The sequence below is a fragment of the Nicotiana sylvestris genome, chromosome 6 (assembly GCF_000393655.2).
Source record: "Nicotiana sylvestris chromosome 6, ASM39365v2, whole genome shotgun sequence".
NCBI lineage: Eukaryota > Viridiplantae > Streptophyta > Magnoliopsida > Solanales > Solanaceae > Nicotiana > Nicotiana sylvestris.
The window spans coordinates 91211437-91283525 of record NC_091062.1 but is presented as its reverse complement, the minus strand read 5'-3'; the positions used below and the strand labels follow the sequence as shown (position 1 = coordinate 91283525).

The following is a 72089-nucleotide window of genomic DNA, read 5'->3' as shown; positions in this document are numbered from 1 at the left end:
CTTTGCACGAAAACTCTTCGAGTTTCCGCACAAAGAGGGGCAGCTGTGAGCACGTGATTTTTGCCTTACGAAAACTACTCCAAAATAAATCAAAAAATAAAATAAATTTCTTTTACTGTGTAATTCTTGAATTTGCGTGGTGTTAAATATTTGTGTTATGTCCGTAAATGTTTACTTTGTCATAATAAAATGAAAATTAAAATAAAATACATGTTGCATGCATATAGGATTTAATTATGCATTTGAAAGATAATTTAAATAAAATCACAAAAAATATGCATTCGTTCTATTTTTAAATATGTTACTGTATGATTAATGTTTTGACTATGTGTTAAATAGTTGTTATAAAGTAATTAATATTTTGTGTAAGGTTAAAATTGTTTTATAATTTTATTTAGGATTTTTTAATGATAAATAATGAAATAAAATAAGTTGTAAATAAAAATTGGACCTGGATTAAAATCCAGGCCCAAATCAAATTACCCCCCCCCCACAGCCCAATCCAAATAGCCTGTCCGGTCCAATTTACACGAGCCAAAACGACAGCGTTTGGTCGCACTTCATCAAAGACCGTTGGATTAAATCAATCCAACGGCGGAGATCTCACCCCATTACCCGTAACCCTTTACCCGACCCAATGACCCGATCCAGGCTGACCCTGAACTTAGACCAAACGACAACGTTTGGTTAAGTGGATTGATCTCAACCGTGCATCTTAATTGATCCAACGGATGAGATCAATCCACCCCACCCCTATTTAAGGATCAAACCCCTACCCCGGCCCCTAACTTAACACCCCCCTCCTCTCACTGTTCATCATCGTTCCCAAACCAAACCCCTAACCCTAGCCGCCCCTATTCCCCTTCGCTTGAAACCCGGCGGCATCAACGCCGCCGGTCACCACCTTAACACCCCAGAACCCCCTGAACACCCTCTATCCGAATATGTTAGCCTCTTGGCTCGAATCTTCCTGAAGGTTCTCGAATCTTCATTTGAAGATTCGAGCCAAACTCAGATCTAAACCTAACAGCCCCAAATCGACACCATAGCTTCCCCTAACCACCCTAGGTATGGATCTGTTGCTTGTTTGGATCGAATCACTTCCGAGCTTCTCGAATCTTCTTTTGAAGATTCGGACCAAACAAGAACAAACTCAGATCTGTTCTAAATTGACACCAAATGACCCCTAGGTTACCCTCACCCTTGTGTCGTATTTGGTCCCCCTCGAATCTGACCAGAAATGGTTAAGTCCCAAATCGAATCTTCAAAAAAAACCTAGAAATACCAGACTTTTGGATTCTGTCCAAATTAAATAAAGATTGAGGTTTAATCGACCTTAGTCGAAGTATTTTCAGTGGAAAATACTTCGACTAAGGTCTGTTTGATTTCAAACAAAGTCCGAATCCAAGTTGAGTCCGAGTCGGAATAAAATTGAAGGATTCAAAGGTATTTTTTCTGTTTCTTATGTGTATTCTACATGTATTCTATGTTTGTTTCATTAGTCTGTTTAATTTTTCATGATTTTCTAGTCAATTCTGTTATACTGTCTCATACTCGTCTATTTGATCAGAATTATACTATTGTTTCTGTTGTTTATGAATGTTCATAATATGTGTAATCGACTCGATTAAGTTCGTCGATTAGTTGTTTTGTAAATTCTTATTGCCATTAATGCTGTTTGTAATACCCTGTTTATCTGTTTGGAATTGTTTATTGTCATTGAACTCAGTCAATTAGTTCTTCCCAATTAATTGATTCTCGTTTAATAATTCAGAAAGTTTGTCAATGGTGTGTATATATTGTTTTCTGAACAGGGCATTGTCAGTATATTGACAATGCTCCTGTGTATGTTTGATCTTGATTCAATGTTTAAGTCCAGTCTGAATTGTTATAATGATTTCATTGATATGTTGTTATGATGTTAGTTCTGAATTCAGTGTAATTTTACAAATGTTGATTAGATGTAATTGTGTTAGAAGGTTACATTCTTAGTTAGGATTCAGTCCAAAACTTTAGGATTGGTTATAGCTGCTTAAACAGATTTTAAAATCTGTATTGTTAGATTCTGAATTTAAGGCAGTAATAACAGTAATTACAGTAGGAAATCTGGGACATTTTCTGGGATAAAACAGTAAGGGTAATGTGACATAATAGTGGGCTGAAAGTGGTTTGTTAATGGTTTTAATTTAATAGGATAGTGGGAAACAAAGGGTAATGGGCTGCTGAAAAACAGGATAATAGCACTCAATAGGATTTAAAGTATTCAAAAGTAGTTTTAATGGAAACTTTTTGATTTTAAAAGGAGAAAAGGGTCCAAGAAGCACTAAAAGAGTATATGACCAGCCCTGTATAAATACAGGGAGCTGGACTGATTTAAGGGACAGACTTGAGTAGATTTTAAAGAGAGAAAAAGAGAGTGTGAAATTGAGGAGGAAAAATCAGAGTTTAAGGTCAGATTGTAAAGAGAAAGGAATAAGTTTTAAGGATTAGATTTTAAAACTGAAGAGGAGGGCTTTCAGACAGAAAGGAAAGAAGAGAAGAAAACAGAAACAGAAAAAAAATCAGAAATAGGAATCCGAAATAGGAAGAAACTGAAAATCTGAAAAAATGTTATCCTTCTAGAATCTGTCCGTTGTTTGTTTTTTTTGTGGATATTATTCAGTCTGAATCTGAAATCTTTCCCTCAAGTGTCTGTCACTATTCATCTGGGTTAACGGGTCTTGTTCAGACTTGCTGTGTTATTGGTATATTCTGCTGGTTTTGTTACTGCTGCAACTGCTGAAAATTTACTTCTTCTACCTTCATTTTCAGGTACATATCTCTTAAATTCTATGTTGGAAAGAGATTCAACATGACAAATAAATAAAGTTTGAATTGTAATACTATCTTCTATTCATTTAAGTTCTTTAGTTAAAAATTTCAGCTTTGGTTTCATGTTGGTTAACCAGTAGTGAGTTCGACTCGATGGCTACAAGTTAATTGTCTTATTTTGAAATTCATATAAAACTTTGTAATAATGTTATCCATGTCAAAATTTCATTAGTTTAGTTATCTTTGAGTTGTGTAAATAGGAAGCATGGCAGAAAGTTGGCTTTTATTTACACTTTATGGTATTGTTAGCTAGGTATAGTATAATATGGAAATATCAAGGAAAAATACGCTATTGGTTTATTTTGTTAGTAAGTTAGTTGTTGTTGAAAGCTAGATGATGTTGGTTGCAATTTGCTATCTTTTGGCACAACCTTGGTTGTGTTATAATCAATAGTTGAAAGACGCGTTAGTATAATCCGCTATGTTCACAATGTCAAATATGATGAGTAATATTGTATGCAATATCTTTTTATTAAGTCAACAGGAAGATTTGTTTTCTTTCCTAATAATAAAGGGCCTAGGAACTTATACAATGTGAAAGATAATGCTTAGTAATAATTCATATAGATTGAGAATCAAATTGGTTTGATTATATATATCTATCCCAACTCAATCATAAGCATAATTAATTAAAATAATTTCGCCTATTAGATTAAAAACGAGTATATGAGAATAAGTTGAGATGTACATGCACAGATTGCAACACTTTAAATCAATGGTAAGTAAAAAATAGAATTTGCACTAAATAAAAATAATGAAAATTCTTGGAAAATATTTCTTCCCTTTATGAATCATTTGTTTTTAAGTTTCATATGCAATTCATTCTTTGGTAGATATATAATGTTGTATTTGCCGAAAATAGTGTTAATCATATTTTTTCTTTTCTTTGAATTTGAATAGTCTGGATAAATATAATTTATACGCGGGAATTATAATCGACGGGCAACATTTAATAAATTGTGAATTCTTTTCAAGAGTTCAAGGGTATCTTAAATGGATATTTCTCATGATATAATAAACAATTTGGGGAAAGTCCATAATATTACTAACAAAGATTTTGCGCAATCGGGGATGCGTTCGCGTACCCTGATTATATATATTTTTTTTTTTAAAAAGCAAAAATTCGGATTATGCGTACGCGCAATTTCGAGTGAATATTTAATAAAAAACGAATTTCTTTGGAAAACATTAAATTTATTTCATAAAACCCGAGATGTGCAGTTCATTATTTAAATAAAAAGGGTAATGATGTTCCTGATTTTGTTTTAAATTTCGAACATATATTTTTGATAAAAACTATAACATGGACAATTTTATTGTGTACACGTACGCGTGGCATGATCCCCGATAATTATAAAAAGTATATAATACGAATATACGTACGCGTAATTCGTCCATATAATTGTAAACAATAAGTAAAAAAGCGGTAGTAAAATCATGCAATAAAAACGTATTTAGTAAAATCAAGATAATTAAGCCAATAATAAAAACAGTTAAGCGACCGTGCTAGAACCACGGAATTCGGAAATGCCTAACACCTTCTTCCGGATTAACAGAATTCCTTACTCAGGATTTCTGGTTCGCAGAATAATAAACAGAGTCATATTCTCCTCGATTCAGGGATTAAAATTGGTGACTTGGGACGCCTTAAAATTCCCAGGTGGCGACTCTGAAATAATTAAATAAATCCCGTTTCGACTGTCCTTCAATTGGAGAAAACTCCCCCACGCGCCCCGCGGGCGCGGGAAAAAGGAGGTGCGACAGTGTGATCTTCTCAAATAGCCTTTTGCGTAAGCAGAATTGGGGCATTACACCTGAAAATTTCACCCTTCCAAGCTTTGATATGAACATAGCTTCCATCCCTGTTTCAAACAAAGGAAACTTGTGAGTTTAAACATGGTGGTTGGTTGCGTTACTCCTGTTGGGGATGCTATCAACTCTTTTCCTTCCGTCCTGAATTATCTTTCTTCAAAACTACTTCCCTCAAAACTTGTACTGTCTTCTATGCGAACTGCTGGGGATAACATTTTTCAAAAATATGTTATCTTACTCCTTCAAAGACTACTTCCCTTAAGACTGATGTTTCATTCTTCTGCAAATCGTTTCCTTTTGCAAAGCTGGTCTTCCTCTTTTTCTCTTTTCTCTTAAAAATTACTTTCTTTATTTATATTCTTCCTTTGAAGACTACCTCCCTTAAAACTCATGTTATCTTCCTCCTGACATTGCTTTCTTTAAAGCTTGTTTTGCCTTCTCCCAAAAAACTGCTGGGGATATCGCTTTTCACCAAATTTGTGTTAGACTTCTCGAAAATTTTCGAAATGAACGAAAATTTTCTGCCCCAGTTTGATAATCTTCTTTGTGACCCTGTCTTTCTGCTGTCAGTAATATTTCCTTTCCCTACTTCAAATCAAAGAAAAAATTTGTTAGTTTAAAACGGGGCGAGTTGTCGTGCCATTTCTGCTGGGGATGGTTCTTCTTTTCTCTTCCTTGCTTTGCTATAAAACTTGCTGGGGATGATATTTTTTTTCTTTGCTGGGGCTGATATTCCTGCTGGGGATGGTTCTTCTTTTCTCTTCCTTCCCCGCTCTGTGTTGTTCGACCATTGTGGAGCTTGGTCGAGAATCTGTCGGAGTTGTTCCTGTGTCTTGCAAATCTGCTGGGGATCCATATAACCTTTTAACTGTTGCTTTTCCGTTTTCTCCAATTTCCCCTTGAAATTTGGTCCTCTTGGGATCTAGACCCATTCATCATTTGGTCTTGAGACCAACCTCTTTTCGCTTTGTCGCCTTATCTTTGGCCTGTCCTATTTGCATTTTGTTTTGCACCATTTTGGCAATTGGTAGTAAGCTCTGAAAATTTTCCAAAAACAAATTGCTGGGGAGGTAAAGTCTTTAAACCAAAAATGAAAAAGTGATGATTTCAAAAAAAATAGAAAAAGAAGTCTTTCTGAACAAATGCTGGGGAAAAGGAAAGAAAAGAACTTATCTGAATGATATAACCGATTCCAACGATCATGTCGCGCATTCCGGATTAATCAACCCAGTCTATTTGTATCAATCAACCCTTCGGACGGCCTCATGTTGCTGGGGATAAACATGCACTCAACTCTTTGCCAAATGCGGATCCTTTCCGCCAATCTTGTCTTGTCGCCTCATAGTGCCCTTCGAGGGGTTTTCACTAATAAGACTCTCTCGTTTCTCTCAACTCGCGTCGTCTTATGGTGCCTGTGAAGGTTTTCACCGATAAGACTCTCTCATTTTATTTTATTTTATTTTTTTTAGCTGGGGATTGGAGTGGTGCCGATATGACTCTCTCTGCTGGGGATTCTTTTCAGTTATCAATTCATTTCCAGTTTATGATCCTCTTCTCTGTTGGGAATCAGAGTGTTATGCATGACTTGGCACTTCTCGGATACTGATCGGGAGGTCTTTTTTGGACATCAATATGGGTTTTTGTGTATGGCCAAAAGGAAAAGGGGTATCAAAAGTTCAAAATATTTTGATGGGTAAAACAGTACAACTCTTGGAATCAAACTTTCTTTCCAAAATTACATACACAACTTGTGCCCCAGTTTTTCTTGCTTGGGGATTTTTATTTTTTGTTACACTATGACCGAGCCGTGAGGCGCCTACGTATCCTTCTTTGAGGAATCAGGTCAAACGTAGTTCCCAATTCCTTTGTTTTTTTTTCTTGTGACTTTTCTTTTGTCTTTATTATCATTATTTTTTCTCTTCTCTTTCTCTTTCCTTTTCATTACTGATTCCAAAAGAGGGGTATGAAAGAATAAATAAGGCTCAAAAGGGGAAGCAAAGGTTAAAGTGTTTGGATAGAAGAAAGAATTGCCTCCGTCATTTCATTCTCCGATAAATGCCAAGTACAAACAAACAACAATTACAATTAAAAGAAATCATACATAATATCTCTTAACTGCGTCAGAATTGATAGCCATGTCGACACATTTCCCTTCGATATCTGTTAAACATAAAGCGCCATTGGGCTTGCTCTGTTCAGATTGCGATAATCAACACGCACCCTGATTTTTCCATCTTTTTTTTGGCACTGGCACCACATTAGCCAACCAATCAGGATATTGAGCGACCCGAATAACCTTACCATTCAGTTGTTTGGTTACTTCTTCCTTAATCTTCACACTCATGTCGGTTTTGAACTTCCTCAATTTTGCTTGATGGGAGGAAATGTCGGGTTAGTGGGCAATTTGTGAACCACTAGATTGGTGCTTAAACTCGGCATGTCGTCGTATGACCATGCAAAACATCTTTGAATTCAATAAGTGCTTTGATTAGTTCTTCCCTGTTTGGTTCAATGTGGACGCTTATCTTAGCTTCCCTGATATCATCCGCATCCCCTAGATTGACGGCTTCCGTGTCATTTGAGTTGGGCTTGGCTTTTTTTTCAAATTGGCTCAACTCTCTGTCAATTTCTTCGAAGGCTTCATCCTCATCGTATTCCGACTTATCATCACAATCTTGTACTATAAGTTTGAAATCAGATTGATTTTTTAGACTAGGTTGAAGATCCATCGTGCATGCCATGTCATTAGAACCAGTATAAAGAGAACTGTTCAGACGAGAAAAAGAAGAAGAAAAATTAAAACAAAATAAGGAATGAAGAGAAAAAAAAACTTTTACTTTATTAAAATACGGGATAGCAAGGTTTCACACTTTGGCGAGCACAAAAAGAAATCTGGATTACAACCCTGGAATAATCTAGACAACAAGAAAGAAAATCAGATCCCACTACCAAGACTCCATTCGGATAGGAAGAGGAGTAGCCATTCAATTGTTGATTTTTGCTTTCAGCTCCACAAACTGTACATCCGCCTTGCTGGACCCTTCCCCCATCACCATAACTGGTTTGTCATCTACACACTGCACCATTGCTTTTCCACTGGTCGGTTTTTCTTTCGAACTATTTTCATTAGCACGGATCGTCATTACCGTTTGTGAGGGCTTCTTAAGCTCCCCTCCTTTGTGTACTAGTTCGATCATGTGGGTCTCATGGTGCGCCGGTAGCGGATTCTGATTAATGTTTGGTGCTTCTGGAGCCTGAACCTCGATCCTATTTGTATCAATAAGCTCTTGCACGACATTCTTCAACTTCCAACATTTCAGAGTATCGTGTCCGGGAGCCCCCGAACAATATTCACAGCTCGTTGACGGGTCAAGATTTCCAAGAAGGGGATTTGGCAATTTGGGCTCAATAGGATTCAACAGGCCTAACTGCCTCAATTTGTGGAATAGAGTAGTATAGGATTCTCCCAGCGGAGTATATTTTTGCTTCCTCTCATTCTTGAAAGCTTGATTCCCACGAAAACCTGACCCTGGAGGATTTCTATAGGCCCTCGGAGGTGGATATGTGTTTTGTGGAGGTGGGTATGTATATTATGGGGGAGGTGCATGCCATTGTGGGTGAGCCGGAGGCTGGGTATATGCTTGGGCATGATGGACGAAAAAATGTGGCTCTTGTGATGGATAATAGGGCTGTGGAGGGTCATATGGAGTGTGTGGGTAATTTGGGTGATGGGGTCTGGGCTGGTAGTGAGGGGAAGGGCCTCTAGATCTGGCCCAAGTGCCTTCTTCGACTGTTGCGACCTCCTCTCTCTTCTTTTTCCCAAGCGCACCTCCCGTGCCGCTTTGGATAGCCTGAGTTGTGGCCTTGATTGCCAAATAGCTCATTATCTTGTTGGACCTGAGTCCCTCTTCAACCATACTGCCCATTTTTACTACTTCGTTGAAAGATTTACCAACTGACATCACCAGGTGACCAAAGTAAGTTGGCTCCAAAGTTTGTAAGAAGTAGTCCACCATTTCACCTTCCCTCATTAGTGGATCGACTCTTGCTGCTTGTTCTCTCCAACGGAATCCGAATTCCCTGAAGCTCTCTCAGCTTTTTCTCAAGTTTCAACAGTGTGAGACGGTCAGGGACGATCTCGAGGTTATACTGGAAGTGACCTGCAAATGCTTGTGCTAGATCGTCCCAGGTATACCACCTGCTAGGATCCTGCCTTGTGTACCATTCCAGTGCGGACCCGCTTAAACTTTGACCAAAATAAGCTATCAGGAGCTCATCCTTTCCACCTGCTCCTCTCATCTTACTACAGAAACCTCGTAGATGTGCCATAGGATCACCATGTCCCTCGTATAGATCAAACTTGGGCATCTTAAAACCTGCCGGCAATTGATCATCGGGGAAAGGACACAGATCTTTGTAGGCCACACTAACTTGGCTGCCCAATCCATGCATACTCCTGAAAGATTGCTCCAGGCTTTTCATTTTACGAAGCACTTCATCCTGCTTCGGATTCTTAGCCGGCCTCTCAGTTTCTACCGGGAGTTGGAGGTGAGGGGTGTAAGTGTATGGCTCGGGTGCTTTAAAGGTTTCAGGGGGATAATACTGGTTATCGTGAGCCTGAAACAACGACTCACTGGAGGATCTTTACAGTGTGGCTGGTGGAGGTGCCCCGAAGACAGGGACAATTGGCGGAGGAGGGTTTTGTTTGGGTGGTGGAGCTTGGGGATTATAGGAAGTTTCCCATTGATAGTATTGGGCAATGGGGAAGCTCGTTGATGGACCAGTGGGAGGGTGTTCCGAAGTCCGAGCCGGTAAGAGGGTAGGAGTAGGGGGAAGGGTTGGTGACGTTTGTCCCCTAGCCTAGGCTAGGTGCATCCCCGATATCTCTTGTCTCAACCTGTCTACCTCCTCTTTCATTACTTGCATCTCTGTCTTTTCCTCCTCAACACTTTTGTCCGAACCAGACATACTTTTCAGAATGGGCCCTTTAGATCTTGTGTGGTAAAGGTACTCTGCCAGAACGTTCTAACGAGCTAACTGTTTCGAAACTCTAGATCAACAACAAACTTGTTAGCATTAGAGTTTAACATATATTGCAATTTCACATTGGGGATGCAATGTTCCTAGGCAGTTTAACCATTTTTAACATGTCTTTGCTTCGACTGCATGCGTCGTTCCGGCTTCTTTTAAGTGCCTCCAAACTTTCCTTTTTTAGCGGTGGTCGAATCTTATGTGGCTTGCCTACGTATCATGTCCCCGCATGAATCAGACCGGGCGTAGTTCTGCCACATAAAAGGTAAACAACAATAAAACATTTTTGGAATCACTTAAAGACGAATAACAGACTCGAAAGTCAAACGGCCCACATACTCTAATCAAAAGAAATACAAACTCAAGAAAACTAAAATGACAGATTCCTTCCTCTATATGCTGATTTTAACCAAACGGTTGTTTTTGCAAACGTGACCTCTTCCCAATTTCACATGAATTTTGAGGTCGGGAAGATTATTTTATGACACTTCACAAACTTGTCTGTTATTTTACGAAAATAGCCTTTTGACAACTGAAAGATACTCTAAGGCTATCTCAGCAAGAACGGTTTAAGACACCGCAGAAGCTGGCTCGGCTTAAAAAAATAAACGGTATTCTTGACCACTGACTCTTTTTCTTATTATTTTTCAAATTAAAATAAAATAAAAGACCGGGTTTTGCCAACGCGGCCTTTCAGCACCTCGGGGACGAAGATTTTAAGGCTGCGTTAGCTAACCGACCAAAATCCTAAAAACATGACCAAAGGTGGCCGTTTATGCAAAGTTAGCCTTCCGACGTCCTTTTTGGGAACATTCGGCTATTTCTGACAAAAACAGCATCACCCAACTCTATGACGAAAAATTAAAATTTTTGACATTTTTTGGTTATTTTTGCAAAAGGGGAGGTTGGACCCGATGAGGGTTGCGTACGTATCTCACATCCTGTGAGAATCAAACCGGCGTAGTTCGGGCAGATAAAACAAACTTCTTTTGAAAACAAGACTCTTTTCAATGAAAAACCATTTTCAAAAACCTTTTTTTTCATTTTTTTCAAAAATTCGACAGAGTTTCGACGTTATTTGGACATCGATTTTTTTTCTTTCAAAACAGGCGATTAACTACTTCTATCTCTCTCCTCAAAGTATTCAAAAGCCGGTCAGCATGCAAGTCCGAAGTAAACAAATGCACAGGTAGCAAGTCGGATGCATCAGGATGGTGTTTTGTCATTTTGGTACACCTGTCCTAGACAGACCCAACCCCTGTGTTGAGCCTCCAAAGTCAAATGCACATGATGCAAACAAACGTTCCTACTAGGGATCCGGCATGAAGCTGAGTTATTCTAGGTTCGTAACCTGGGTATTTGTTCTAGACTGTGTACCCGAGCGGACAACTCGAGTCGAGGAGGGGGCTACGTACCGGGGACCCGCGGGATCGTCCGGCTTTGTAACTTGTCCGGCCTCTTTCTTATTTCAAGGTATAACACTAACAGAATAGGGAGTCTCGACCAGCAAGCTCCTCCCAGGAGGTAAGAAGAGAAGGGTTTCGGCACAGTTTATATACAGTTCAGATAATATTAAAGCGGTACAAGCAGCATTTAGCACCTTAGGCTCAAACATGTAAAAATCAGCTAAAGCCAAATATAACAATTTATCTAAGCTCGAATTCTGAACCCTGAACTAGAGATTCTGGGTTCGGTTCCCCAGCAGAGTCGCCAGAGCTGTCACACCTCCTTTTTCGCCCGCGCCGCCGCAAAGGGGCGCAGAGGGGAGTTTTTCCAATTAAAGGACAATCGAAACGGGATTTTATTTAAAGATTCAGAGTCGCCACTTGGGAGATTTGTGGTGTCCCAAGTCACCGGTTGAATCCCGAATCGAGGAAAAGAATGACTCTGTTTAACAGTCTGCGCACCAGAAATCCGGATAAGGAATTTTGTTAACCCGGGAGAAGGTGTTAGGCATTCCCGAGTTCCGTGGTTCTAGCAAGGTCGCTCAACTGTCATATTCGGCCTGATTATCTGATATAATACAAATACGAACTTATGTGCAAATTTTAACTCTTTACCACTATTATTATTATTATTATTTTACAGAGAATTGCAACGTTGTGAAAATGTATCTCGAACCACGCCACAATCAATGTACCCGTGGTCGTCGACACACTTCGACTCCGTTGAGATTTGGATTTGGTTCACATCAATGTACACCCGCGTTTAAGAAAGTAAATTATTAAAGGCGCGCCTAAAGCGACTAGCGCATTGTTATTTTTTTGAGAAGGCCGTGAAATCTTGCTAAAACCGCCCATCCGAAGTCTAATTAATTATTAACCATTTATTGAGGGCCCCTCAGCTTGCGTTTTATTTGGCGAAGCTCGTCTCATTTATTTTTAAAGGGCAATCCTAAAGTGACTACATTTCTATTAAGTTTGTCTCTAAAAGAAACGAAAAAAGTCTTAATTAATTACATGCTTGACAAGTAGTTATTGGATTACAGTAGATGATAACGGTAATTTACACTCGAACTCGTAAAAAATGGAGAAATGTTTCGTGTCTTTATTCTATAAGTGAACTACTAAAGCTGAAATTACAAAATGCATACAAAATTGTCAAGATTATCAAAACAAACTGACCATTCTCCAAATTGATTTAAACTAACATTCCTAAAATTGATTTAAACTATTGGAATTAACGGGTAGGAAATGTTATCAACACGGATTTGAATATTGACCTATATGCTGCCTAACAGAATCAAACACTGCCTATTTAAAATCTGCCTCAAATACAAAAGAAAACTAGAGATGAAATATGGCAACTAATCCCTTAACTTATTTATTCATTCTACAAATTACATATTTAACTACATGGAATCTGTAATTGACAACTACAAACTATAGTTTGAAAACCAAACAGTTCCAGTTAAATACAAGACTACGTCATGCATTCCAGTTGAGTGATAAAACTAAACTATATAAATACTTGTCTCATATCTTATTAAACTATAGATACAACACTAATTTATCAAACACCCTAGCATTTCATTTCACTTTCACATCTCACAGCCACATCAGTATTGATTCGAAAGTGTACCTGGTATTTCCAATACAAGAAGAGGAAGGTCAGCAAAGTAGTATGTAATACAGCAACAACAACAATAACCAGCAACAACCAGCAAACGGAACACCCAGTGACAGATTTGAAAACCAACACGATTCCAGCACACTCAATGAAACAGTATCAACACAAACCAATGCAGACCAGGAATAACAACTCAAGAAACCACTTTAAAAACCTCAATTAAACGGTAACAGACTGATTCTGATTTTCAGTCGTAAAGAAAACCTCACTTTTCAGTATTTAGCTCTCAACCTATTGAACTCTTTTTAGATTGGAAGACCAGTTAATGTTTAACCCTTAATTCCCTCTTAATGTTCAGAAAATCCTCCTTAAACTCCCCTAAAATTCGAATCCTCAAAAATCTTTCAATATTTCCGAATTCTCCCTCTTAATATTCAGCCAATCCCCCCTTTTATTTGTGTCCAGCTCTCCCTTTATAGCCAAATCCTCCAGCATTTAAATTAAATCCCAAAATCTTCTACCCATCCCCCTTTAACTTCCCACTACTTAATGTTTTGTTCCCCACTATATTAAACAAATACATTAGTTTCCACTAACACATATCTTTTCTTTATTTAATTCCATTATTCCCCACTACCGCATGCTTTGTCCCCCACTATATTAAACAATGTATTAATTCTCCACCATTATGTCTTGTCCCCCACTACGTATTATTTTAATATTATTTAAATATTATTTAATACTTAGTGGACAGAGCACTCATTAATTATTTTTAAGACTCCTTTAAAATCCTGAAAATGCCCTTGAAAATACTGCAATTTACCATTCTACCCCTGAAAATACTGCAATTTACCATTCTACCCCTGAAAATACTGCAATTTACCATTCTACCCCCATCAGCTATAACCAATTCACCTAATCAATCTAACCAAAATACAGCAGCTATAACCAATTTCTAATCAAATTTCGTCAACAAATTTAGGCTAGAAACTCAATATTTTTGACTGAACAATATTTTTAACAACAAACATACTTTCAGATTCAATAACAGTAACAAATTGAACATAACAAACAAGTAGATTCAAATCACTAAACTCAATAATCAATTGAACTTTAAATTAAATCTAACAACATGATTAAACTAAACACTTCTATATTAAAACTAAACAAGAACATAAAACAAACTGAAGAAATAATCAAGAAATGATAACAACGAACAAGAAAAGAATCAAACATATACTGATTTCAAATCCGAGAATATCAAACAAAATACGGACATAAATGAAACTTAAATCAACTAACCGGAAATGACCAACGACGAACTCGAACGGAAATGGAAAACTCGAACCAAGACTGCCAACGATGAGTTAGATGAGTTACCCCAACTCTGAGTATGCGTTTTCTACATCATCTCCAACAGCTAGATGAGTTACCCCAGTACAGCTGGGGTGCTGCTGTTCTCGCCTACCTGTACAGGAGTATGTGCCAGCTAGCATGGGCACCCAGGTGGACATATGTGGTTTTCTACCACTTCTACAGGTGACAACATATTCAAATACTCTGTTCGTTACTTCGAATTCTATATAGTCAAAATGACTCTTAAATTTTATGTCAACTTTTTTATCTTAGGTTTGGTCCTGGCAGCGGGTCTTGCCGTTGCAGCCACCTCTAACACCATTAGAGCTGGGTGTAGCACCTCAGTTTCTCCCTCTAGCTAGGAGGTGGGTTCTCCGGCGTGGGAACTACCGAGGCACTGATGCTCATCATAATCTCCCCCTTGTCAGAGATATCTTGGATATGCTGGAGACCGCACAGGTAAATATGTGCCTAAACTTACTTGTTATAAATTCACTTGTGTTGCGCATACTCACATTTATGTTATTATTTTATAGTTCATATGGACACCATATAGCGACGAGTTGCTAGCTGATCTGCCCGATTATTGCTCGGTCGACCGATAGCTTTGAAGCACTTTCGTCCCGCTGATGTGCCTTGATGTTGTAGAGCATCATGCCACACAGCGGGTACTTCGCCAGTTTGACCGTCCCCAGACTATACAGAGGGAGCCTAGATGGGTGGCTACTCATTATCAGTGGGATGAACGTTCGAGGGTGGACGACGCATTTGGAGGATGGCTAGAGGCGCAGGTCCTTATTTTGGATCAGCGAGAGGACCTAATTCCGCCACCACCTTCACAGATCTAAGCGGCGACTATTGAGCTCTATACGTCATGGTACTGTCGTCACACCCGACTGATGATCGGGAACCCCGTTCATGTACCTGGCGATCGGTTCAAACCATACGCTGGGAGGCACGAGGCACTGGTATATTTTTGTTGGAACCCATACTTATAATTGTGATATAGCATTATATAATTAATATTTTAAATGTTATGCAGGCTATTGGGCATCACATGTTCTACCAGTTGGGACAGGAGATGCAGCAACATGCCGACAATGTTGCAGTCGTTGAGTATGGCTGACGGGTGGAAGAGCTTGCTCACCGAACCCTGCAGCGAGCCAGAGAGGACGAGAGGTTGGATCACGAGCCTGAGTATGTGGCGCCAGAGCATCACCATCGGGGTAGGCCTGTCCCATGAGGTAGGGGTCGGGCACGAGCTAGGGCTGCTCCATGAGGCAGGGGTGCCCCACGGGGTCGCGGGGGACGGCGAGGAGGTGGTCCCCAGCAAGGGGGCGTTGAGGCACCTGTCGACCCACCTATTGAGTCACCTGATGAGGATCTTGGAGATGATCAGCCTGGTTATTTCCCTCAGATAGACGAGCCTTCTAGCAGCATGTCGTTGTACAGCCTTCAGCTATCTCTGCCAACATCGCGGTCACCCCGTCATATACATTGTCTATCACGGGTACATTCGACGGAGATGTAGACCAGTTCTTTTCAAGCCCATATACCGCAGCTGAGGATCGGCCGACCCGAGACGTGGATAGCGATCACAGGTTGAGTTTTGGATCATCCCCGGTGGTTGATGCGGATCTATCACAGGCGCATGTATATTTGTATTACTATAAAATTTCAATTTGTTTTCTTTTCCTTAATGATTTACCATAAATTAATTTTTAATTTTCTTATTAAGGCTTCATCCCAGCCCATCGCGGAGGCCACTGTATGCGATGATAAGGACACCACGGATGCTTATACTCAGGAGGCCGACAAGACCATGCTGAGAAAATGTTTTTGATTTAACACGTACATTACTAATATACATTTTCATAAGCTAAGCTTAGTAATTGTTTTGTAGGTTGCTGACGGCCCGACGGCCCCTTCTTCTGATCCTGCCAGCTGTACTATCGATGTTGTTGTGCATCCACACATAAAAAAGCGACTTGATGATGATGATCCTGATGGTGTACCCGGGAGACAAGGGATGCGACTCAGGACAGCGGCTGCATTGAAACACATAGGCTGCATGACTCATTGATTTATTTTTGTTTGTATTTTGTGTAAATACTACATTATGTAAATAATGACAAGAATTTTATTTTAACAACAATTTTATTTTAACGGAATTTGAATAATAGTTTTATTTTAACAGTACAACACAAACACAAACATAGCAAACCTAACAAAACATAAATTCAGTACAACTAATGAAAACACATGACAAGGGAAACATAAAGATACATTACTATGCCCAACACGTACATGTCATTGTTTAGTCACCACCGCCTAGTATTCTCTGCTCCAACCACTTGAGTTGGTCATCCAGCTTTTTATTTTCTTCTTCCACCTCCTTGAGTTTCGCTTTCAACTCCGCAACTTCTTGCTTGAATTGGTGCTCTCTTTACCACTGCTTCATACACAAATTGTGAAGAAAATACAACTTGTCTTTGTAGTATTCCTGCTCACAGGGTTCATCAATCCATACCTCAAAATTGCATGTAGGTTCGTTGGGTTGCCTATAAAACTTGTTCATACACGCCTAGTAGCGGCGTCCAGCTTCTTCCCAACAATCGTGTATCATGCATTTTTTGCCGCACTCGCACCTTGGGACATAAAGGGGTTGTTGAGACATTTGTTAAAGCGTAAAGAGAAACCTTGGTTTTATGGAAATATTTGCTATTGGTTATTGTTAAGCGTAGAAAATAACTAGAATGCGCCCGTTATTTATAGGCAAGATTTCACATAAAACGTAGTATTATACCACGTTTTACATATTAAATTTTTCTGAAACGAAACAACTTTTGCACAGTCGGTTCAGCTTTTTTCAGACCGACAAGGCTACACAAAAACGTAGTATTATACCACGCTTTACATATTAATTTTTTCTGAAATGAAACAGCTTTTGCGCAGTTGGTTCAGCTTTTTCAGACCGACAAGACAACACATAAAACGTAGTATTATACCACGCTTTACATATTAAATTTTACTAAAACTAAAAAGCTTTTGCACAGTCGGTTCAACTTTTCCATATCGACAAGACTACACACAAAACGTAGTATTATACCACGCTTTACATATTAATTTTTTCTGAAACGAAACAGCTTTTGCGCAGTCGGTTCATCTTTTTCAGACCGACAAGACAACATACAAAACGTAGTATTATACCATGCTTTACATATTAAATTTTAAGAAGGATAATAAAGGATGTCTTGATTTTATAGTTTTTTTTTAAATTTTAAGATTGGTCTTCTTTACTAATACCAATAAGTTGAATATTTGAACTACCATATCAGCCTCCCAATTCAAAAGATCATGTTAAAAAATAAGATGTAACAAGTTTGTGAAACATAATTTTATTTAATAGATATTGCAACATACACAATTACAGACACGTATTACAAAAAACAATACGAAAACAAAAGACTAGGTGTATCCTTGATAGTTGGGTACATTCGACGAACTTGCACCAGGAGCTGGATTACCACCGCCACGCACACCACCTTAAGGACATTTATGACGGTCGTGTCCTGTTTGCGAGCATATGCCACATTTACGCGCATAAATGGTGTCACCAACATCCATTTAGTTCCATATACGCGTTCTCTTTTGCACTTGCAGCTTGCGCAAATAGTCCTTGTTACACACCATTTTGAAAGGTTCTGGCGGTCAATAATGCTCAGCACCCAATGGCTGCAACTGCCCACTATACGTGTCTACGTATGCAGCAACACTATATTGTCTATCAATATAGTTGGTTGCCCCTAAACCAACTTGTTGAAAGCACTTTAAGGCATGTGCGCAGGGCATGTGGTAGATGGTCCATTTCCCACAAGAACACAACCTGCTGGCTTCATTCACCATCTGTAGATTATTCCCGCGGTGTCCATGGATAGCAGTCTTAACTTCAAAAACACCCCGGTCGTGGTCGTACTATAAAAATGAATGTCAATGTGGTCGCCTCCTGTACTTCTCAAATCTTCTCATCGGTATTGGCATAAATTGAATGCCCCTGTCCATCAATACTGATGCAACTCGATGCCTTTCAATAAACCTCTCCGCAATCTGTTTGAATGTCATCCAGACCATGGCAGTGACAGGCAATCCACGGGCAGACTTCAACAAGCCATTGAATGACTCCGACACATTTGTAGTCAGGGCTCCCCATTGTCTGCCGTCATCAGCATGCAATGTCCACATGTGAAGCTCATGTCCCATTAGCCAAGTATAGGCTTGTGGATCTAACTACCGTATCGCTTCCATGCGCCTCGTGAATTTGCACTGCTGGTGCTCAGTTCCAGCCATCTACATTAAATCATGCAAGGCCTTATCGTGATATTTCTTCTGGAAATTGGCCTTCAGGTGCCTCACACAGTAAAGGTGGTATGCATAGGGTTCCTACCATTCAGGAAAATGCCGTACAGAACTTAAAATACCACCATGTCGATCAGATATTAGAAAATACCTGAACGTTGTTTGACAACGTGCTGCTTCAAGTGGTTCAAAAAAACATCCACATCTCTTCGCTTTCATTGGCACAAATGGCAAAAGCTAGTGGAAATATTTGTCTGTTGGCATCTACTGCAACTGCAATCAAAAGCTTAATATCATATTTTCCATAGACATGAGTATCGTCTATGGAAATTACAGGATGACAATGCACAAAACCATCAATTGCTGGTTTAAATTACGAGAACACATAGTTGAAAATATATTCCGGTCTGTCCGGACTTCGCTCATGCCTCCATTCAATAATAGTCCTGGGGTTAAAGTGTTGCAGTGCGGCCATGTACCGGGGCAGAGATGAAAAAGACTTATCCAGTCACCATAAATAAGTTCAAAGGCACGTTTGCGCCCGAGCTATGCCTTTCTTTTGGTTATAGTACAACCATACTCCTGGTGGACGACTGTAATACACTCTTTAATCTTGAACCTAATGGAAACTTCCAAATATGGAATCAAGACAAGAGAAATCAAGTCTACATCCAGGTTAAAGTGATTCTCATTGAATGTGTCAATTTCACATCTGTGGGTGCTAATATATTTACTCACTTTCCACAACCCTGATTTCTTCTTGCTGGCACGCAACATCCAGTGATAACCCATAAAGTCTCTACGGCATACAGCCTTGTACACTCCATAGTTGGCTCCCTTACCGTCATCTCACGGCACTCTCTGACGTTGTAGATTTTTACAGCCCTGATTAGGCGAGCTTTATCGGGGGAATACATGCCTTTTGCTAGCACCACTGGTCTAGAATCATCCCACATTGCTGACCGAATTTCGTCATCATCCCTTGTGAGGGCATCCACGTCCGGCATACTTGGCAAATTATCAAGGTAGGGAATATTCCGCTCATGAAACGACACGTGGGACTCGTACACTCTTGGTCTAACGGGAGGTGGAGGAACATGCTCCCTCGTCAGCTCAGGTTCGGCATCCACTTCCTCCTCGTCATCATCCTCATCAGGAAAGGGTGTGTCATCTCCAAACTCATCGGCATTGTTGTCATAATCACTATCATCTTCGTGACTCTGCGCATCTGCCAAATCACGAGTCAATATGTCGTCTATGGGCAACTGTGTGAGGTCAGAAACATCAAGTTGCTCGTTTTCACTGCACAAAAAGAACAAAATGATAAGCTACTCAACTAGATAAATAATTTATATATAGCTATATCACTTTACTTACAAGTCGTACTGTGTTGACGTTCTATGATAGATATTTTCTTGTTGGTGATGACTCCTGGATGGACCACTGTGGTCCAACATGACAAAACTACGCATATTCCAACTAGGAGCGGGATCATAACTTGTAAAATTCATATCCGGACGGTACCCCCTATGAAAAATATGAGTGTTAATACAAATCCAATTCAAAAGACTTAAAATAAACATCGCTAAAGCGTAGAAAAATTGAAGTTTATGAGTTGTCTTGTGGATTATATAAAGTTAAAAAATTATTTTGTGGTTGCTCATTCGCCGGTGGTGACAAGTTTAAATCAAGGCAAGCTCTTTCATCAGGAATTTGTCCGGCAAAAACTGCTCCAGAATAACCACCCGATGACTGGGGGTTATCCCTACTATGCACACCCTCATTATTGGGAACGTCTTCAACCTTGACGTACATTTCCAATAATTTTATTACAATAAATTCCCTGTATTCATCCGGAATCTGCAAAAAATCTCTAAGAGTTTCATCATCTTCGATGTTAAACTCAGAATAATAAGCAAACCCCTGCGGAGTCACAGAATACAGAAATCTACCGGTTACTTTAAGGTTCACCGAACGTTTTCTCACACTCATTTTTTTACATAACAACGATACCAATTTATCGTACTCTATTTTAAGCGGCAATTTAACATGACACTGTGGAGGTGAACTATACCTCACCGAGTTATTCTCCATTACAACCTCACCCACCCCTACCCCCACCCCCCAATATAATGAAACCCTTATTTTTGGCTCTTCAGACATTATAAAAAAATGCTTGATAACAAGAAGAGAAGTATGAACAGAAGTTTGAAGGAAAGTTTTGAATGGATTTTCAGAAAAATTCTAACGCCTTTAAATAAGGCAAGTCCTAGCTTGGGGTGCAGAATTTTTTTTATGTTAAACGCAGTATAATACCACGTTTTATGTATTTGAATTATTGTTATGTCAGTTATCCGCAGAACACTTATTGGTGGACCCAAAAATTAATGTAAAATACAGTATAATACTACGTTTTAGTTACGTTTAAAAAAACGAATATTGTTAGTTATCCTAAGAATGGGGAATATTGGTAGGCCATAATGCGTTTTAGTAAAACGCAGTATTATAATGCGTTTTAGTAAAACGCAGTATTATAATGCGTTTTAGTAAAACGCAGTATTATAATGCATTTTAGTAAAACGTAGTATTATACTGCGTTTTACTTTAACGGCTAACTTTCCGTTAAACTAAAACGCAGTACAATATTGTGTTTTAGTTACAAATGTAACTTTTTTTAACTGTATAATGGTATTTTGAGTCCAAAATACCATTATTTCAGTTTCGGACCCTTCCTGCAGTGGTGCACTCCTCCGAGTAGGCCAATGAGGTAAAATCAGTCAGCAGTGCTACTCTTTTATTAACTTCGTTGGAGCACAACTCTCATTGTCTTAGTCTATCCAACGTGTTTAATTATACACGTAAACTAAAAAATTAATAAAAATATTTAACATGGAAGTTTAATGCATCCAAATTATCAAAACTCCCTTTACATCTCCAATTAGATAGGAAGCGGTTGTAATTTTATACATCATTTTATATTTCTCTGAAAATTGAATATTTTTTATTAAATAAGTCTAACAAATCATGTCGACAAAGGTACAGGTAATACAAGAAATATAACAAGATTAAATACATTCTTAAAACAAAAAAGTAAGTAATAGATTAAATACATTGCTAGCATAAAAAATAATATTCTTTTCAGAGACATTGAAAACAAAAAGATGTCACTTAAAATGAGAGGAAGGAATTGATAATAACAGCAGCTAGGAGTGTATAGCTGATGACAGATCTAATTGAGTCAATTTCCTAAGTAGATCTGATCAATTGAGCCAATTCTCAATCTGGATCTCATTCCTCGCAAGTTAGGGTTTGGAGACTTGTTTGATTGAGCCTCAATTGACAGTCAATAGCTGCATTTCTATTCAATCTCAGATTTCTCGGATATTTTCCTTCAATGTCTGCAACAATGCCGACCAATGAAGAAGTCGCTGATAATCAGACCATCACACATCCAGTAGATCAAGTCGATCATCATCATCCCCTATATATCCATCCATCTGATACACGAGGTTTTGTCCTCATCTCTATTCAACTACAAGGTTCTAAAAACTACTCTGTTTGAATTAGATCGTTAAAAATTGTGTTGCATGGTAAAAACAAATTAGGTTTTGTCTTAGGCACCTGCAAAAAAAGTAACTATGATGTTAGCCTTCATGATCTATGGGATAGGTGTAATGCAATAGTGTTGGCATGGATTATGAATACTGTAGCACCAAATTTGATTAGCACTGTCATCTATGTTTCTGATACTTATACTGTTTGGGAGGACCTAAGGAAACGATTTGACAAAGTAAATGCATCTAGAGCTGCTTATCTACATAATGAAATTGCTACTTTGACACAAGGAGTGTCCTTTGTTCTGTATATTTCTCTCGTTTGAGAGAACTGTGGGATGAGTATGAAACACTTACTCCACCACCTTCATGTAGTTGTCCTGAATCGAAGAAACATGTAGAACACTATCAGCTTCAAAAGCTTTATCAGTTTCTGACAGGTCTCAATGATTCCTATGAGAATGCAAAAAATCAGGTGCTTATGACTAGACCTTTACCCAATCTAAACCAAGCTTATGCCATGATAATCAATGTAGAAAGTCAAAGGATTACTGGAAAAGGTGTGAATAGTGTTAACGATAACAATGAAGCTACTGCAATGATGAGCAATAGAGCTCATAATAGTGGTCATAATGGAGGATATAATAATCCTGGAGGTTACACCAACACAAACTACTCTGGAGGTTACAAACCTAAGAATTTCTTCAACAAGTCAATAGTTCAATGTGACTATTGTAAGTGTAAAGGTCATACAAAGGAAAACTATTTCAAGCTTTATGTATATCCTAGTGATTTCAAGAATAAAAGAAGAGGAGGAACTTTCAATGCTCAGGCAAACAATGTGAACAACAATCTGAATCATATGGAGAATAGTTATGGAAATCTGCCTTCAGAGACACAAGGCAATCAATCGAACTGTCCTGCTCCAGCTCAGTTCTTTACTCCAGAGCAATATCAGCAAATCCTACAGATGTTGAACAAGGGCAAAGAGATTGAACACATACTGGAATCTGTTCTTTCTTCAGAAATAAGAAAATTCAGAATATACTTCACATTCCAGATTTCAACTACAACTTACTTTCAGTGTCTAAGATTACAAAAGAGCTAAGGTGTTTGGTGGCATTCTTTCATGACTTTTGTGTCTTTCAGGAACTCTTCAGTGGGAAGGTACTGGGGATTGGTATAGAAGAACTTGGACTCTACATCCTCAAGGCTGTAGACAGACAAACTCATGATCATCATATATCACCAAGTGTAAATACCATTGTTAGTACTAATAAGACTGGTAGTCAGAATAATACAAGTTCATGTAATGATTCTTCTTTGTGGCATATAAGATTAGGACATGCTCCTCTAAAGGTACTGCAAAAATTACATAACCTTCAAGGTTTGCTTAGAACTGAACATCTATATTGTACTATATATCCTATTGCAAAGCAATCAAGACTACCTTTTTCCTCTTAGAACATCTTGCTCTACTTCTATGTTTGATCTTGTTCATGCAGATGTTTGGGGTCCATATAGATTACCAACTCATGATGGCAAGAGATATTTTCTAACTTTGGTGGATGATTTCTCTAAATATATCTGGATATTTCTTTTAACTACTAAGGCAGACACAATTGTAGCCTTAAATAACTTCCTTACAATGGTGTCAAATCAGTTTAAAACTGCAGTCAAGTGCCTCAAAACTGACAATGGCACTGAATTTGTGAATGATCAAGTCCAACATCTGTTGCAAAGTCTAGGAATTCTTCATCAGAGTTCTTGTGTATATACACCCCAACAAAATGGGTGGTGGAGAGAAGGCATAGAACTATATTAGATATGGCTAGAACTCTCAGCTTTCAGGCCTTTATGCGCCTGAGATTTTGGGGTGAGTGTGTGTCTACAGCAGTATATGTACTAAATAGATTACCCACTGGCCTTCTTCAACGAAAGTCTCCTTTTGAAGCACTATTTCAGAAGATGCCTTCTCTATAACATCTTAGAGTGTTTGGTAGCTTATGCTATGCCACAAAAGTGCAGAAAGGGGATAAGTTCAGTCCTAGGGCTATTCCAGCAATTACATGGGATACTCATCTTCTCAAAAAGGGTATATTCTCTATGATTTACATTCCAAGGGCTTCTTTGTTAGTAGAGATGTTGTTTTCAATGAAGACATATTTCCCTTTAAACACATGCAACTTGGAACTTCTCCCTTATTTCCTATACTAGAGTTCACAGATGCATCAATTGAAAAGAGTACTAGTCATCCTACAAGTTTACCTACTTCTGATGCCCACCATCAGTCTTCTTCTTCTAGTCCTATCTATGTTGACAACTCTGAACCAACTCCTCTTATTCCTACTTCTGCACCTTCAGTCTCTCATGAAGGTCTTAGAAGATCCTCTAGGCCTTCAAAGCCCCCTATCTGGCTAATTGATTATGTTGTTCAGCCTATCAAATCCACTTGTTCCTATCCTGTATCACAACATGTCTCTTACAGTCAACTCTCTCCAGAGTACAGGGCTTCTCTTGCTACATATTCAGCTATTGTTGAACCCAACACATTCAAAGAGGCAAGTGTTGATCCTAAGTGGGTTGAAGCTATGCAGGCTGAGATTTCATCATTACAAGACAATAACACCTGGTCCTTGGTGATCTGCCTCAAGGAAAGGTTCCTATAGGGTGTAAATGGGTTTTCAAGGTTAAGTACAAGTTTAATGGTAAGGTGGAAAGATATAAGGCTAGACTAGTAGCCAAAGGCTACAGTCAACAAGAAGGCTTGGACTATACAGAGACATTCTCCTATGTGGCCAAGATGGTTACAGTAAGGGCTGTGGTTGCCCTAGCTGCTGCATCAGGCTGGTACATTTTTCAGATGGATGTTCATAATGCATTCCTGCAGTAGGGTGACCTTCAAAAGGATGTCTATATGCAAGTTCCTGATGGCTTTTCAAGCCAGGGGAAAACTCAAAAGGTTTGTAAGCTGCATAAGTTTTTGTATGGTTTCAAGCAAGTACCTAGGCAGTGGAATCTTAAGCTAATAGAGGTACTCCTAAACATGGATTTCACTCAAAGCCACTATGACTATTCCCTCTTCACCAAAAGAATAGGAGTTGATCTTGCAGTCATTCTAGTCTATGTGGATGATTTGTTGGTAACTGGTAGCAACCTACTTCTTATTCAGCAAGTCAGAAAAGATTTGCAGGAGAAGCTTAAAATGAAGGATCTAGGGGAGCTGAAGTATTTCCTTGGCATTGAGTTCTTAAGGTCTCAAAAGGGTATCTTAATGTGTCAAAGGAAATATGCTCTAGAATTGGTATCTGAGCTTGGCTTAGCAAGAGAAAAACCAGCCTATACACCTCTTGAGTTCAATCACAAACTTACCTCTATTGAGTTTGATCAAATAGTGGAAAATAATGACTCTGAAGATATGCAACTTGAACAGAAGGGAAATTAGTAAAGACTAGTTGGGAGGCTCTTATACCTAACAATGACTAGACCAGATATAGCCTTTGTTGTTCAAGTACTCAGTCAGTATATGCATGTACCTAAGATCTTTCACATGGAAGTTGCTAAGAGAGTAGTGAGATATATCAAGTCTACACCTGGACTGGGTCTGTTCATGCCTACACGAAGGTGAAACAACCTAATAACCTATTGTGAGTCAGATTGGGGAGTTTGTGTTGAGTCTAGGAAGTCAGTCACAGGGTATGTGGTTAAATTTGGAGATACACTGATTTCTTGGAAGTCAAAGAAACAAGGGACAGTATCTAAAAGCTCAACTGAAGCACAGTTCAGAAGCATGGCAACCATAGTAGCTGAAATTGTATGGTTGGTTGGACTTTTCAAAGAGTTAGGAGTGGACATTACTCTGCCTGTGCCTCTGCATTGTGACAACAAGGCAGCAATCCAAATTGTTGTACATCCTATTTTTCATAAACGAACTAAATACATAGATATTGACTATCATTTTGTAAGGGAAAAACTAGTACAAGGGCTTATTCAAACTCAACATGTGGGTACAACAGAACAATTAACATATGTGCTGACATAGGTGCAAACCACAACATGACTACTTACTAAGCAAGCTGGGAATGAAGAATGTATTTCATCCCTCAGCTTGAGGGGGAGTGTTGAGAGATGTAAACCCCACCTATTTAACTAAACCACAATTAGTAGAGTAGTTAGTCTTATACTATACTATAGTGAGTAGTTAGGTTAGTTACAACTAACAAAGTGTATAAATAGTAGCTCAGTCTTAGCTCAATGCAACAGTGTATTTTTCTCAACATAATGAAGTAATAGCTTGCTTCTGCTTCTTCTCATATCTCTCTGCTCATGTAACCGCCATAGCTGAAGCTTCTTGACAGATAAATCGACAAATATGGTCCCTTATGTTTGGGTATAGTTTAAAGTGGTCCCTAAAATATGGTTTTGAATTGGTCCTTTAATTGTGGCAAAGGTGAGTACTTTCGTTCTCCTGCAAATAGTTATTAACATATTGTAATTGTCGATTTAACATGAGTTCACATTTGGAGACATAATTTTTGCATTTTTTAAAAATCATTCTTGGTCTATTTTTTGAAGTTTGGTGCAACTTTTTGAGATACAATTTTTGATATTCCGATCCATCAAAAACGCTTTCAGTAAAAAAAATAAATTCATCTTTAATTAAAAGAAAACTCCTCACCTTCAACTAATTCAAGCAATTGCCGGAAGGAAAGTCATATCACTGAACATATGGAATTTGGCATTCACATATGGAATTTGGCATTCACATGTTCTGTCAAATATAATAGTATGAGTTTATTAAATACTTGAGACACTCATTTTTGACAAAATTGAAGGACTAAAATTGCTTAGATGTCTATTTAAGAGATTATTCTGAATCTACTCCAAACATTAGGGATCACTTTATCATTTGCTCCTATAAGTATTGGCAGTCAGAAAAACGACGATGGCACTCGTCTGAGTGACTCCACATGCTTTTGCACAAAAGTAGACGATGTCAAAAAGTGCCCTTTCACTACTTCTCGTCTTTTTTTATTTTTCTCCTTGTCTCTCTCATATCCTGCGCACACGGCGCAATTTAGCCGATCTCCCGCTTAACTCTCACAAGTTCCAATCCAGTCAAGTGTTAACCTGTTTACCCCACTCTACAAACTCTGCACTTTCTCCAACCTCACTTCTCTTCACTTTTCCCTTTTAGCCTTTCCCTTTCATTTCTTTGATAGCTAGCTTATCTCATGGCACACAATACCACCCACAGGCGCACTTTAACAACTTCAGACCATAAGCCTAAAACTTCCATTTTCATTTCCATGGATCCCACTCTCAAAAGGCGACCTAAACCCAACCCCTTCACCTCCAAGACTTGTCCACCACATCCTCATTATTGTGTTCCCTCCAACACTATAGACAACATCTCCAACCAATTTTCCCAGCTATATGCAAACCACAAAGTCCTTAAATCTTCCTTAAAACATCCATCTGGGCATTCATATTCTTCAGATGACAACCATTTAAAGGTCAAATCTTGGACTGATTCAGCTGCTTTTGATTCTTCATGTACAGCGTTGACCAAGTCAAAAAACCAACATGGGAGCTCTAAGGAAAGAAAATCTGTCAATGAATGTTACAACAAAGACCGTGATATTGACAAAAAAATTGTTGTGCAGAAAAAAGAAGCAATCAAGAAAGTTTCTTTCCATAAGGGGAAAGAGTTCCACAAAGAACTGGATGTTAAAAGGGCACTTATCAATTTGTCTAGGAGTCAAGAAAGTGAAAGGCTAAAGGGGGTTGATGAGATAAAAAATCAATATTTATTAAGGAGGAAATCCTTCTGCAGTTCACGGATTGAGTTGGCTGATTTCTTCTCTTGTAATGGTGTGAAAGTTGTGTCTGTGGATATGCCACCTTTTATGCAGATTCATGTTGTCAATTGTGCAAGAAAAACTCATGATAGCTTGGAAAAGTTCACCTCTAAAGCACTTGCTCTTACCCTCAAAAAGGTAAAAGAAAAAATTTACTGCTGTAATAATTATGCATTTTTTGGTTGTTTTTTGATGAATTACTGAGTATTGGATGAATGGGTTTCTGAATTTTCTTTTCCAGGAGTTTGATGGGGTGTATGGACCAGCATGGCATTGTATAGTTGGGACCAGTTTTGGTTCTTTTGTGACACATTCTGTTGGTGGTTTCATATATTTTTCTATGGATCACAAGTTATATGTACTTCTCTTCAAGACTAGTGTACAAAAAGCAGAATCTAGTTGAAAATTCTTGAGTTGAAGTTCGTTTTAGTACAGAGGAAAATTTTGGTAAAAATGTGTTGTCTACTATGCAATTCTGTTATTAGATTTGCTAAGAAAATTATGGGTTCATTATCATTGTAATGTTGATAAACTAATGTACAATGGTATAATTCATCCTCTGAGGCTCCGAAAGTTAATAGTAGAGGTAGACATCTTTGTAATAATATCCTTATATAACAGTCGTCCCCTGCAAAAGTCAAGTTTTTTTTTCGGAACTAATTTTTATGTTATATTATAATATATAAACTTTACTATAACAGTCAAAAAATATCGAAATAAATAAGGCTATTATAAAGAGAGTTGACTTTAATTTCGCTTGAGTGACCAACAATAGTTTGACTGTACTTTCAAAGTTGGAGTGACCAACAATGGTTCACATGCAAATTCTTTTTCTTTTTTCTTTATAATTCTTAGACATCAACTTATACATTTGTATGCAAGTTAAAGATATACAGAACTAATTTTAGAGAAATTAAACTAGTATTAAATATTAGATTGAGATGAGTTCAATTGAGCAATATAAATAGCAAGCATTCATATAGTAGTTTATTTCAACTACTTTGGATGCTTGTAATTGATGCAGTGCAACTTATGCCTAGTCTTTATATGCATTTTCAAGTATTGTAAAAGTCTGATTGACATTACTGACTTCAATATTCTTACCTCGTAAAATAATGACCATTATGACTCATCATCTACCCCTAGGAGTGGGCAGTACTGAGAAGGTACCGCTGTATTTTTTTATTTTTTTGAGGAAAAGGGAATACTTATATTAATACAAGTATTATTATAAAATATTATAAAGATGTCTTCAAGATACTTAACAATGAAAGTGTAGTCCATTAGATTTCCATGTGCATTATTGGATAATACAAGGAATCCTAGATAGAACCCACGCAGTCGTTTTGCACTATATATCCTTCAAGTAGTCTTCCTTTTTCTTTTGGTTATTAGCTGTATTGTGGGATGGTTGAAATTATTCTACCTCTAAAATGTCTTGACAAATGAGAATATTTTGGTAGAGAGCGATATTATCCTTATGTGGCCTTACTCGTACAAATCCATTTTGTTGCTTAGTATCTCTACTGGTATAAATCTAAATAAGTATTAAATATGGGATGACTTAACTAAAAAGATAAAAAGAATTGTGCCAACTATCCGGAAAACAAAAGAAAAGATTATATATATTGAGCTGTCAATATGGGCCAGGTCGAGTTAGCCCATCCCCCACGTAGACTTTAGTAATTGACGGGCTGGGTTGAGCTAGCCCACCATTTTGACGAACCTTATACTGGTTATCCACCTCTAGTCCTATGTGGGCTGCAGGCCCCCACATCCCGCCCATTATTTTTAAAATTTTAATTTTATATTTTTTCTTTAAGTACTAACTTAAAAAAAGATAAATATTTAAAAGTTAAAAACTATTTTATTAGAAATTTCGCAAAACTTAATAATTTTTTAAACTGTTCCAATATATCACAATAAACACCAAAAAAGTAAAAGACAAGATTATATTTCATTCACTAAAAGTCAAACGGAAAAGGGTCATATTTGTCCCAGTACTCTTAAAAAAGGGTTATGTTTGCCCTTCTTATACTTTTTTGACACATTTGTCCTTACAGTTATACTTTAGGATCATATTTGTCCATGTACTCTTCAAAAGGGTTACATTTGCCCTTCGTTATACTTTTTTGACATATTTATTCTTACAGTTATACTTGAGGATCATATTTGTCCCCACCTTTGTTTTCCTACATGGCGCCTATGTGGATTTCTTTTTCTTCCAATTTAAATATGATCACCTATTTAAGATAATTTAACCCGAATCCACAAACTAAAATAAATGAAAATCCTATTTTACCTCCAACTAAAATAGGGTTACCTCTAATTCATCGGATGGCGACAACTCAGTTCTGTCTCGCTTATAGACACTATTCAAAACTTCACCCATCTTGACATTTTCTTAAATAAACTTGAAAGTTTTCTCCGAGTTTTAGGCTTTTGTTAGTGCTCTATTTTAAGCACTAACTAGGGATGCTTATCGGGCAGATCGAGCAAATAATTACACTTAACGGTTTGGCTTAAATCGGATTATAAATGTAGTAATCCGCTAGTCATCCAATAAAATAACGGGCGAATTGATATTGGATTAAGTATTACCGGGCGGTTATCGGGCGGCTTATCGGCTAAACCAAATTAAAAAAATTTGAACAATCATTCAATCAATACCAAGATTACACATACTGTACAAAGAGGTGCAAGATTGGATCAAGGCGCATAATGAGTGGTACTTTTTCAGCCATAAGGATAGGAAGTATCACACAGATTCAAGAACAAACCGAGCAACAAATGCTGGATTTTGGAAGGCAACAGGTAGGGACAAATGCATAAGTTGGAAGGCAACAGATAGTCTGTCATACACATATTAACCAGATTTGTAAAACCAGAAAAGCACATTAATTCATTAATCAATCAAACTTTCAAAAGGACATTCGTTCATAATCAATCAAACATTCACATTCATTCTTCACAAGACAAAAGGACATCCGTTCTTCAAATTCTTAACGGGTTAACGGTTTATCCGATAAGAAAATTGAGTAATCAGCCCCCAAATCGTTAAGTCATTAATTATAAAATTTTAATCAGTTCCCCATCCATTACCCCTGATAATTCGATACCAATAAGCCAATAAGCCATCGGTTCGATTCGGTTAACGGTTTCGGTTCGATTTTGAACAACCCTAGCACTAGCCTTTATCATTAACTCCATTGTTGTGCAACTTCTCGTAATACTATGGTTACTGCAATAATTGTGAGTTGTATGAGATTCGTGATTTTGAGTTCAAAATTCATGTTTGCCAATCTGCTGTCGCTACTAGATCGCTATTGCATTTCGCACAATCTTCGTAAATGTCGTATCAGGGAATTGCTTTTCGTGGATCAATCATGGTCAATTGACCCAGTTTAGACTTTACAGAGTTAAACTAATTAACATAGACATATGTGAAATAATTAAATAAATCAATTAGAGATAACACTATAGTTTCATTCACTCACTGTTCAAAATTTTCTCGCTCTCCGAAAAATATGGAACTGACCCAGAGAAGAGAGATGCACAAGTGGGGAGGGGGGAGGGGGGGGGTGTTGGGAATTAGCATTTCCGTTTATTTTAGTTAGTGGGTAGGGTTTAATTGGGTGTGCGGGTTAAATTATCTTAAATAGGTGACCATATTTAAATTGGAAGAAAAAAAAATTCTCATAGGTGCCATGTAGGAAAACAAAGGTGAGGGCATATATGATCCTAAAGTATAACTGTAAGGATATATATTTCAAAAAAGTATAACGAAGGGCAAATGTAACATCTTCATCAAGTCTTAACATCTTCACTTTCATCTAAATTTATAATTCTTATGCAATATTAATTAGTTAAATATTAAGAATAATTGAGTTTTAAAAACTAATAATATTCAGATTCACATAGAAAAATATTACTAGTTCGAGCTTGGAAAAAGCCGTGCAACCAATTTCGAATAATAACAAGTGTTTGGACATTTTCATGATTGATGCAACTTCTGTACTTGGTAAGAACACGTCCATCAATGCTAAATACTGATTCCGATGCTATAATGTCATATGTTTTTTATATTTCAAATAAATATTTTATTAGGCTCACGGACCGGTCCAGCCCAACTTCACGGAACACGGACTTACTTGGGACGGACTTAAAAGTCTTATTTTTAAATGAGCTCCAAAAATTCTAATCCAACCCTAATAAATCACAAGTTGAACTGGGCTGGGTCCAAGCCCATATTGACTGCCCTAATTATATAGAAGCCGATAATCACATGACATGCAGCCATAGGAAAAGCTCCCAAATGAAACTGCGTCTTGTAAACGCTAAGCAATTTATCGTATGGACTTTTGCTCTTTGCTAAGATAACCTTTCCCTGTCTAGCATATTGTGCGTATTATAGAAAGTCTCGGCAAAACGACAGTTTAAAAGTAAAAACTCATACTTGTTATGAAATAATAAAAGAAGAAAAAAAATTATTGCATAGAAAAGTAGGGAGAGAATTCTTATTGCTTTGGGATTAATTATAATAGAATAGAACCTCTTTATTTATAGGGAAAAAGTGACTTAGCCACCAAGTAACAAACTCTAGAATCTCTCTATAATATAGACATTCACCTTAAATACAATTCTATTTATAACACTCTCCATTGAATGTCTATTCAACAGATAATGTGTCTCGTTAAAACCTTAATTAAAATAAAACCCAATGAGAAAAAAATTCTAGTAAAGGAAAAAGGGTACACATATCTAACAATACGCATTTTGGTTGCCTCGTTAAAAACCTTGCAAGGAAAACCCAGTGAGACAAAACCTTGTAAGGGAAAAAGAGTACAACGTGTATTAATACCCCCTGATGAGAGCATCAATTCACATCCTTGAGCCTTCACATTCCAATCTTGTGCACCATCTTCAAAAGATCATTGGTAGAGATTTGATAAACAAATCAGCCATATTAACTTGAATGAATATGTGCACCTTGAAATCACCATTCTTGTATATATGTAATGTCTTCATATAATATCGTGGAATGGCTTTTTCAATATCTCCATAGAGATTCTCGCTATCATATTCTCATGCTTATAATTATAGCAAGATACAAATGTGTACAAATTGCACTTAGGATGTAATACTTCATGACCAAGAATTCTATATGCTTTAAGCAATATCTTTCAGGGATTGTCATATAAGTTAAGTCATATAAGCCATATAAATAGACTTTAGATTTGTATCAAGTTTTCATGTCATGCCAGACATATAAGATACATGAAAGTGATTGCACACCCTATTGACTTTATACTTTCGAGTGTTTGAACTACATGTCCAAAGCTACATGTATTTCATATGAAACCAATTATATTCGAATTGTGTCTCTTCCATTTGACCAATTTTTTGTATCTGTATTCGACAAACTTAAGATCCTCATTGTAACGACTCAGCCGGTCGTTTCATCAGTTACCATTCCGTTTCTCCCATTTCTGCTTCTTATTGTCTTGTTCAGCTGTATTATGTGTTATCGGGTTGGTTGGCTCGGGTTCGGAGAGGTTTTGATAAGGTTTGAGACACTTAGTCCCTTTTGAGTAAGCTTAAGTTGGAAAAGTCAACCGGATGTTGACTTATATGAAAAAGGGCTCAGATGTGAATTCTGATGGTTCGGATAGCTTCGAGAGGTGATTTGGGACTTAGGAGCGTGATCGCAATGTGTTTGGAGGTCCGGAGTAGATTTAGGCTTGAATTGGTGAAATTGGAATTTTGGCGTTTTCCGGTTGATAGGTGAGATTTTGATATAGGGGTCGGAATAGAATTTCGAAAGTTGGAGTAAGTCTGTTGTATCATTTGTGACGTGTGTGCAAAATTTCAGGTCATTCGAACGAGGTTTGATAGACTTTTTGATCGAAAGCGGAATTTGGAAGTTTTTGGAATTCTTAGGCTTGAATCCGATGTAAATTTGGTGTTTTGATGTTGTTTTGAGCATTCCGAAGATTGAAACTAGTTTGAATCGGATATGTTGGTATGTTTGGTTGAGGTTCCGAGGGCCTCAGGTGAGTTTCGGGTGGTTGAAAGGATCATTTCATGTTGGAAAAAGTTGTAGAAAAATTGTTGTTGGTGTTGCAGGTATTTAGCCTTCGCGTTCGCGAGAGGGCCCTCGCGTTCGCGAAGGGTTAGGATGTGAGGCAGGAGTGTTGTTCTTCGCGTTCGCGATGAGGGTCACGCATTCGCGAAGGGCTGGGTCTGTGTTCAACGCGTTCGCGATGGTGATGTCGCGTTCGCAAAGGTTTGATTTGTTGAGGCATCGCATTCGCGAGGGGTCATCGCGTTCGCGTAAGAGAATTTTTTGTCAACGGTATTTTGGTGTTTCACAAACACGAGGTTTTGACCGCGTTTGCGAAGAAGGATTTCAAATTGTCACACCTCCTTTTTACATACCCGCGAGGGTACAAGGGAGTTTTTTCCAATTAAAGGACAATCGAAACGGGATTCGTTTATTTATTTCAGAGTCGCCACTTGGGAGATTTAGGGTGTCCCAAGTCACCAATTTTAATCCCGAATCGAGGAAAAGAATGACTCCATATTACAGTCTGCGCACCAGAAATCCGGATAAGGAATTCTGTTAACCCGGGAGAAGGTGTTAGGCATTCCCGAGTTCCGTGGTTCTAGCACGGTCGCTCAACTGTTATATTCGGCTTGATTATCTGATTTTATACAAATATGAACTTATGTGCAAAATTTTATCTTTTTACCGCTTTCTTACTTATTGTTATTATTTTACGAGAATTGCAACGTCGTGGAAACATATCTCGAACCACGTTACATCAATGCACCCGTAGTTGTTTGGCATATCTCGACTCGGTTGAGATTTGGATTTGGGTCACATAAATGTGCACCCGAGTTAAGGAAAATAAATTATTAAAGGCGCGCCTAAAGCAACTAGCGTCTTGTTATTTTGGGGAAGGCCGTAAAATTCGCTAAACGGCCTGTCCTCGAATTCTAAGTATTTTAATATATACATTTAGAGGGCCCCGCAGCTTGTGCATTTTTTGTTTGTCGAGGCTCGTCTCATTCATTATTAAAAAGAATTTGCAATGTCATGGAAATACATCTCAGACCACGTCACAATCAATGTACCCGTGATTAGAGACACATTTCGATTTCGTTGAGATTTGGATTTGGGTCACATAAATGTGCACCCGAGTTTAAGGAGATAACATTATTAAATACGCGCCTAAAGCGACTAGCGCAGGGTTATTTTGAGAAAAGGCCGTGAAGTTCGCTAAGCGGCCGATCCCGAGTTCTAAGTAATTAACACATACATTTGTGAGGGCCCCACAATCTATATATTTTACTAGGCGAGGCTCATCTCATTTATTTTAAATGGACAAATCCTAAAGCGACTACATCTTTTCTATTAAAATTAGTCTCTAAAATAAATAAAGAAAATCCTAATTAATTACGAGCTTTTTTTTTTTATTTAAGAAAGCATGGCATACTAATTGCTATATTAATACAAATATTGATGAACAAGAATTTTACTAAAAAAATTCGAAATTATAAATAAAATAAAAATTTGACAACTAATATTCAAAAGAATCAAATATAGTTAGATTGAAGCTCGCATTGTTATATATAAAAAAAAACTATTGGAATTAATTATTCACAACCATTTGAAACTGGATTTAACCATAATTACTAAAGCTTAATAGAAAGTTTATTAGACTTAAACGTTCTTCTAATTTTGTTTGAACTCAAATCATGCCTTAATACCTAATTCACGAAATTTAGTTCAAATTCATGCCTTAGCTAAATTTAAGTACTTGTTCACAATTAACCTACTGTTGATAATCTTAGAACCTTCATAGCTAGTGAATTAACCCGTTTTGCCAAGCCGATTCATTAAAGACTAACTTATGTTATTTTCTCTTATTCCAATTATTATTCAATAATACATAAAATAGCCTAAATACAATCAATAAAAGGAACAGAGAAAAAGCGAAATTAAAACTTCAAAATTCGATTCTTCATATGTATTCATGCTTCCACATTTTTAGCTTGCAATAACTAGTATTACATTCGTGTACCTGGTATTGGAAAACAAGAGAAGATGAAGCTGAGAAGCAGCAACAGTAGTAACAATGTAGCACAACAACGACAGTCCAGCAACACAGGAATAGACCAGTAACAGTAGGAATAGTAGAAAACCCAGGAGACTATAAACGACTCCAAGTATAGAGAAGAAGTAAAAGGCAGGAAGGTTCTGACTATTTCAGATCTTAAGCGAGGCAATGAAACAGTAACTATTCTTTTTCAACTTCAAAACTCTCCAAAATGAATTCTGCCCCTGTATATTCAGTGTATCCAGAATGTATATCGGGTGTATACTTCTCACTCCGCCCCCTCTTTTTTTCTTCTCTCTATCTAGTTTTTCCTCTTTTTTTTCCACCCCTTCTTCCTAAATTTTCTCTTCTATTTATAGCAAAATTTTCGAAATTTTCAGATTTGTTTTTTTATTATTTTATTATTTTTTTAATTAAAAGAAATCCCACTTACAAATTGCTTTTATTTTTTTAGAAAAAGAAATCCCACCTTTATTTACTTTTATTTTTAAAATTCCAACTTTAATTACTTTATCTTATTTAAAATCCCACTTTTTATTTTTTTAAAAGAGAATCTCACTTTATTTAACTTTTCTTTAAAAAACAAACCACTATCTTTTCTTTTTCTTTTAAAAATGCTACTTTCAATTACTTTAAATTTTTTAAATTTTCAGATACCTTTATATTTATTTTTTAATTCCAACCTTATTTTACTTTTAAATTTTTTAAAACTTTTTACTTTTTTTAAATTTTCTACATTCTTTTACTTTTTTTTTTTTTATTTTTATTTTTTTAAAATCATTTCCGAAATTTTTATTTTTTTAAAATCATTTCCGAAATTACTATATATATATATATTTTAAAATAAAAATAATAAATAAAATAAAATATTTTCGGATTTTTTTTATATATAAAAAAAACAAAAAATAAAACTATTAAAAGTGATAATTCACTTTTTATTTTTTATTTTTTTGGTTTTGTTTTGTGTTGGACAAAAATGAAGAAGGGGTGTTGGGTTAATGGAGCGGACCGGATCGACCCGGTTTGAAACGGACCGGGTCATGGGGAAAGTTGGGCAATTATTTGGGCCTGTGGTTTGAAATTGAAGAAGTGGCCCAATCCGATTTTTCTTTGTATTTTTGTTCTCTTTTCTTCTTTTATTTTTCTAAAACTAAATTATAAAAGTACTTAAATTATTATTAAGAACTAAATTAAGTTATAAAAGCGCAAATTAACTTCCAATAACAATTAACGCACAATTAAGTAATAATTAAGCATAAAATTGTTCATTTGGACATTAAATGCTAAAAATGCAAAAGATGCCTATTTTTGTATTTTTTATTAATTTAACAAATAAACATGCATAGACAAACATACAAATAGTTACACAAAATATCACAAAAATTGCACACCAAGAAAAATTATTTTATTTTTGAATTTTTTGGGAGTAATTCTCATATAGGGCAAAAATCACGTGCTTACACAAATCGCTGAGCAGAATGTTTAAAAGGCCATTTTTGCGATTTTTAGCCTAAGTTCACCATTTTTGACTCGGTTTTGGAGCTTCTTGAGGGAGATTGAAGAGGGAATCAAAGAGAACTTCTTGGAGGTAAGAACCATGTACTTAATACTCGATCCTATTATGATTTTTACCTAATTAAACATGAAATTTGGGGGATTTGAAGCCTAAAATTTTTAGGGCTTGGAAATTGGAGACCTTAATCTAGGGATTTGAGGAGTCATTTGTGGTCGAATTTTGGTATTCTTGGTATGTATGAACTCGTGAGAGTGTAAGGATTCTATTTTTGTAATTTTTATCGAAATTCGATAAGTGGGACCGGGGTCGGGTTTTGACCAATTTCGGAATTTTTATGTAATTTGATTATTTTCGAGTGGGCTTTGTTCCCTTAGCATATTTTGATGTTTATATACTAATTTTGGTTAGATTCGGGGTATTTAGAGGCCGAATCGAGAGGAAAAGGTGTCGCGGGCTATAGTTTGGCTTGGCTTGAGGTAAGTAACGCTTCCAACCTTGGTTCTGCGGGTTCAAAACCCCGAACTATGTGTTCTATGATTGTTATGAAGGTGACGCTATGCCAAGTGATGGGAGTATGGGCGTGCACCGTGGGAAACACGACCTGGATCATTCCAGAACACCGCTTAGTGGTTCTTTCTTACCGATATATGTGTTGTAATTGTCTTATTTAGTTGTTGAGTTGTAAATCATGTTGATTATCATGTTAAGGCTTCACACCGATATCATTGAAACCCCAGAGGTCGTTTCTTGCTGTCATATCATTTATTTTACTGATATTTTGTACTAAGTCCCTTCCATGCACATTATATCACGTCTCAGTCTCGATTATTACTATTTGCCACATTTTGTTGTTGACCGGGCTAGTATCATGACATTTGGAGCCCGTGTGTGAGACTGGTGAATTATGATTGCGTGAGGCCGAGAGCCTGATATTGAGTGACAATATGAGTTTGGGCTGCACACCGCAGCGAGATATTGAACAAGCCTTCGTTGGCTTTGTTATAGCGCTTGGGCTAATGAGAGAAGCCCCTCTGGAGTCTTTACCCCCCTCCCCCAATGAGCGCAGTAGATGATGATATTTAGGGATGGATCTTCCCTGGACATGGATCTTGTCCGAAGTATTATATGGGGATATGGATCTTCTCCGTGAGGCTGGACTGACCTGTGTCCTCGGTACTGGATGACTGCGGTCAGTGATGTATATTCCGGGATGGATCTTCCTTGGGTCGGATGGCCATATATAGTACCGAGAGGTTGAATACTTGTGAGTGGAGGTTCGTGGGTCATTGATCATGCTAGTCGTGCATTTGTATATGTAAAATCTCTAAGTTTTGAACTTCATACTGTCAGTTGCATTTAAATACTGTTGAACTTTACTTGAACTGTATGCATGTCTACTTTTTCCTGTTCAGCTATATGTTATTACCTGTTGAGGTTTGATCCGTCACTACCTGTCAGTCCATAGTTTGGACTTGTTACTTACTGAGTTGGTGTGCTCACGTTACCCCCTGTACCCCTGTGTGCAGATCCAGGTATCTCGGGTCACGGTAGCAACTGCTGATTATATTGTGCGGACTTTCACTAGGAGATTGCGAGGTAGCTGCTTAGCGACCGTAGCTCCGCCTTTTCCTTTCCTTATCTTCCTTTAGTTTATATGTTTTGGATATTCTCAGACCGTGTTGGTCATGTTATTTCGAACAGTTGTATTAGTGTTTGGCTCATGACTTAGTGACACCCAAGGTCGGGATTGTGTTTCTTTCCGCTTGAATTTCTTTTAAAACTGTGAATTTCATTAAGTTTTTATTCGAAAAATGGAGTATTTGGAAATAAGTGGCTGGCCTAGTATCACGACAGGTGCCATCACAACGTGGTTAGAATTTTGGGTCGTGACACTCATCTATACTTAGCGCTATTATAGATGTCGTCGATGAATATCTTATATTGATTCCAATATTTTTTCATAAAGACATAACATAGAGATCTCTTCATTAATATTTTCAAGCACCTGAATCTCTCCTGAGATTTTATGAAGTGTTATGTCATGTGATCTTCTAGATCACTTGCCTCATTTATTATGATCATTTGATCATCTTCTTTATCAAGAAGTTTATTTGAAAACCGATTTGTCTATACACTTTAAACGTACCATAGACTTTGTCCTTCTAGGATTTATTTTAATAGGAATATTTGCAGTGAGAATATACTTACTTTCTTTGGCTCAGCAAACGCGTCTGACATGTTTTGCAATATATTTCAAATGAATTATCTTTTTATGAACTTCAAGTTCATATTATTTTATTTGATGATCTAAATGTATAAATGATAATTCATTCCACGTAATTTTTTTCTCAATTGTTTATCATATCTCTCCCTCATGTTAGAAAAATTAACTTGTTTCCTCATCTTTGAGAACTCATCTTTGTGCGTTATGGCCTAAATCAAAATATGCACTGCACATCAATAATAATAAGATGGAATTATTTGGTTCCTGATCCTGAACCACTTGTAAGGGGAAAAAATAATATACTTTGGTATATAATATATATCAAACTGATATAGATAACTTTGTTCTCATAAGCAATTGTTTAGCTATTAAGTGGAGGCGCTCAATAAATTATTTTGCTAAACCAACTGTGATGTAAACCAACTTATCAAGATAAACTATCTTGAGTAAAAAATCTGAAAATTATGCTCTAAATCAAATTATTGAGCAAGTTACCTCGCAATTACCAGGCTGTGGGATAATAATAATTGCACATGCAACCATCTCATAGATGCTTCTTATGTGGTATACATGACAGGTGAATGGGTCCATATTCACCATTGATATTTCCAGTATTCATGGGATTCAATCTCAATTTGTGTTGGTCTATTAATTAATAATAACAAGCAACATAAGAGAATTCATAAAGAACTTTCTAGTTCATTAATATTTACCCATGTGAATTCTCTTTTATTTTGGTAAATCATACTTAAATTGATATGACTAAACAAATTATGCCTACTGGATATCAATAAACTCCAGGTTTATTATGATATGAATTTTATATCAATAAACTTCTACTTTATTATGACATTCTTTTATTTGTATAGTACAATTTGGAGAATAAAGCGGGTAACTTTTCACATAAATATTATCCCGCTACAAGTTGTAGTAATAGAAGATATTAAATATTTCTTTTATTTATAGTCTCAATATAACCAACCGCTTTCGCGAATACTTTAGAAACTAAATAAGTTTCTTTGAGACTTACTACAACACAATGCCTTATTGATAATTAATTTTATTCCTCCAAAATAATAATAATTGCCTCTTCTAGAGCTCTCAATTATTTCTGTATTACCACATATTCATCTAGATCCATATGGTGAATATCTCTTTTAAAGAGAAAATTATGCAATTAAGTCATGGTCAAAATTATATGCAAGATTTGTTTTTGCATTATTGTTATCCTTTAATAATCACATTGCCAAAATATTTTAGCGTACAATAGATACGTGACCAATGACCTTTCATGCCATAATAATGACATTATTTTCTTATTTCATCTCAAACCCCGTTCTAGAGGTGAGTGTGGCATCTACCACTAGCATATTCATATTCTTCCAAGAATGAATATGTATTCATAAATCACATGTTGTCACATTCACATCATGAATGGACCATAATCATCTATATGTGCTTTACATAATCTCATGTCAAATCGATGACAAATATTACTTTCACAAAGTGAAAGATTATTTTGAGAATCCTTATTATTCTCATTACCACAATGATGACGATTATAATTTCGTCTATTGCCATGTCCACATCAATTGATACATTCATAGTAATAATTTTGTCTTCTTTCAGACTTATTACATACTGCTATCACATTCTCTTAAAGGAATGAGAATGAAGCAAATTCAATGGGACGTATTTCCTATTCTTTTCCCACAATCATACATGAATTTGATCATGGTAAGGCATAAAAATTTTACCACTTTGAGTGGCTATAATGTCTTTCAAACTCCGTTAGAGTTACAATCAAAATTTACCGTCTTTGCTTGTATTTAAAATCAAATTATAGAATGTCAACAATTTAAAAGAGAAAAATAAAGTAAAATACTTACCTTAAATCCAGAATTTAATCATGAAGGAAGTTCATGGAATAATTGACAATCATTATTCTCAATCCCAAAGCTTCTACCCAATTGGTTAGAGTCTCATGCTGATAACGTGTTATAAATAATAAAAGAAGAAAGAAAAATATTGCATAGAAAAGTAGGGAGAGAATTCTTATTGCTTTGGGATTAATTACAATAGAATAGAACCCATCTATTTATAGGGGAAAAGTGACTTAACCACCAAGTAATAAACCCTAGAATCTCTCTACAATATAGACATTCACTTTAAATACAATTCTATTTATAATAATCTTTTATTATTAAACTATACTCGCATCTAACGCGTTGGTAATAATTAATGCTGAATTGCTAACCATTTCTTTTAATAGACAACCAGAATGAAATACCGTCAGACTTCTCTATAACAACACCATTATATAACAGTCAATCACTATAAAGATCAAGTTATTATGGAATAAATTTTTATGTTATGTTATAATCAATATTTTCTATAATAGCACTTTGCTGGGCTATACAAGTCAAAAAAATCAAGAACAAATGAGGTATTATAAAGAGGTTTGACTGTAATAAGATTGTAGAATACGACATTAAGATCAGCTGATAACATTTTCTGTACGACATTATGTTGGAGTATTTGTTAGGAGTATCTGATATCTCCGCTCTATTCAATTTATTTTTCAAATTTTGTTATCGATTCAAGGTTATATTAAAGTGTGATGTAATATTCAACTTACTTTTTCTTCTCTTATATATTCCCTCCTTTTATTTTATATGAAAGTGTTTAACTGAGCTCGAAATTTAAGGGAAAAAAAGATTTTTGAAATTGTAATCTTAAATTTTTTATAATATTTATATGGTTATAAAATCATCTTATTAGGAATAAAATAAAATATTTAAAGCTAATTTTTAAAAATAATACCAAAAAGAAATCAGTGTCACATTTAATGAAATTAAATGAAGAAGTAACCAACTAAAGATCTTTCAAATGCGCATAATTATGGAATTGAAGTAATAACACGATTGATACAAATGAATAATGTCCAACAAAAATATTAAAGATGTTTACAGCAACAAGATGTCGCTTTTCCTCTGCTTTTTCTTCTTCTTTTTCCTATTGATGACTGAGAATGTATAAAGAGAAGGAAAAAATGTAGACACATATATCCATGTTTCGATCTGCTAGTACGTACACATTTCATTTTAGGCAAGTGTGAAGATATTGTAATTATGTTACTGTATTTTTTCGTTCTCAAGAGACTATTTTTATTTATGTAGGAGTATAAAGTAGAACGAGATGTAACAAAAATTAATAGAAAAATGGGCTTCAGTTCAAGCTTAATGTCAACACTCGTTCGGTTTCCCTACAGAAAAATGTGTATAATGCATATATGATATATAGTACAAGTAAAATTTGAACTAGTAGAAATACCTCCAAGGGAAACTGTCTCGATCAACAAATCAATTTGACTCAAAACTATGATAATTAAACAACTTGAACCATAGCTTTTTCATGCTTCTATATGAATCTTCATTATCCATATTGCTCTATTTAAAATCGTTCTCGTCTAATATTATACAAGCTAATCTCTTTCACGTTAAAAGTTCCATACATTTTATACATGCTAACATGCATATAAGTTTGTGACAAGGCTAAGAAACTCCTAATTAATTGTATGGACCAACAATTTAACAGGTTGTTTGGATGGTTGCTATTGTATTATATTATATTGTTACTTTAGATATAATATTTGTTTTGATTGTTACTTAAATTTTATTATATTTTATCGTTCAATCCGTTGTTCGGTAACAATGAAAAGTGTCACTTTATGGAACGACGACATTGGTGTGGTGGTATCGTTACCTTGCCTTTTCTTTCATCTGGCCCTTCCTTATTATTAAATAATCATATTTTATCCTTTATCCTATTCTTTTATATAATTGTTCTACTTCATATCCTATTTTTTCTTAGTAATATTGCAAGTCTTTTTTTTTCACATTGTGTTATAACCCAGAATTCCTACCCTCGGGACCGTGATGACACATAACATTTTACTTGCTAGGTAAGTCAACGTTATCTATATTTATTAACCAGTTTTAATAATTCAAATCAAATGATAACAATAACAACCGAACAATCTGAAGTAAGATGATAAACTACTGAACGACGTAATCCAAATACAATCCCAGAAATTGGAGTCACGAATATATGAGCTCTAGAGTACTACAGATAATAGTCTAAATAAACACAACTGTTTGAATCAAAATAAACATCAATGATGACATAGAAGGGGACCTAAGGGTTGCGGCCGTCGTGCAACTATACCTCAAGTCTCCACAGGTAGCTGGATCCGGGCAATCTCACTAAGCGTTACTGGGACCAACTCCAGTATTTGCACAAGAAGTGCAGGGTGTAGTATTAGTACAATCGACCCCATATACTCTGTAAGTGCCGCGCCTAACCTCGATAGAGTAGTGACGAGGCTAAGGCGGGCTACTTACAATAACATGTACGAATAATAATAATAATAACAGGAAAACATGAAATGGAAGTAAAGCAGTTAACTCATGAAAACGAACTCGAAAGTCAACTATCAGAGAGCCTAGAATAACAAGTATCATAGTCTCATATCACAATACCGAGGCAAATCCAACAATCACAAACAAGTACCACATATACAATCCATTGCGGCGCACAATCCGATCCCATCATATCATCACCTATTAATATCATAATCTGTCCTTATTCCACCATTTCAATTCGTTACCTTACAATTTTCGTTGCATCGTACAACCTGCTCCCCAAACAATTTCAATCAATATAAATAATTCAACAACCAAATTTACAAGAATTTTTAAATCAAGAGGGTAAATGTACAAGGTAATAAAGAACCACGTAATAACCAAAAAATCTCTAAAAACTCAAATTCTCGACTTTACTAATTTATCGGTATCTAACAACTAAATAACTAACGCAAATGAAACCACATCATAAAATGCTCAAATATTACAAAAATAATAGGAAAAATAAAGCATGTGACAATTAAGGTATGCAAGTAAAGCAAGTAGGGACAAGTAGCAAATAAGCATGGAGTCATGAGAGGATCGAACAAATTAAGACAAGGAATAATTAATGACAAGTAACAATTATGGCATAAAAGTCAAATAAGGCATGTAACAATCAAGGCATGAAGCAAGATATATAATGAAATAAACGAAAATATGGAAATGAATATTACGACGGTGTATATACACTTGTCACCTCGCATATATATTATTTTCTTACATAATTCATATAACACATAATTCTAGAATTCCTAATTTCCTCAAGTCAAGGTTAGACCCAATACTTACCTCACTCAACGAATCAAAGCAATCAACTAACCATGGCCTTGGCTTTCGAACAAACCTTCAAACAAACCAAATCTAGAAAATATAGTTCAAATAATTCAAAATAGGCTTTAGAAACTACCCACGAGTGAAAAAGATTCAGTCTTTAATGATTTTAAAAAAGTCAACAAAAGTCAACCCCGGGACCCGCTTGGTCAAAATCCAAGATTCAGACTAAAACCCGATTAGTCATTTACCCCCGAGCCCGATTATGTAATTAATTTCGAAATCTGACCTCAATTTGAGGTCTAAATCTCAATTTCTCAAAATCCCCAATTTCTACCTAAAGCCTTAATTTCTACCATGAAAAGGCATAGATTAAAGGTTAAAATCAATATGGGTGTTTATGAAAATGTAAGGAAACAAGTTAAAATATACTAACCTATGAAGTTGGGATGAAAAACCTCTTCAAAATCACCTCTAGGCCGAGCTCAAACTTGAAAATGGTGAAAAATGAGATGAAACCCGATTTTTAGAAGTTTAAACGATTGGGCGTCAGGTGTTCATCGCGTTTGCGAGACACCTGACGCAGTCGAGAAGCATAACGGACCAAATGGCTTTCACGTTTGCGGGAAAACCTGCGCGTTGGCCAAGGCTTGCTCCCCCAGCTTTCACGTTCGCGAGCCAACGCCTACGTTCGTGTAGGGTAACCACCTGTCTTCCCCAGAATCCCCTTAACCCATCACATTTTCGTGGTTGAGGTCGGGTTCAGGAAGGGTAATCCCTCCACTGCTTTGCGTTCGCGACTACATCCTCGCATTCGCGTAGAAGAAATACACCCCTGTCCCAGCTTCCCCTTCAGGATCGCTAGAGAGTTTTCTCGATCGCGAAGCACATAGCATCAGACACTAGCAAATAACTGATGCCTGCAATTCCAAGTCCAAAAATGACTTGTAGCCTATTCGAAACTCATCCGAGCCTCTCGGACTCCAAACCAAATATGTACACAAGTGTAATAACATCTTACGAGCTCGCTTGCACGATCAAAACACCAAAATAACACATAGAACTACAAATCAGACATGAAATGCATGGAATTTTCAAGAAACTCAAGAACTTCCAAATTCACAACCGAGCGTCCGAATCCTATCAAATCAACTTCGTTTTACACCAAAATTTACAGACAAGTTTTAAATAGTAAAATGAACTTATACAAAGTTTCGGAACCGAAATCTGAACCTGCTAGCAATAAAGTCAACCTACAGTCAAATCTAGGAAATCTTTAAACTTTCAAGTTACTAGTTTTCAACAAATCACGTCTAATTAAGTTAGGGAATTCTGAGTTCAATTTCGGGCATATGCCAGAATCCAAAATCACAATACGGACCCATCGGGATCGTCAAAAATACTAATCCGGGGTCGTTTACATAAAATATTGACCGTAGTCAACTCAAGTCATTTTTAAAGCTAAAAATTATATTTTCTTCAAATTTTCACATAAAATATTTCCGAAAAAGATACGGACTGTACACGCAAATCTAGAAACACTAAGAGGAGGTAATCGAGGTCTCAGAACATGGAAATAAGGGCCAGAACTTAAAACAACCTTTTGGGTCATCACATTCTCCACCTCTAAAAGAAACATTCATTCTCGAAAGGACATAGATAAGTACCTGAACTGGTGAAAAGGTGGGAGTCTCTACTCCGCATATCAGACTCAGACTCCTACATAGCTAATTTGATCGGTTGACCTCTCCACTGCACTCTAATAGAAGGATACCTCTTAGGCCATTACTTCCGAACTTGTCGTGCTAGAATGACCACCGGCTCCTCCTCATAAGTCAAATCCTTTTCCAATTGGACTGAGCTAAAATATAATACATGGGACGGATCACCGAGATACTTCCGGAGCATAAAAACATGAAATATCGGGTGAACTGCTGATAAGCTAGGTGGCAATACAAGCTTGTAAGGCACCTCACCAACTCTCTCAAGGATCTCAAAGAGTCTGATATACCTAGGGCTCAACTTGTCCTTCTTCCCAAACCTCATCACACCCTTCATGGGTGAAACCTAGAGCAAAAACCTCTCTCCAACCATCAATACAACATCACAAACTCTCCGATCGGCATAACTCTTCTGCGTAGACTATATTGTATGAAGTCAATCCTGAATAATCTTGGCCTTTTCCAAGGAATCCTGAACCAAATCAGTACCTAACAATCGAGCCTCTCTCGGCTCAAACTAACTAACTTGAGAATGACATTGCCTCCTATATAAGGCCTCATAAGGAGCCATCTAAATACTCTATTGGTAGTTGTTGTTGTAGGCAAACTCCGCACGCGGCACGAACTAATCCCAAGAACCCCCGAAATCCCTAACCCAAGTGCGAGGCATATCCTCCAATATCTAAATGATGTGCTTTGACTGCCCGCCTGTCTGGGGTGAAATGTTGTACTCAACTCAACTCGTGTGCCTAACTCACAATGTACAATCCTCTAGAAATACGATGTGAACTGCGTGCCACAATTCAAAAATAATAAACACCAGCACACCGTGAAGACGAACGATCTAGCGGATGTAGATTTCAGCCAACCGCTCTGAAGAATAGGTAGCTCCCATCGGAATGAAATGCACTGATTTGGTCAACCTATCCACGATGACCCATACTGCGTTAAATTTCTTCAAATTCTGTGAGAGCGAGCCCAACAATTAAATACATGGTAATACACTTCCACTACCACTCGGGAATCTCAAGTCTCTAAAGCAAACCGCCAGGCCTCTAATGCTCGTACTTCACCTACTGGCAATTCAAACACCGAGCCAAATACTTAACTATATCTTTCTTCATTCTTCTCCACCAATAATGCTGCCTCAAATCCTGATACATCTTGGAGATACCCGAATGAATGAAATACCCCAAACTGTGGGTCTCCTTAAGAATCAACTCACAAATCCCATCCACATTGGGCACACAAATCTGAACCTACATCCGCAACACCCCCATTATCTCCAATAGAAACCTTCTTGGTATCATTATGCTACATCGTGTCCTTAAGGACAAGCAAATGGGGGTCGTCCTATTAACGCTCTCTGATACGTTCATACAGAGAAGGCCAAGAAATCGTACAAGTAAGAACTCGACTAGGCTTCTAAACATCTAACCTCACAAATTGATTGGCTTAGGCCTGAACATCTAATGCTACCGGTCTCTCGCCAATTAGAATATATGCAAGGCTACCCATACTCACAGCCTTTCTACTTAAGGCATCTACCACCATATTAGCCTTCTCGAAATGATACAAAATGGTAATATGATAGTCTTTTATTATCTCTAACCACCTCCGCTGCCTCAAGTTGAGATCCTTTTGCTTAAATATTACTATAGACTACGATGATCTGTAAATACCTCACACGATATGCCGTAGAGGTAATGCCTCTAAATATTCAATGCATGAACGATAGCTTCCAACTCTAACTCATGAACATGGTAATTCTTCTCATGAACCTTCAATTGTCGAGACGCATATGCAATCATCCTGCCATCTTGCATCAACACTGCACCAAGACCAATACGCAATGCATCACAAAACACAGTGTAGGATCCTGGACCTGTAGGCAACACCAACACTGGGGCTGTAGTCAAAGCAGTCTTGAGCTTCTAAAAGCTCAACACAAACTCATCAGACCACCTGAATGGGGCACCCTTCTGGGTCAATCTAGTCAATGGGGCTGCGATGGATGAAAACCACGAACCGGCGATAATAACCCGCCAATCCCAGGAAACTCTGAATCTCTATAGCTGAAGTAGGTCTAGGCCAGTTCTGAACTGCCTCAATCTTTTTAGGATCCACTTTAATGCCCTCGGCAGATACAATATGCCCCAATAAGGCAATTGAGTCCAACCAAAACTCACACTTTGAAAACTTGGCATTGAAAATCTCTCAGAGTCTAAAGTACAATCCAAAGATGATTCTCATGCTTCTATCGATTGCGGGAGTAGATAAAAATATCATCAATGAAGTCGATCACAAAAGAGTCCAAATAGGGCTTAAATACCTGATTTATCCAATCTATAAATGTTGTTGGGGTATTTGTCAAGCCAAATGACATCACTAGGAACTCATAATGCCCATACCGAGTCTGGAAAGCTATCTTAGGGATATATGATGCCCTAATCTTCAACTGATGGTTTCTAGATCTCAAATCAATCTTTGAAAATACTTTGGCACCCTGAAGCTGATCAAATAAGTCATCAATACTCGGCAAAGGATACTTGTTCTTGATAGTGACTTTATTCAACTGTCGATAATTTATACACATCCTTATCAAACCATCCTTCTTCTTCACAAACAACAATAATGCACCCTAGGGCAAGACACTAGATCTAATGAATCATTTATCAAGCAAATCCTGCAACTGCTCCTTCAGTTCCTTCAACTCAGGTGGGGCTATACGGTATGGTGGAATAGAGATGGGCTGAGTGCCCGGAGCCAAGTCAATCTAGAAGTCGATATCTCTGTCGGGTGGCATCCCCAGCAAATCTATAGTGTTACATCTCGCGTTTTCGTATGTTAAAATTTTATTTTTAGTTAACCGACGTAGACTCGGGGACTAGATCATCTTGACGTTAACGTACTTATGCTATTTATAACAAGCGATAAATAAGTGTTATGAAGGATAAAGGGATACACAAATTAAAGAAAACGAGATTTGTTGAAAGTAGCCAATTTGGAATAAAATACGGGTCGAGCGATAGTACCCGATAATTATGAACTAGTACCATGCAAGGTGCCATATGACCACAGTGGTATAATATATAAAGTATATATGAAGTATTTTAAAAATAAATAGAATTTTAAGTAATTTGTGGTAATTTTTAAATTATGCAGATAATTGATTAATTACCGGGTAACAGGACATTACCCGGTTAACTAATAAGTGGATAAGATTAAATCCCTCCCCAAGAAAACGTGGCAGAAGGCCACTACTTAAGAAATGACTCATATTGAATTATGAGGAGGTGGCTACCAAAGACTATTTGAATTATTAACAAAGTAGTAACTTAAGTAAAAGTCTTAAAGACTATTACTCTTTAACACAATCTGCCTAGGCTTTGGGTTGTAAAAGCTTCAAATCATCAACATACTTTTGGCTTAAATCCAAGAACACGTTAGGCATAAGCAAGCAATTCTTGCAATTTCAAAGAAATCCAAACCAAAAATGTGAAAGCAGAATCATTTTCGTTCGTCAATTCAATTTTTAGCCAACGATTCAATTTCAAAGAGCTACCAATTTCGAGAATTTCAAAGCAGAATTTCATCCATATTTCACAGAAGCAGATTCATTCAAATAATTCCGGGAACAAGTATGTTAAGGCCCTCCCTTATTTATTTGGCATGGTCCGAATTATTCTGAAGAAACGAGCAAACACACAGTTTCCATAAATTACTCTGTTCATAGAAATAGTAGGGGTACCTATATTCTTGATTCCCCATGAAAATTATTATTATCTTCTGTTCATGGGTCTCAAAATAATACACAGTTGAAAAAGTTTATTCGGAAGGAATATTGAGATTATTACGTATTTTTCATGTATTTCACTCATTTATACATGTACATTGACCCATGATCAGATGGCATTATATACATGTATATATGTATATTATATTTATTTGGGATACGAAAAAAAGGTTACGGCGTTATATACGCACCACCACCTGATCAGCTGGTATATGATGATGATGTTGCCCACAGTGGCTGAAATATGACTCAGATGGCATTATATACGCGTACATATGTACGTATATGTATATGAGATATGAGAAGAGGTTATGGTGTTATATACGCACCACCACCTGATCAGCTGGTATATATTGATGATATTCCCACAGTGGTCGAGACGATATGATGGGATGCCCTCAGTGGCTTGATGATATTATGTACACCCATACCTATGCATGACACGACATTTATACGCAAGTGCATGGCATTATAAACATTTTAGAATTTACAAAGTTATTAAGATTTAAAGATGTGTATCTATATTCCATGTTTCATCTATGTCTTTTACGTACAAATTTTTATGCCTTACATACTCAGTACATTTTTCGTACTGATGCCCTATTTCACGGGGACTGCGTTTCATTCCCGCAGGTGCAGGTAGGCAAGCTGACGGCCCCCCTTCTTAGGATCCCTGATCAGCGAGAGTTGGCATGCTCTATTTGATCCGAAGTTGCTTTTGATGTTGGTACGATACATTTGTATATATATATATATATATATGTATGTATGTATGTATGTATGTATGTATGTATGTGTGTATGTATATATATGGGTATGACGTGGCTCAATCCCGTCTTTGTACAGTTATGTTTCTATTAGAGGTCTGTAGACAGTATGTCTAGTTGGGATATATGTGGCCTTATCTGCTTTCAGTTATTGGATGTATAGTTGTCTATAGCAGCCTTGCCGGCTCGCCCCATGTATTCTGCAGATATACGTACATATGCCTTGTTGGCAGGTTTCCTTCATGTATGTTATCTTCGTAATTCAGAAGATGTTATACAGGTTCATATCCTAGACGTATCCTTAGGAGTGTTTGACATGTAGGACTCAGGCACCCGTCACGGCCCATCGGTTTGGGTCGTGACAAAAGTGGTATCAGAGTAGTTCTGTCCTAGGGTTATCTATAGACCATGTCTATTAGAGTCTTGTTTATAGGTGTGTTGTACACCATACTTATAGACAGGAGGCTACAGGACATATAGGATGTTATCCTCTCTTCTTATCTTAGATCGTGCAATATAAGCATTCATGTTCCTAACGATGTGTTACGTTTTTAGCGATGCCTCCGAAGACTCCAGCCGCTAGCACGGGTTAGAAGGCTACAAAGGTGTTAGAAAGAGAGATAAGTTATACTATTGGATTCAGACCCATCGGAGATCATGGGTTCTATTGAGGAGGATACATCCGAGGATCCACATGAGTCATCCGTTTGAGTTGTTTCGACCACTCCGACAGTAGATGGGGTGGGAGGAGTTCCGACCTCACCAAGGCCCTTAGTTTCACAGCCCGTTGATTAAGGTATGAGGGGAGTAGTGCATAGATTGGCACAACCGGGATTCCCTCAGGTTCAAAACTATGTCAAGGTATTTGAGGACACCATCTCTTTTGAGGTTCCGGATAGTCCACTGTCTTGGGAGTCCGTCAATCAAGGTTCGTCGGTGTATGTTATGGGATACGCAGATGAAGAAGATAGTAGTCGGGCCAAGAGGAGGAAGGTAACTGATAGGGACATGAAGATTCCGCTTCGAAGTGTGTCCGATCGAGGTTCTTATATAGGACGAGGCAAGGACCCTCTACTATAGACTTCCTCCAAGTGTCAGTTTTTGGTTGGTGAGTTCCACCTCTTCTTGGAAATATTACCAAGTCAGGGTTTTAAATGTGTTTGGTTGTTTTATGAAGATGTAGGGAGCCCCGTCTCGACTTGTATATATTATGGTTATGCCTACTTAGAGGTTTTGCAGACAGTATCATGTATATAGTTTTGGGTATGATATGCCTACGGCTTAGTTGACCCCTATGTATATAAACCTTTTTCTAAATTAGTTATGCGAGTTAAGTCTTAATATTGTTACTTATATATATATAGATATCTCTGTAATGGCCCGTGATAGACTTGATAATAAACAAGGATAAGGTACGTGGTGTTCGGTTGGGTAGAACTTGATATTATAATGGGTATGGATTGGTTGGCCTTTTGTTATGCTAACATCAAGTGTAGGTCAAGGATGGTTTAATTTCAGTCCCCAAGAGAGCCTGTTTTAGAATGGGAAGGTCATCACCAAGAGGTACATTTATCTCCTGTCTTAAGGTAAGGAAGATGATCAATAAGGGTTGTATTTATCACTTAGTTCGGGTTCAGGATATGGAAGTAGAGTCACCAACCATTTAGTCCATCCTATGGTGAATGAGTTTCCCGATATTTTTCCTGATGAGCTTTCGGGTCTTCCGCCAGAGCGAGAAATTGAGTTTTCCATCGACCTACTACTAGATACTCATCCAATATCTATTCCCCCTATAGAATGGCCCCCGCAGAACTGAAAAAAGTTAAAGGAACAACTAAGGGACTTGTTTGAAAAAGGTTTTATCAGACCTAGTACGCTACCACGGGGAGCACTTGTGTTGTTGTGAGAAATAAAGATGGTTCCTTATGAATGCATATTGATTATAGGCAACTGAATAAGGTGACGATCAAGAATAAGTACACGCTTCCGAGAATTGATGATCTATTTGATCAGTTACAAGGTGCCAAGTGTTTCTCAAAGATAGACTTGATGTCTGAGTATCATCAGGTAAGGGTTAAGGATGAAGATATTCCGAAGACTAGATATGGGCACTTTGAGTTTCGGGTAATGTCATTCGGTCTAACCATTGGCCAGCAGTATTCATGGATTGAATGAACCATACGTCCAGGCCTTTTTTTAGATCTGTTTGTAATTGTATTAATTGACGATATATTGGTATATTCTCGTTCAGAGGCTGAGCATGCAGATCATCTGCGTACTGTGCTCAAAGTTCTACAAGAAGGGAAGTTGTATGCAAAATTTTCTAAATATGAACTCTGGTTGAACTCTGTAGCTTTCCTTAGGCATATTATTTCGAGTAAAGACATCTGAGTGGATACACAAGAGACTGAGGCAGTGAAGACTTTGTATAGACCCACAACACCGATGAAGGTTCGTAGCTTCTCCGTTTGGCAGGTTATTACAGGAAACTTGTAACGGGATTTTCTTCTTTCGAAGCACCTTCAACCAAAATGGTATGTGGTATCTCGCTTGATGTTCCGGAATAATATAAAGAAATCTATAGTGCAAGTAAGTTGAAGAAAGGTTGCGAATAAGTATAAATATATATGTGTAGGTCGCAAGCTAAAGTATGGTAGAGCGACAAGATTTTAGGAAGACAGGAGGAAGGATAAGAAAAGATGAGTGAAAAAGGTAACGAGAATGGATAGGTCCTTGGGAATAAGTTCATAAGAAAGCTGATGATTTCTCTAAGTTATAGAAAGCCCAGTATGACCTGAAAGAACTTAAAGGAGTCTAATACTAGTAACGTTTAGAATAACTGAAATACTACCCTAATAGTGGGATAAAGGCGTAATTGTGATGGATAAAGGATGAAGTTTGGGCCTCCAAAGAGGGGAATTTCTTGAATTGTAAAAAAAATAAAAAAGAATTATGATACCCATGTAAGTTAACTCAGAAGGGAACTAAGTTTCAATGGACCAATCCTTACGACCGGAGTTTCCAGGCATTGAAGGACAGATTAACTTCAGCACCGGTTCTACCGCTCCCAGAAAGGACCGATGGTTATGTTATCTATTGTGACGCTTCAAGCGTGGGATTGGATCGTATGCTGATGTAGCTTAGTAAAGTTGTAGCTTATGTTTCTGGACAACTAAGTAAGCACGAGAAGAACAACCCGACGCACGATCTAGAGTTATTCATGCACTAAAGATGTTGAGGCACTACTTGTAGGATATTCATGTTGATATCGGATCATAAGAGCCTCCAGAACTTCTTCAAGCAAAAGGAATTGAATCTACGTCAAAGGAGATAGTTGGAGCTACTTAAAGACTATGACGTTGATATTTTATACCATCTGGGGAAGGCGAACGTAGTAGCCAAGGCCCTCAGCCGTAGATCTATGGGTAGCATATCGTATTTACAGCCAGAAAGAGGGGAATAGCCCATGAGGTTCATCAGCTAGCTAGTCTTGGAGTTCGGATACTGGACTCAGGTGACATTGGAATTACTCTTCAGAATACAGCAACATCCTCATTAGTAAATGAAGTAAAAGAACGCAGACACTATTTGGAATTACACAAGATGGGGTCCTCAGATATCGAAGACGATTGTGTGTGCCCAATGTTGCAGGGCTACATCAGCAGGTTATGGGAGAAACTCACTATTATGGTTATTCTATCCATCTAGGAGCAACAACGAGGTATCATGATATCAGGGAAGTGTATTGGTGGGACGGAATGAAAAAGGATATAGCAGAATTTGTTGCTCAGTGTCCTAACTGTCAGCAGGTTAAGTTTGAAGATCAAAAACCCGGTGGATTATTCCAGGCTATGGAGATTCCGACTTGGAAATGGGAAGTAATCAATATGGACTTCATCGTAGGCGTACCTCGTACCCAGTGTAAGTTCGATTCAATATGGGTAATTGTTGATAGGCTTACTAAGTCAACTCATTTTCTGCTCATTAGAACTACATGTTCCTTAGAAGATTATGCAAGGCTTTATATTAAGGAGATACTACGACTGCATGGTGTCCCTGTATCTATTATCTCGGATAGAGGAGCTCAATTCACAGCTAACTTCTGGAGGTCCTTCCAAAAATGATTGGGGACTCAAGTAAGTCTTAGTACAACATTTTATTCCCAGACAGACGGACAAGCTGAGCGTACTGTTCAAACACTGGAGGATATGTTACGATCTTATGTAATGGATTTCAAAGGTAGCTGGGATGATCATCTGCCGCATATTGAGTTCGCATATAATAATAGTTACCATTCTAGTATTCAGATGGCTACATACGAAGCTCCTTATGAACGGAAGTGTAGGTCGCTTATAGAGTGGTTTGATATTGGGGAAACTACGTTAGTAGGACCAGAATTAGTACAGCAGGAAATTGAGAGAATTAAGCTTATACAGGAAAGGCTATTGGCAGCTCAAAGCCATCAGAAGGCTTATGCGAATAATTGACAACGAGACTCGGAAAGTACTTTGGAAAGGAAGGCAAACTTAGCCCACGATATATATTGGGCCTTATAGGATCATTCAGAGAGTGAGCCAAATAGCTTATGAGTTAGAATTGCCCTTGGAATTTGACCCTGTCCATCCAGTTTTTCACGTATCTATGTTACAGAAGTGCATTGGCGATCCTACCGAGTGGTGCCCACGAATGATGTACAGATTACAGAGGACTTATCATACGAGGAAATTCCGGTTGCCATTCTAGACCAACAAATTTGCAAGCTACGAAATAAGGAGGTAACCTCCGTGAAAGTACTTTGGAGGAACAACAATGTGGAAGAAATGAATTTCGGGGCCGAGGAAGACATGAAGTCTAAATATCCCTACCTATTTCCTCCTCCAGAGAAGGTTCCGACTGAGACGTCATAACCTCAAGGTGCGTGTACGAATTCTTGTGCTAGCTATTGTTATTGATCATGTGAGGCCATCGTAGTTATTAATGATTGTGGTCCTATGTGGCGTTAAATTACTGGGTTTCTGCAAGAAGAGTTGGTAGTAGCATCGTTACAAAGGTGACTCTACCAAGGTTATATAAATCCCGTAGAGTTAAACATTCGAGGGCGAATGTTTCTAAGGGGGGAAGGATGTTACATCTCGCGTTTTCGTACGTTAAAATTTCATTTTCAGTTAACTGGCGTAGACTCGGGGACGAGATCATCTTGACGTTAACGTACTTACGCTATTTATAACAAGCGATAAATAAGTGTTATGAAGGATAAAGGGATATATGAATTAAAGAAAATAAGTTTTGTTGAAAGTAGCCAATTTGGAATAAAATACGGGTCGAGCGATAATACCCGATAATTATGAACTAGTATCATGCAAGGTGTCATATGACCACGGTAGTATAATATGTAAATTATATATGAAGTATTTTAAAAATAAATAGAATTTTAAGTAATTTGTGATAATTTTTAAATTATGCGTGTAATTGATTAATTACCGGGTAACAGGACATTACCCGGTTAACATAATAAGTGGATAAGATTAAATTCCTCCCCCCAAGAAAAAGTGGCAGAAGGCCACTACTTAAGAAATGACTCATATTGAATTATGAGGAGGTGGCTACCAAAGACTATTTGAATTATTAACAAGTAGTAACTTAAGTAAAAGTCTTAAAGACTATTACTCTTTAGCACAATCTGCCTAGGCTTTGGCTTGTAAAAGCTTCAAAACATCAACATACTTTTGGCTTAAAGCCAAGAACACGTTCGGCAGAAGCAAGCAATTCTTGCAATTTCAAAGAAATCCAAACCAAAAACGTAAAAGTAGAATCATTTTCGTTTGTCAATTAACTTTTTATCCAACGTTTCAATTTCAAAGAGCTACCAGTTTCGAGAATTTCAAAGCAGAATTTCGTCCATATTTCGCAGAAGCAGATTCGTTCAAATAATTCCGGGAACAGGTATGTTAAGGTCCTCCCTTCTTTCTTTGGCATGGTCCAAATTATACTGAAGAAATGAGCAATCACACAGTTTCCATAAATTACTCTGTTCATAGAAATAGTAGGGGTGTCTATATTCTTGATTCTCCATGAAAATTATTATTATCTTCTGTTCATGGGTCTCAGAATAATACACAGTTGAAAAAGTTTATCCGAAAGAAATATTGAGATTATTACGTATTTTTCATGTATTTCACTCATTTATACATGTACATTGACCCATGATCAGATGACGTTATATACGCGTATATATGTATATTATATTTGTATGGGATACGGGGAAAAAGTTACGACGTTATATATGCACCACTACCTGATCAACTGGTATCTGATGATGATGTTGCCCACAGTGGCTGAAATATGACTCAGACGGCGTTATATACGCGTTTATATGTATGTATATGTATATGGGATATGAGAAGAGGTTATGGCATTATACATGCATCACTACTTGATCAGCTGGTATATGTTGATGATGTGCCCACAGTGGCCGAGGCGATATGATGGGATGCCCTCAGTGGCTTGATGATATTATGTTCACACATACCTATGCATGACACGACATTTATACGCAAGTGCATGGCATTATAAACGTTTTAGAATTTACAAAGTTATTCAGATTTAAAGATATGTTTCTATATTCCATGTTTCATCTATGTCTTTTACGTACAAATTTTCATGTCTTATATACTCAGTACATTTTCGTACGGATGCCCTATTTCACGGGGTCTGTGTTTCATGCCCGCAGGTGCAGGTAGGCAAGCTAATGGTCCCCCTTCTTAGGATCCCTGATCAACGAGAGTTGGCGTGCTCCATTTATTCCGAAACTGCTTTTGATGTTGGTACGATACGTTTATATATATATATATATATATATATATATATATATATATATATATATATATATATGGGTATGACATGGCTCAATCCCATCTTTGTACAGTTATATTTCTGTTAGAGGTTTGTAGACAGTATGTCTAAATAGGATATATGTGGCCTTGTCGGCTTTCAGTTATTAGATGTACAGTTGTTTATAGCAGCATTGCCGGCTCGCCCCCTGTATTCTACAGATATATATACATATGCCTTGTCGGCAGGTTTCCTTCATGTATGTTATCTTCGTAATTCAAAAGATGTTATACAGGTTCATATCCTAGACGCATGCTTAGGGGTGTTTGACATGTAGGACTCAGGCACCCGTCGCGGCCCATCGGTTTGGGTAGTGACATATAGGAAACACCTATGAAAACTCACGCACAACTGGTACCTAATCCATGGAAGGAACATTTGCGCTAGGATCACGGATATAGTCCAAATATCTCGACCACACGCCGAGCCTTCACATAAGAAATAACCTTGCTAGTAGAATGACTAGGATTCTCCCTCCACTCTAATTGAGGCAACCCCAGCATGGCTAAGGTCACCATCTTGGCGTGAAAGTCCAATATGGTATGGTAAGGTGACATCCAATCCATGCTCAAAATAATATCAAAGTCCACCATATCAAGAAGTATGAGATCTACACTAGTCTCAAGGCTCCCGATAGAAACCACACACAAGCGATAAACATGATTTACAACAATAGAATCTCCCCCAAGTATGGACACATACTCACTTATACAGGATCACTCAAAGAATCACGAGGCATGATCAGATATGAAGCAAAATAGGATGCCACATAGGAATAAGTAGATCGCGGATCAAATAGAACTTAAGCATCTCTATGGCAGACTGGAACATTATTTGTGATGACGGTGTTGGATGACTCTACCTCAGGTCTAGCTGGAAATGCATAAAAATGGGGTTGGTCCTTACCACTCTGACCTCCGCCCCTCGGGCGACTTCTAGCTGGCTAGCCTCCACCTCTACTAGCTTGACCTCCACCTCTAGCATCTTGGCACCCACCTCTGGCTGGCTGTGCAGGCGGTGGAGCAACCGGTGCTGGCATAATGGCACGAGAACCCTGCTGGGGTCTATTGCTCGTCAATCTAGGGCAATACCTTCTTTTATGACCTATACCCCCACAATCAAAGCACTCCTTCGGGTGCTGAAGCTGAGACTGATCCTGACGGCCCAGATAACTATTGTAGTAACTTTGGAGAGGTGGTGCACTGATAGGAGCTAAAGGTGCACTAGATGCTGGTTGCTTAAGACGAGACCCATAGGAACCATGACCGTCCGAAGCACCATGGGCTACCTGAAGAGCTGACTAAATCAGCCTAGGAGGATGGCCTCTACCAAAAGAACCTTTGCCTCTAGATGAGTCACCACTGAAAGCACCGAAATGAAGAGGCCTCTTCTCAGATATCGCCCCTCTATCCTGACCACAAACAATCTTGATCCGTCTAGAAATCTCTACGGACCTCTAGAAAGATATATCATCCCTCATCTCCTTGGCCATCTGAAACCTGATGTCGAAGGTAAGACCATCAATAAACCTCTTCACCTTATCTGTATTAGTGGGAATCAAAATAGCTGCATGACGGTTAGGTCCAAAAATTTGGTCTCATACTGGGTGACGATCATGCCACCCAACTAAAACCGCTTGAACTGCCTACGGTACTCCTCTCTCAGAGTGAAAGGAATAAACTTCTCCAGAAATAGATGCTAAAACTGATCCCAGGCAAGTGGAGGTGAACTAGCTGGTCTGTTCCACTCAAAATCTTGCATCCACCTCTTAGCAGAACCGGTCATCTAGAACACTGCAAAGTCGACCCCATTGATCTCAACAATACCCATGTTGCACAACACCTCGTGGTAATGGTCCAAGTAGTCCTGTGGGTCCTCAGAAGGTGCACCGCTGTAATGAACAGGAAAGAGCTTGGTGAACTTATACAACCTTGTCAATCCGTTAGAAGATATAGCGAGCCTTTCTCCATGATTTGTAGCAACTACGGGCTAAACTTGGAGCTGCCAGAGTCTAGTATAGGGGAGCCATCGGCTCTAGAGTGTGAGGCGTGAGTTTGTGCTCCTTACCCAGCCTGAGAGATGGCTGGTGCTATACGAAATATCTCGGTCCGAGCCACTCTCTCCATGAGTCCAACAAAGCGGACTAGAGCGTCTTAAAGTACGAGAGTCTCAATGAATCCCTCTAGGACCTAAGCGGGTCTGACTGCTATGGTATGAACTGAGACCTCCTCCTCATGGTCAGTCTGAGGCTCCACCATGGGTATTGCTGCTCGTGTTCTAGGCTGAGCTCTGCCTCTACCTCGGCCCAGGCCCCTACCCTGGTAGTGGCTGCAACAGGGGGCTCTGGCCCCTGAACAGCTGTAGACATTGTGCGAGTTCTCACCATCTACGAGAGAACAAGAGTAGAATGATTCAAACTTCAATAATGGAAATAAATCACACGATAGAGAAAGAAAGAAATGAAATTTTCCTAAAGCCTTATAGCCTCTAAAAGATGAGTACAGACGTCTCCATACGATCCTCCAGACTCTACCAAGCTTGTTCATGACTCGTGAGACCTAGGCAACCTAGTGCTCTAATACCAACTTATCACGACCCAAAATTCTCACCCTCGGGACCGTGATGGCGCCTAACATTTCACTTGCTAGGCAAGCCAACATTAGCTATATTTATTAATCAGTTTTAATAAATCAAATCAAATGATAACAATAATAATCGAACAGTCTGAAATAAGGTGATAAACTACTGAACGACGTAATCCAAATACAATTTCAGAAACTGGAGTCACGAATACATGAGCGTCTAGAGTACTACAGATAATAGTTTGAATAAACACAACTGTTCGAATCAAAATAAACAACAATGATGACATAAAAGGGGACTTTAGGGTTGCGAACGTTGTGCAGATATACCTCAAGTCTCCACAGGTAGCTGGATCCGGGCAATCTCACTAAGCGCTATTAGGACAAACCCCGGTATCTGCACAAGAAGTGCATAGTGTAGTATGAGTACAACCAACACATGTACTCTATAAATGTCGAGTCTACCCTCGACGAAGTAGTGACGAAGCTAAAACGGCCACTTAATAATAATAATAATAATAATAATAATAATAATAATAATAATAATAATAATAATAATAATAATAATAATAATAATAATAATAATAATAATAATAATAATAATAATAATAATAATAATAATAATAATAATAATAATAATAATAATAATAGGAAAACAGAAAATGGAAGTAAAGCAGTTAACTCATGAAAACGAACTCGAAATTCAACTACCAAAGAGCCAGAATAACAAGTCCCATTGTCTCATATCACAATATCGAGGCAAATCCAATAATCACAAACCAGTACCATATATACAATCTGCTGCGGCGCACAAATCATCATCTGTCAATATATCCATCCTTATTCCACCATTTCAATTCCTTACCTTTTAATTTCCGTTGTGGCGTACAACCTGCTCCCCAAAGAATTTCAATCAATATAAACTATTCAACAACCAAATTTACAAGAATTTTTACATCAAGACGTTAAATGTACAAGGTAATAAAGAACCACGTAATAATCAAAGAATCTCTAAGAACTCGAAGTCTCAACTTTACAATTTATCGGTATCTAACAATTAAACAACTAACACAAATGAAACCACATTATAGAATGCAACAAATATTACAAAAATAATAGGATAAATAAAATATGTGGCAGTTAAGATATATAAATAAAGCAAGTAGGAACAAGTAGCAAATAAACATGGAGCCATGAGAGGAACGGACAAATTAAGACAAGGAATAATTAATGGCAAGTATCAATTATGGCATAGAAGTCAAATAAGGCATGAAGCAAGATATATCATGAAATAAATGAAAACATAAAAATGAATATCACGATGACGTATATACACTCTTCACCTTGCATATATGTCATTTTCTCACATAATATATAGTTCAAGAATCCCTAATTTCCTAAAGTCAAGATTAGACCTAATACTTACCTCACTCCGCGAATCAAAGCATTCAACTAACACAGCCTTTCCTTTCAAACAAGCCTCCAAACCAACCAAATCTAGCAAATATAGTTCAAATAATTCAAAATAGGCTTTAGCTACCCACGAGTGACAAAAATTCAATCTTTAATGATTTTGGAAAAAGTTAATAAAAGTCAACCCCGGGCCCAGTTGGTCAAATCCGAGATTCGAACTAAAACCCGATTACCCATTCACCCTGAGCCCGGTTATGTGATTAGTTTTGAAATTCGACCTCAATTTGAGGTAGAAATCTCAATTTCTCAAAATTCCTAATTTCTACCATGAAAAGGCAAAGATTAAAGGTTAAAATCTACCAACCTATGAATTTGAGATGAAAAACCTCTTCTAAATTGCCTCTACACGGAGCTCAAACTTGAAAATGGTGAAAAATGAGATGAATCCCGATTTTAGAAGTTTAAATGACTAGGCGTCATGTATTCATCACGTTCGCGAGACACCTGAGGCGATCGCGAAGCATAGAGCCCAAATGGCCTTCACGTTCACGGGAAACCCTTTGTGTTCGCGAAGTTTTACTCCGCCTGCCTTCGCGTTTGCGAGCCAACGCCCATGTTCGCGTAGGGTAGCCACCTGCCTTCCCCGGATCCCCTTAACCCATCGCATGGAGGTCGCGTTTGCAAAGGGTAATCCCTCTACTGCTTAGCGTTCACGACCATATCCTCACGTTCGCATAGAAGGAATCCACCCCTATCCCAGTTTTCCCTTAGCAATCGCAAGAGAGACTTTGGGATCGCGTAGCATATGTCATCACACACCAACAAATAATTGAAGCCTATAATTCTTAGTCCAAAAATGACCTGTAGCCTATTTGAAACTCATCTAAGCCCCTCGGGCTCCAAACCAAACATGCACACAAGTGTAATAACAACATACTAACTCGCTCGCATGATCAAAATACCAATATAACACCTAGAACTACGAATCAGATATCAAAATGCATGAAATTTTCAAAGAAACTCAAGAACTTCCAAATTCACAACCGAGCATCTGAATCCTGTCAAATCAACTCCGTTTTGCACCAAATTTTGCAGATAATTTTTAAATACTAAAATGAACCTTTACCAAGTTCCGGAACCGAAAACCGAACCCGGTAGCAAGTCAACCTAAGATCAAATCTAGGAAATCTTTAAACCTTCAAGTTACTAGTTTGCAACAATTCACGTCAAATTATGTTAGAGACTTCCGAATTCAATTCTGGGCATGCGCCCAAGTCCAAAATCACGATACGGATCTACCGGGATCGTCAACATACCGATCCGGGGTCGTTTACATAAAATATTGACCGTAGTCAACTCAAGTCATTTTTAAAGCTTAAAGCCTTAAAATCATGTTTTCTTCAAATTTTCACATAAAATCTTTCCCGAAAAAGACACGGACTGTGCACGCAAATTGAGAAACACTAATCGAAGCTAATCGAGGTCTCGGAATACAGAAATAAGGGCTATAACTCAATATGACCTATCGGGTCATCACACATTATTGGTGTGTGACATCATGAAATGACGACAAACAATACAATCTATCCAAATATTGTATTCATCAAACAATACAATACAATATGACACATTATGAAATGACATGTGACGACAATCCAAACAAGCCGTAAAACAAAAATAAAAAGGCCATCTACGATAGGTTGCCCATGTGGTAGGAGATCGTCGTGCATTTAATTGAAGCGAAGAGGAAGGACGACTGTTAATTCAGGTAAATGATCCACCAACCAATTTTATTTGTAAAACAAAAAAAAAAAAAAAAAAAAAAGGTAAGAGTGACCATTTTATTGTATATAGCTGAAATGAATGGCACCATTCCACCTTTTTGGAACCTTTGAATTAGGCGATCAATTTTTATTTGTTTCATACATACATGCAAATGCAGAAACGAGATAATTGGATATCATGATCTGTGGTTTACTAATTTTTCCACCAAGATCATGATCTATCTCATTTCATATACCTTCCTTTTTTTTTATATCTCTTTCTTCGTCATTTCTAATCAACAACCTAACTTCTAGATTCTCATGAAGTATATTCCTGGCTTTGAATCTTGGGGTGTTTTAGTTAAAACCTTATTATATAATTAAAGTAGTAATTAATGGATTCAGGATCATTCAAGTGCTTTGGTGATCAGAAGTTGGGAAAATTTGTACATTTCTTCGTATATGCTATTCTTGAATGGGTGTTGATCATTACGCTTTTCATTGATGGATTTCTTGCATTTTTTGCCAATGAATTTGCCAAATTCTTTGAATTAAATATTCCATGCTTGCTTTGCACGAGGATAGATCATGTTCTTGTGCACAGGAACTCAAATTTCTATTACAATGATTCCATTTGTGATGTTCACAAGAAGGACCTTTCTTCCCTTGCCTATTGCCATGTTCACAAGAAGCTCTCTGAAATCAAGAATATGTGTGAAGGCTGCCTTTTGTCATTTGCAACCGAGAAAGATGCCGATTGCCATAGGTATTGTTAAATTGCTTATTACCTCATCTAAAAGCTTAAAATGTTAGAGAAAGCGCATTTTCATTTAATTAGGAGTATTTAATGTGTAAGCCTAATTCTTGTATTTTTCGTACTTGGTAATGGTGATATTTGAACCCAAGAGCTCAACTGATATCATGTTAAATTGTGTGACTATCTTATCTAAAATTCGAGAGAACGCACTTTTGTTTAATAAGTTACGTCGTCTTCAACAGGTACAAGTCACTAGCTGGGATTTTGCACAAGGACATTGATTGCTTTGCAGGGGATGATATGAAAACAGGGAAGAAAGAATTAGCTGAGACCATCCAAATAGAGAAGGGTATAGTACATAGGTGTTCTTGTTGTGGGGAGCCTCTAAAAATGAGGTCCAAATATGCAAGGAACACATCAATAAATGGAAGGTCTTATTCTCAAGCTCCTGCACCTTCTCCTCGAGCTTCTCCTAGAGCTCCATTATTAGGTGCATGGAGAAATATTGAGGAAGTGCGCCATGTTGAATCGCCTCGCAGTCGCTACACAGACCTCAAATTCATCCAAGATGATGAAGGCCCCTCAAATGCAGGTAATCTACTAGTAATTGTTTTAGGAAAATTCTTTTCCTTCATGTTAATTGATTTCTCAACATTCTTTGTGTAACAAAAAGAAACTATTTATCAAGAGGCTTTTAATTTGGTATTTTGATTTGGTCCAACATTGTATATTTGTATAAGGATAAGACTGAGATGCAAAGACTTAAGACAAATTATTAAGTACTCCCTCCGGTCCAAAATAAGTGATTTTTTTTATTGTTTTCACACATATTAAGAAATTTACCTTTTAACATTAATTAGCAATGAAATTGACTATATTAACCTTTATTATCTCTTCACATAAATATTCCTAACACATACTCCAACATTAATTACTCCAAGGGCAATGTAGGAAAAAAAATAATTAATTCATTCTTGAAATCTGGAAAAATCAAAAGCCAAAAAATTACTTATTTTGAAGCGGAGGGAGGGAGTATTGAAATGAAACAGATAGAATAGCAAACTTCCTCTCTAACCATGTAAATGCTTAGGTTGTTGGTGTGACAATTACATTTTCATCAGGTAAAGAGGATGTAAAAGCTGCTACTATGCCACTGCTAGCACATTCCGAAATCACACATGAAGCTCCCTGCAAAACCCCAAATTGTACAAGAAACAAATTTTTTGGAATTCCATTAACAGACTCAGCTCAAGAAAGTCCGAGGTTGTCTCGTCACAGGCCCAGAAAGTCATGGCTTAGTGATAAAATTGAAGTCACTTCAGAGGGTAATGACACAAGTAGTGCATTGAACGAATTAGAAGACGACATCTTGCATCGGTTGAAAAAGCAGGTTCATTTGGACCGTAAGTCTCTAGTGGCACTATACATGGAATTAGACGAAGAAAGAAGTGCATCTGCTATTGCAGCGAATAATGCAATGGCTATGATCACTCGTTTGCAAGCCGAGAAAGCAGCTGTTGAAATGGAAGCATTTCAGTATCAGAGAATGATGGAAGAGCAAGCAGAATATGATCAAGAGGCGTTGCAGTTCATGAACGACGAGCTTTTGAAGAAAGAGGAAGAAATGAAGGTGTTAGAAGCTGAACTTGAGACTTATAGGGAAAGATATGGACATATAAAGACAGTAGGTAGTGAAGTTTGTGAAGTTGATGCTGATGAAGATTATCAAGAACTGAAATCTCAGTGTTTATCATCTATTAGTGAGAGATCAGATTGTGCCAGCCTGGATGAAGTAGATCGGCATAGAGTAAACGAGCGTCCATTTCAGTGTTCCGGGGAACATGGAGGGGTCAATGTGGATGATTCACAACTTGATTTTGAGAAACAGAGATCTTATCTTATGGGTTTGTTGACAGATGTTGTAGAGAAAATTAAAACATCTCCTGAAGACGAATCTCATAAGTTGGAACCAAACATGACCGAAGAAAAAGGTACATGAACCTGTTTTATTAGTATAATTTAACTTGTTGTCGCACGTTATCCTCTTTATTTTCCAGGTAATCACTTATTATGTACTGTTATAGTTATCTTTTATGTGACATGATGATAGTGTAAACATCGGTGTAGAGAAGTTAATTTCTTTCAAGGACTGCATATAAACTAACCATTGTTTTCAAATGCTGGCAGGAAGTGAAAATAAGGTCACTCTCACAAGAGAAGTGTCATTAATTGGAGAAAGGTTGAGAGCCATTGAAGCAGAAAGCGGCTTCTTAAAACATGCTGCGATGACATTACAGAGCGGTGATGAAGGAAGCAAACTCTTAACTGAGATAGCTCAACATCTGCAGAAGCTAAGATGCTCGGTCAATACCTCATCAGCGGATGCAGATGCTGGGATTCAGTCCAAATAAGGTGATTTCTCCATAGTAATTTCCTTTTTTATTTGAGTTAATGTATGTATCTTCGTACTGCAATTTATATGAAGCAGACAAATTGGTGGAACTAGCATAGATGGATTGGCTATGTATCATATAAAATTTTGCAGGTCGTGTTCACGAGCTATAAAAAGATTAATGCTCTTATTAGCCTGCAACTGAACTCTATTGGTATACTAAGGATTCAAATAGCCGACCCTAACTCGCTTGAAAAATACTCTAGTATAGGAGAACTAAAGCTAGACATACCTTACTTGTGTAATTAGGCATATGATTTTTTGCACTCTCGTGTCTAAAACTACTAGGCGTATGAGAGCACACTTAACCAATTGCATTTACAGGTGAAATTGGCAAGGAACCAGACAACTCTGGTATAATCCAGCAAGCTACACCATAGCTTATTCCAAGTGGAAACATCGAGAAGCCACGAATCGTTTGGACTTGGCAATTGAGTGAAATGTAACACTCGCGATGATAGACTTTATGAAGATTCCAGAAGTTACTCTAGTGGAGAATGAAGAACTAATGTTGTTAAACAATATATGTAAATATACGTACGTACATACATACATATTTTTTCATTTATATTACATACACACAAATCTATAGATAATGAAAGACTTTCTCATGGTTGTGACTTGTGATTATTCCATTTATATTTTTTCAAATAGGCTGAGTGCACTTGCAAATTCTCTATATTTCATTACATTATGAAACAATTATCATATTCAAATTCATAGTGCCAAATATACTAAGTGCTATTTCCAACTATTTTTATTGAATAAACTGATAAATGCATTTATTTGAATTAATCAGTAATTCAAATAAATGCATTTTGCTCTGATCTTTCCTACTATAGAGCCGGATGTGAGCTTATATCTCAGATAGTAGATCGTCAGCTCTCTCACGGTTAGTCACTGTTGTAACGACCCGGCCGATCGTTTTGAGCTTTCACATTTCTGTTTGGCGATTTGAGAACTTAAGTAGCTTCATATCATGCATTATGACATGTGTATATGGTTGGTTTTTATTTTCGAGAAGCTTAGAGTTGATTTGGAAGAGTAATTCTCAGTTCAGAAGCTTTAAGTTGGAAGAGTTGCCCAAGGTTTGACTTTCGGGATTTGATGGTTTGAATAAGCTCGTATGGTGATTTTGGAATTGGGCGTATGTTTGAATTTGAATTGGGATGTTCCTAGTAGTTTTTGGCTCTGTTTGTCGAAAGTTAGCAATTTGAAGCGTCGGAGAGTTCCTAAGTTTGACCAAGAGTTGACTTTGATGTTATTGGATTCCGATTGGTGTTCCGAGATTTTGAATAGGTTTATAAAGTTGAATTAAACTAGTGTAGAAAGTTTGGAAGTAATCAGAAGTGTGTATGTGTGATTCGGACACTCTTTTGAAAGAGTGAAGATTTAAGAACTTAAGAGAAATTCTATTCGGTTTAAGCCGCATTTCATTGTTGTAATGTTCCCGTGGGTGATTTGAGCCTTTGTACAAGTTCATATGGAGTATTTGGACTTGTATGAATGGTTGGATGGAATTTCGAAGGGCACGGGTGAGTTTCAGTGTATTTGGACCAAATTCCGAAAGAATTGAGTTGCTGAAACGAGGCTATTCTTCAGATGACCTGATGTCAAGAGAGCAATTTTCTCAATCTATAAAGAATTTTGGGGGCAATTTTGATGAGATTGTAGCCGTTGGAGTCTAACTTCTTGTGGTTCAAACTGTTCATCATTCCGACATCTGAGCATGAAGTTATGATCATTTTCAGTTTTTGGTCAGCTGAGTGTTGCAGGTTGCAGCACTACCGCGGCACATGGAGAGACGCACGAGGTGTCGTGGCAGTAAATTTTTTCTGCGAGATGGCTCTTCACACTATAAATTGAGCCAATTTCGTGGTTTTGGTATTTGTCTTTAATTTTGGAGCATGGGAGCTCGGTTTTGAGGGGTTTTGACCCATTTCTTCATCAACCATATTGGGGTAAGTGATTCTAACTCACTTTTATCATCATGTTAAGGATCTAACATTTTTTTTAATATGAAATTAAGGATTTAGGAGAAATCAAGTGGAAAGTGAAAGAAAACTTAGAAATGGAGAATTATTTATTTAAGCATGCTATGACATCAAAAAGGAATTTTGATTATCGATTTGGGTTCCACGAGATTTGGTCTTGGACTCGGGATTTGACTATCTGGACCCGGATTGACTTTTATTGACTTTTTAGAAAAATTTTAAATATCAAAGCTTTATGGTTTAGGATTGCTTTTTATATTATTGTTTGACTTCCTTGGATGATGTTTGACTTGGAATTGCATGATTAGAAGGCTAGAGCAAGGTTCGACGCGATTTGAGATTGAAGACTAGCCGGATAAGGTAAGTGTCTTGCCAAACTTTTGAGGAAATTTTTCCGAATAAATGTTATTGTTTGCTATATGTGGGTGTGATGTATATGCAAGATGGCGATCATATATACATGTGTTAGAAACGATGTTCCCAAACTTTGGATAGGTTTATAAAGTTGAATTAAACTAGTGTACAAAGTTTGGAAGTAATCAGAAGTGTGTAGTGTGATTCAGACACTCTTTTGAAAAAGTGAAGATTTAAGAACTTAAGAGAAATTCTATTCGGTTTAAGTCGCGTTTCATTGTTGTGATGTTCCCGTGGGTGGTTTGAGCCTTTGTACAAGTCTATATGGAGTATTTGGACTTGTACGAATGGTTGGATGGAGTTTCGAAGGGCTCAGGTGAGTTTCAGCGTATTTGGACCAAATTTCGAAAGAATTGAGTTGCTAAAACGGGGCTTTTCTGCAGATGACCTGACTTCAAGAGAGCATTTTTCTCATTCTATAAAGAATTTTTGGGGCAATTTTGATGAGATTGTAGCCTTTGGCGTCTAACTTCTTGTGGTTTAAACCGTTCATCATTCCGACATCTGAGCATAAAGTTATGATCATTTTACTGAAGGATGGCAGAGCAGTTTTTGGTCAGCGGAGTGTTGCAGGTTGCAGCACTACCGCGGCACATGAGGAGATGCACGGGGTGTCGTGGCAGTGTATTTATACTGCCAGATGGCTCTTCACACCATAAATTGAGCCCATTTCGTGGTTTTGGTATTTTCTTTTATTTTGGAGCATGGGAGCTCGGTTTTAAGGGGTTTTGACCCATTTTTTCATCAACCATATTGGGGTAAGTGATTCTAACTCACTTTTATCATCAAGTTAAGGATCTAACATTTCGTTTAATATAAAATTAAGGATTTAGGAGAAATCAAATGGAAAGTGAAAGAAAACTTAGAAATGAAGAATTATTTATTTAAGCATGCTATGACATCAAAAAGGAATTTTGATTATCGATTTGGGTTCCATGACTCATGGGTCATCGAGATTTGGTCTTGGACTCGGGATTTGACTATGTAGACCCGGGTTGACTTTTATTGACTTTTTGAAAAAAAATTAAAGATAGAAGCTTTATGGTTTAAAATTGCTTTTTATAGCATTGTTTGACTTCCTTGGATGATGTTTGGCGTGGATTGCAAGATTAGAAGGCTAGAGCAAGATTCGGCGCGATTTGAGATTGAAGAATAGCCGGATAAGGTAAGTGTCTTGCCAAACCTTTGAGGAAATTTTTCCTAATAAATGTTATTATTTGCTATATGTGGGTGTGATGTATATGCAAGATGGCGAGCATATATACATGTGTTAGAAACGATGTTCCGAGACTTTGGATAGGTTTATAAAGTTGAATTAAACTAGTATACAAAGTTTGGAAGTAATCAGAAGTGTATATGTGTGATTCGGACACTCTTTTGTAAGAGTGAAGATTTAAGAACTTAAGAGAAATTCTATTCGGTTTAAGCTGTGTTTCATAGTTGTGATGATCCTGTGGGTGGTTGAGCCTTTGTACAAGTCCATATGGAGTATCTAGACTTATACGAATGGTTGGCTGGAGTTTCGAAGGGATCGGGTGAGTTTCAGCGTATTTGGACCAAATTCCGAAAGAATTAAGTTGCTGAAACGGGGCTTTTCTGCGGATGACCTGACTTCAAAAGAGCATTTTTCTCAATCTATAAATAATTTTTGGGGAAATTTTGATGAGATTGTAGCCCTTTGAGTCTAACCTCTTGTGGTTCAAACCGTTCATCGTTCCGACATTTGAGCATGAAGTTATGATTATTTTACTAAAGGATAGCAGAGTAACTTTTGGTCAGCAGAGTGTTGCAGGTTGCAGCAATACCGCGGCACACGGGGAGATGCACGAGGTGCCGTGGAAGTGTATTTTTACTACCAGATGGCTCTTCACACTATAAATTGAGCCTATTTCGTGGTTTTGGTATTTTTCTTTAATTTTGAAGCATGGGAGCTCGGTTTTGAGGGGTTTTGACCCATTTCTTCATCAACCATATTGGGGTAAGTGATTCTAACTCACTTTTATCATCAAGTTAAGGATCTAACATTTCTTTTAATATGAAATTAAGGATATAGGAGAAATCAAGTAGAAAGTGAAAGAAAACTTAGAAATGGAGAATTATTTATTTAAGCATGCTATGATATCAAAAAGGAATTTTAATTATCGATTTGTGTTCCATGACTCATGGGTCATCAAGATTTGGTCTTGGACTCGAAATTTGACTATGTGGACCCGATTTGACTTTTATTGACTTTTTGGAAAAAATTTAAATATCGAAGCTTTATGGTATAGGATTGCTTTTTATAGAATTGTTTGACTTCCTTGGATGATGTTTGGCTTGGAATTGCATGATTAGAAGGCTAGAGCAAGGTTCGACGCGATTTGAGATTGAAGAATAGCCGGATAAGATAAGTGTCTTGCCAAACATTTGAGGAACTTTTTCCTAATAAATGTTATTGTTTGCTATATGTAGGTGTGATGTATATGCAAGATGGCGAGCATATATACATGTGTCAGAAATGATGTTCCGAGACTTTGGATAGGTTTATAA

The 72089-nt window shown here is 37.4% G+C and overlaps 2 protein-coding genes across 2 annotated transcripts; both read left to right on the top strand.

Moving 5' to 3' along the window:
* The first annotated feature begins 27002 nt into the window (after window positions 1-27002).
* LOC104236858 (uncharacterized) lies at window positions 27003-28465 on the top strand. Its single transcript, XM_009790877.2, has 2 exons — window positions 27003-28048; window positions 28152-28465. The coding sequence occupies exons 1-2, from the start codon at window positions 27284-27286 to the stop codon at window positions 28311-28313; spliced, it is 927 nt and encodes a 308-aa protein (XP_009789179.1). The 5' UTR covers window positions 27003-27283; the 3' UTR covers window positions 28314-28465.
* Window positions 28466-64084: 35619 nt separating this feature from the next.
* On the top strand, window positions 64085-67774 carry LOC104236857 (probable myosin-binding protein 5). Its single transcript, XM_009790876.2, has 5 exons — window positions 64085-64709; window positions 64943-65292; window positions 65822-66691; window positions 66888-67112; window positions 67477-67774. The coding sequence occupies exons 1-4, from the start codon at window positions 64339-64341 to the stop codon at window positions 67109-67111; spliced, it is 1815 nt and encodes a 604-aa protein (XP_009789178.1). The 5' UTR covers window positions 64085-64338; the 3' UTR covers window position 67112; window positions 67477-67774.
* The last annotated feature ends 4315 nt before the right edge of the window (window positions 67775-72089 follow it).

Coding starts and splice junctions, on each gene's coding strand:
- LOC104236858 (XM_009790877.2), top strand. CDS start 27,284: ATGGCACACAATACCACCCACAGGCGCACTTTAACAACTTCAGACCAT. Junction 28,049..28,151: donor TTGCTCTTACCCTCAAAAAG/GTAAAAGAAAAA, acceptor TTTCTTTTCCAG/GAGTTTGATGGGGTGTATGG.
- LOC104236857 (XM_009790876.2), top strand. CDS start 64,339: ATGGATTCAGGATCATTCAAGTGCTTTGGTGATCAGAAGTTGGGAAAA. Junction 64,710..64,942: donor AAAGATGCCGATTGCCATAG/GTATTGTTAAAT, acceptor CGTCTTCAACAG/GTACAAGTCACTAGCTGGGA. Junction 66,692..66,887: donor AAACATGACCGAAGAAAAAG/GTACATGAACCT, acceptor AAATGCTGGCAG/GAAGTGAAAATAAGGTCACT.